This window comes from Papaver somniferum, chromosome 4 (assembly GCF_003573695.1).
Source record: "Papaver somniferum cultivar HN1 chromosome 4, ASM357369v1, whole genome shotgun sequence".
In the NCBI taxonomy this organism is placed as follows: domain Eukaryota; kingdom Viridiplantae; phylum Streptophyta; class Magnoliopsida; order Ranunculales; family Papaveraceae; genus Papaver; species Papaver somniferum.
In genome coordinates, this window is record NC_039361.1 from 129,331,753 (window position 1) to 129,403,841 (window position 72,089).

General features: G+C 37.2%; 2 protein-coding genes, 1 long non-coding RNA gene and 1 pseudogene across 8 annotated transcripts; 2 read left to right on the forward strand and 2 right to left on the reverse strand.

Moving 5' to 3' along the window:
- Window positions 1-18,812: 18,812 nt before the first annotated feature.
- On the forward strand, window positions 18,813-21,712 carry LOC113276559. Of its 6 annotated transcripts, none has more exons than XR_003324526.1 (9): window positions 18,813-18,983; window positions 19,084-19,182; window positions 19,312-19,431; window positions 19,539-19,754; window positions 19,995-20,147; window positions 20,233-20,333; window positions 20,600-20,681; window positions 20,889-21,036; window positions 21,131-21,712. It is a non-coding gene; the product is annotated as an uncharacterized LOC113276559 (long non-coding RNA). The 6 variants fall into 6 exon arrangements; XR_003324523.1 differs by having other exon boundaries at window positions 19,113-19,182; window positions 19,297-19,431; window positions 19,539-19,769; XR_003324527.1 differs by having other exon boundaries at window positions 19,113-19,182; window positions 19,297-19,431; window positions 20,242-20,333.
- Window positions 21,713-23,546: 1,834 nt separating this feature from the next.
- On the reverse strand, window positions 23,547-28,210 carry LOC113276560 (U3 small nucleolar ribonucleoprotein protein IMP4-like). Its single transcript, XM_026526185.1, has 9 exons — window positions 27,661-28,210; window positions 26,785-26,868; window positions 26,552-26,661; window positions 26,398-26,448; window positions 26,168-26,311; window positions 25,958-26,047; window positions 25,597-25,703; window positions 24,528-24,612; window positions 23,547-23,962 (listed from the first exon to the last, which is right to left on the reverse strand). Exons 1-9 carry the CDS (start codon window positions 27,770-27,772, stop codon window positions 23,864-23,866), a joined length of 882 nt encoding a protein of 293 aa, XP_026381970.1. The 5' UTR covers window positions 27,773-28,210; the 3' UTR covers window positions 23,547-23,863.
- Window positions 28,211-51,134: 22,924 nt separating this feature from the next.
- LOC113276561 (alpha/beta hydrolase domain-containing protein 17B-like) lies at window positions 51,135-53,563 on the forward strand. The gene is made up of 5 exons (XM_026526186.1): window positions 51,135-51,436; window positions 52,259-52,295; window positions 52,391-52,627; window positions 52,736-52,783; window positions 52,904-53,563. The coding sequence occupies exons 1-5, from the start codon at window positions 51,135-51,137 to the stop codon at window positions 53,393-53,395; spliced, it is 1,116 nt and encodes a 371-aa protein (XP_026381971.1). The 3' UTR covers window positions 53,396-53,563.
- A 212-nt stretch (window positions 53,564-53,775) lies between these two features.
- On the reverse strand, window positions 53,776-66,857 carry LOC113273123 (annotated as a pseudogene).
- Between the last annotated feature and the right edge of the window lie 5,232 nt (window positions 66,858-72,089).

Sequence of the window (72,089 nt, forward strand, 5' to 3'; positions counted from 1 at the left end):
AAATAAAATGTACCATATGCATGAGAATTGGCCAAGTCCTTAGTCCCAGTAACTCTCTACCAATTTGTCAATATTTGTATATATATTTATTTTTTATCCTTCACAAGTCCGAGAGTTTGAACCTCATTGCTACAACCACGAAAAAATCTTATAACAAAATGGCGCCGCCGACGCGGACTTGTATATAGATTTATTTTTATTTTTTTTTAGGTTTATTTTTTATTATTATTTGTTCCTTTTTACTTTTTCTTTTTTTTCTTTGATTTACAGGTTCGAAGTGGAGCACTAAGGACTTGGAGAGGAAAAATCTTAAAGCGAAAAGAGAAGAAAAAAGGACAATTTTAGTATTTAATTTTTAATTTTTTTAGAGTGTGAGGAAAACTGTAATTTTAATTTTTTTTACTTATTTTGGACTTTGGACTTTATTTTTTTTTAACCCTACGGAAGGGTCTTATTATTAATAAAAAAAAAAAAATTAAATATAAACTGTTTGCAGGGAAGGACGACGATTACAATATCGTCTCGGCCCCTCGGGTTCGTACACGACATAGGAGTCGTGGCCCGAGTCGACTTCAACGGTTCATCCCCCGTCTGGTATGGGAGGTAAGTCAATCGAAACACTCGCGAATCTCCTGTAAGCGAGTTACTGTATTCCTTAAGGTGATTCATTGATTGAGGACGAATTTGGACTGTTTTTAAATTCCTAGTAAAGGGAAAGGCCTGGCCAATACAAGATAAGGGTTTGGATTTCATCACCGCTCCCTTCTTGCCCGCCTTAGGAAAACGAAACCTAACGCGAACCCAAGCTTAAAATTTGGAATAGAACGAGACCGATAGGGTAACGACCTTAATAGGAAACTCATTCGAAAAATATTGGTTGCTCTTTAAGCACACTCCAAAGTTCATGATGGTTTCTGTGAGTTGAATGTGTGACTGCGCCGCCTTGTGATAGCGGTGAGTCCTTGGGTATCAAAGCTCCACTGAGCTTCCCTCGCCTCAATTCAACTTACTTTGACTCGGATTGATTCCAGAGGGGTTTGCTCAAATTGCAACGAATTCCCTTTCGAAAGATAGAAGCTGGTCTAGAAACAATCTAAGTGGAGCCATCATGCTTTTTGTTTGCTAGAAATCTTTAGGTTTGTTTTGGTGGAGTCGAGTCGGCCTTGTTTCTGGTTGTGTAGAATTCCCTTGCAATTAAGAATGTCGAACTGGTATGATAGAAGCCAATACAATGAGTATAGACCTGAATTTGAATATGGACATCATCAGTTTTATGACCATGGTGGGAATAGTAGTTGGGAACGACAACCTTTTCAAGGTTATGGTTCATACCATGGTGAGCCCAATTACTATCCACACGCGAATTGGTCTTACGAGAAAGAAAATCAGGAACACTGTAGTACTGGTTACTCGTTTTTGGAAACTAGTCCTGATTATGATATTTCTGAACCTGTTCCATCTCTAGAAGAGACCCAACAACGGATTGAAAGGACGTATAAACGTTTAGTTGCAATGAATAGTTCAAAAGAAGAGTGTACACGATATTCTGAGATGATAAACGAGAGTGGTGAACGTATAAGTGTTATGCTCAGTGAAATTCAGGCACGTCTAGAGGCAGAAAATGAACAGTTGGCTAATGCTGCTCGAAATAATCTAAGTTTCCAAAATAGGGTTTCTAATTCTACCCTTGATATCAATAGTGAATATTTGCCTAATTTAGAGGACGAGGCTAGAATAAAAGACACTACTTATTTAGATAAGGTTCAATCATCTTTGTACTATTATGATGATGAGGATAGTAGTAATGAAGAATCTGAAATATGTAGGCATAGTGATCAGGAATCTATTAATCCAATTGATCTTTATAATGATTATATTATTTATATTTCAAATCCAAATAATTTTTATGATTATTCACCTATTCAAAAGGACGGGGATTTGATTAGGGATACCACCGTTTTAGACGATGTAGTTTTTCCTTTTGATTACGAAGCCGATAGTGGTTTAGAGGAACGGGTTTATTCCGAAAGTGCTGTTTTAGAGTCTAGCGACTTAGAAACAATAGTATTATATGAAGAAGATATACCCGTAGAGATGAGTAAAGATGCACTACCTGATAATAAATTAGAAGAATCAATTGACCATTTTCCAGAATCTAATGATCCAGAAATTAGGGAGATTGTAACTAGTCTATCTAGAGACACTAAAAACTCTAAGTTTGGGGGTGATTATCACCTTCATAGTGCCTTACCTTTAACTCTCAGAAAGTCCATTCACTTAGGACTTGATATCTCTGCCTCGACAATTTTACAAGATTACCTTCATACTCGTTTTCCCGAACCTAATGATGTCCAGGAAGAAGTTCAGTCATTAGAAACCCATCCTCTGGTTGATGTGGTTTGCCCAGGCTATGATCCCCAGATTGACTTTGCTTTCCCACCAAATAGTTTTCTTCCAACTGTGGGAACGTTTATATTCCAAATGTGTCGAATATTAAGTTGTGAGACTAAACCTAAATGCCTTAGAAAATTAGAATCGACACATTTGCTTAAGAATGACCACAATTCTCACTGTGGTCAATTATGTAAGTCATATCTGATTGACTTAGAGGATCCGCAATTATTTAGGTTATTACTTTGTGATTCTAAGATCATATTTGAGTTTTTCCAGACTCTAGGACCTAATAATTTAGATCCAACCTATGAAGAAACGCAGCCAATGAAAATATTCTATTTAGACCCTTTCATAGAACCTGAACCTGAACCACAATTAGCAATAGTTATCAGGAAACTAGGTAAGGGCATGCTAGTGTTGTTCATTTCGTTGGTTCACTGCAGTTTCCTTTTGTCAGCTCTTTTTGGTTTTAAAGACCCACAGTTATTCCGGCTACTGTTATACGGTTCGAGTTGACTAAACCTTTCCTACGTCTGGCTGAAGACTTTAAACTTAGCACTTCTTGGGAGGTAACCCAATCTCATGCAACACGGTAATATCCTTCCTTAACTCTTTTTGCTTCAAATGGTAACAATTTCTCCTTGTTCATGCTTTTAGTTTCATCTTTAGAACATTGAGGACAATGTTAGATTTAAGTTTGGGGGTATGGGAGAAACATTTTAGTCGCATCTTTGAAACTTCTAGCGTCAAATAGTACCCGGTTAGCTAAGTTTACATACTGTTTCTCACCGAAAAGATAGAAATTGGAATGCTAGAGATAACAACCTATTGAGACATTAGAGAAAAAGACATTGAGATCCTTGAAATTCAGGAGAGAACTTGTTCCTTTTAGAGGGTAAACGTGATGGACCTAACCATCCATGATGGAAAGGCAAGTAGGTCAGAAGGAAATGCCAGAAAGACAGAGCAACCTCACAATGTAGTCTTAGTTACTGGATTACGACTCTCTCTCAGTAGAAACTTATCATCATCAACAAGCGGAGTGACATCAAAATTTATGAAAAAGTTGAAGACGTTTAAGGTTTAGAAGCAACAATAGAAAAGAATAATTCAAAAATCAAAGTTGAAGACTTAGTTACAAGAAGTACAAGAGCAAATAATATAAGTTGTTGAAGTTCATGATATCAAGACATCACAAGTTGTGAAGATCCAAGTTCTAAAGTCCTTCTCTCATGGCCATGTAAATTTTTGTCTTGTAAAAAAAAAAATGAAAAATGAAATGAAAAAAAAAAAGAAAAAAAAAGAAAAAAACATCATTACGTTCTTTTTGTTCAATAAGGCCATAGGGAAGAAGAAATTTATAAGTCAAGCAAGAAATCGAAGAGAAAAGTTAATTGTCAAGGTTCTATGAGGTTCGAGAGTTTATCATCAACAGTTAAAGACCGAAGAAGACGCTATTTCTACTGAGCACTGTGAGAGAGTCGAAGAAAGATGCATTTTGGTTGCTTTGTTAGTCTGCTTTCAATCTGGCACAAGATCTTTCTAGCATTGGTTTAACTCATCGCACGTAATTAGTCCAGCTGTGTAGCAGATGTCCCTCTCATCTTTATCTCTCTCCTAATCTTATCCATCTGTAAAGCAGCGGAAGCATCTTACAATGTTTATCTAGCTGTGTAGCGGATATCTCTTTATCTAGCAGTCGTGCGGATGTGTCTCCCCTTTTCTTCAGTCAGCTTTAGAGATGACACCTTTAATTTCTCTGGCATTCTAGTTACTTGGAGATAGGTTGAGAATATGTATGTCCTCATAGCTCTTTGGATACTTGTGACCAATTAGAAGTCATGGTTTTTGTGGGTACACCTCTGTTAAACCCACCCGAGATTAACTCGGTTTTATTTTTTAGTTTTGCTCGAGGACTAGCAAATAATAAGTGTGGGGGTATTTGATAGACACATTTTTGTGTCTAATTTTTCCTCAATGTTCGTATTGTTGGAACTCTATTTTTGTACTAATATTGTGTTTTTATGTATTTTTAGGAAATAAACATTTTTGGAAAATTCGGCTAGAAAAGTGGATTTTGGCACCCGAAGGACAAGTGTTATTCGGACTCTCGCTTTTGGATAAGGGGTAACCTAATTACTAAGGGGACATCACTGTTTGCTAAGGGGACACCTTCTTCGCTATTTGAAAAAATAAAATTGGCGGGAAAATTGGTTCATCAACTGGCAGAATTTCAATCGACAAAATGAAGGTGTTGTGGTGCGATTCAATGGCTCAAACTTGGTAGGAAGATGTGATATAGCTTAAGGAACACAGTATGGGTGTCAGAATCGATCAATTTAGGCTGGAATTCTCGGTTCGATTCACCAAACTCAAAACAGAGCAACACACACTGAACACGAGCTCAAGTGTGTTTGTGCTGGGCATGGAGTGATGTGGAGGTGCGGGAAAGCTTCTGAGGCATGAAGAAACTAATTTGGAGCGTTTTGGGAGCGAGTTAACGTGTGGAAATTCTATAAATGGTAAATATTCTCATTTTTGGGCAGCAAAGAATAATCGAATTAAAGAGAAAATATACGCAATCAATGGTCGTATTTCTTGCTCCAAAACACTATAAATACAAGTATCGGTCATTGGGAAGGGTGGGTCGAGAGTTTGGGGAAGGCTAGGAAGCAAAGAGAAGCGAAAGAAAATCACACAGTGCAAGTTTCTGCTACTGCTGGCGAGAGGAAGAAGATGAAGAATTGACGCTACAGAAGCGTCGTTCTTCAACAGTTCCCGCAGCAGTTCTATTGTGTCGCTGTTTACAGCACTGTGTATGTATCGTTCTTTCCTACACTTAAGTTTATGCAGCGCAACAGTTAACAGCGCAATTGTAACGCTTATAACTGTTGCGAAATCTATGTTTAGCATTTTCTCATCATTTTATCAACTTGTTGGGATATAAAATTGTATTTTGAGAACATGATTAATATGAGAGGCTAAACCCCAACACTGGGATGATTAAGGAAGCCGTACTTTATGCATATAAAAATTATATTTAATTCTTTTATGACTTCTTGCACTTTTATTAAATGTTTTATGATTTTTCTTAATTGATTGTCATTTCTTTTGATGGTTTATGCTTGGTCTTAGTACTTTTGATATGCCATGCTTTCAATTTACAGTTAATCTTCTAAAAATCTACCTTGGCAAGAATGAGAGTCCTTTTATTTGAACTATAACTGTTTGGAAAAAAATATAATAATTATATGAATAATTATGGTGGAATTCTGAATCCTAGTAACTCTTGATCCTGTGACAATTTTGTATATATTTATGTTTTAAAAATCTATTCAAGTCCGAGCAACGAACTTTTACTACCACTTTCAACACTACAACACCACCACCGTGCCAATGGCATGCCATGCCAGCCACATCTCCGCGCCAAAGGCATGCCAACCATGCCAGCCGCACCACCGTGCCAATGGCATGCCATGCCAACCACATCTCCGCTCCAAAGGCATGCCAACCATTCCAGCCGCACCACCGTGCCAATGGCATGCCATGCCAGCCACATCTCCGCGCCAAAGGCATGCCAACCATGCCATCCGCACCTCCACGCCGAAGCCATGCCGACCATACCTCCATGTCGCTGGCTGCCAAGCGAAGGGTTGCAACAATCAACGGCCACCCATCCTTCTGAGATGCAAATCTCAGCCGTCCAAGTTCACCACCAAACGTGTGGAAACTTTTGGCCCAATGCGAAGCCCTAATTTTGGCCACGCCTAAACTATGCCAAAATCCTAATTTTGGCCGCACCTAAAGCTATGCCAAAATCCTAGCTTGGCCGTGTCTAAACCATGCCAAAGCCACACCGGCCATGCCTCCATGTCGCTGGCTTCCAAACGGAAGGTTGCAACAATCAACGACTATCCTTCCTCCTGAGATGCATATCTCAGCCGTACAAACTTGCCACCAAACGACTTGTGGAAATATCTTGGCTACGGTGCCAACTCTTGGCCATGGTGCCAAAATCCTAATTTGGCCACGCCAAAGCCATTTCGTCCATGCCTCCATGCCGTTGGCTTCCAAACGGAAGGTTGCAACAATCAACGACTATTCTTCCTCCTGAGATGCAGATATCATCCGTACAAACTTGCCACCAAACGACTTGTGGAAATCTATTGGCTATGGTGCCAACTCTTGGCCATGGTGCCAAAGCCCTAATTTGGCCACGCCAAAGCTATGCCGGTCATGCCTCCATGTCGCTGGCTGCCAAACGGAAGGTTGCAACAATCAACAACTATCCTTCCTCCTGAGATGCAGATCTAAGCCATACAAACTTGCCACCAAACTACTTGTGGCAATATCTTGGCTACGGTGCCAACTCTTGGGCACGGTGCCAAAGCCCTAATTTGGCCACGCCAAAGCCATGTCGGCCATGCCTCCATGCAGCTGGATGCCAAACGGAAGGTTGCAACAATCAACGGCTATCCTTCCTCCTGAGATGCAGATCTTAGTCGTAAAAACTTGCCACCAAACGACTTGTGGAAACCTTTGGCAACGCTGCCAACTCTTTGGCCACGACACATACTTAGCTATGCCAATTCTTTGGTCACGTCTCCAAACCCTAATTAGCCACGCCAAGATCATGCGCAAGCCATGCCAGCACCATGGCCACGCCACTGGCTACCAACGGAAGGTAACCACAGTCAACGGCTAACATTCCTCTCGAGATGCGAAATCTCGGCTGTCGAAAGTCACCACCGAACCGGCAAGCCTCTCAATCTTAACTTGAAAAATAATAGCAACATGCTACACGTTTTCCACGAAAACACTCGAGACATCAAAACATGTCACAAACTAGGGGATTCTCATCATGGTATTGGTCTGGCGGTTTACAGCGTGCGGCGTACACTACGCCCATTACAAGAAAGTGCCATAAGAGTGAGCGTTTAGTAAATACAGTAAGTAATGGTGAAACGTTCCCTTCATTATGGAAACATCAATTCTCGGCTTTACCCGTTACCGCTTTCTTTCATTTACTCAACCGTTTCCACTTCTTACGAGAGCAGGGTACGTTTCGTTGCGACTTGTATAAATTAGATCTCACCTATTTCCACCAAAAGGGAGTTTTTTGGGTCATGAGAATACAACACTCAAAAATCACTTGTTAGCTTTCCCATCGGTTAGATTTCCACTTTCTGATACAAGTCGTCAAACAACTACTCTTACCGAATTAACTATTCTGGTCTCAACACTCTCTTCACTTCCCTCCCTAGACCAACCCTTCTCCTTCACTTTGTGACCGATGCAAGTATGGATTGGCCATTTCTTGGTTTAGGCCGGATTTGTACATATTGATCTCTCGAATCAAAGTACTCCCTTGCAGTACATTGTTTAGGGTTTAGACTCGTTTCTCACCCACACACTCGAAGTTACCAAAATCAGCAGAAACTGTTTTCAATCTCAAACATTTGGCGACCACATTGGGAGATTAATCTGTCGGTCACAATATCAATTCCCGATTTTCGATTGCATCTTTTCAACCCAGATATCGAGATGATGGAAGCAGACTAGCCGCCTCCTCGGTTATCAGACGAATTTGGAACGACTGGGGACTTAGGAATGATTGGGGACTTTTCAAAGTCACGGCGCCGCCCCCCACAAAAAAAAATCATATTTACATCGGGGAGATCCATTTTGTTGAGAGACTCTAAAAATCAAGTAAGTCTCGTCAGACGAGTTGCATGTTCTACTACCTAGAATTTTCACATAGATAGTAGAAACCGACAGCCATGCTATCCCCATGTTTCACCCCATGCTTTCTACTGACAACACAACATTCACAACTCCATGACTCTCCTGGGGTATTTATGCCACATATTTTCATAAAAAAAAAAAACAATTCATCCCAAAAGAACAATCCAAAACCCTCATAGGTAACAATTATCTATCAACCCAAAAATCCAGAAAACCAAACCATAAACTAGGCGATCTGTTCACCTTCCAAAAAAAAGGCCTAAATAAAGAAGTTCAGAAGACATGAGTACATTCAAGGAAAACCATCTAGTAATGGCTTTCTCTTCTTGGAGAAAGCCTCCTTCGTGCTTTCGAGAGCCGCACGTTTCAGCTTTAGCTCCGTGGACAACCTTTCGATCTCCGCCTCCTACTGTGCGACCTCATCCGCGGAAGGGCCTTCAGCCGCCGTGGTCTGTAACTTTTCGATCTCAGAAATACCTTTAACAAACCAGGGAACGTTGAACCCGTGGTCTACGCACACATCATGATGGAACTTCCATCTTGAGACCACGTCTTCCGAAATAGTATGGCCAGTCACTTTGCACATGTCGTCAATCGAAGATAGAGCTTCCTCCACAAGCTTGACCAACACAAACCGACTAGTAACATTTTTGGTTGTGGAAATGTGTCCATACCTTTCCTATATCTTGGTATATAACGTCTCTTATTTGGCTGGCACGCTGAAGCCGCCGATCAACACATGATCTGGATAAGGAACTAAGTATGGAGGAGCGAAAACGACGCCCGCAACCGAACCGGCAACTGGCAAGGGATTCCTAACTACAATGGCGCCAGCGATCGCTGGAGCACTCTCCGCTACTTGAGCCACAACAACATCTTCATCTTGATCGACCTCCATTTACGGGTCACCAGGCGCAGCTGCCACGGTTGGAGAAAAAGTTGTATCTCCACGGTTTTCTGCCTCGGGGCCATCTTCAGGAGCGGGTTCTCCCTGCGATATCGTGGTTTAGAATTTTTTTTTCAAAAAAAAAAAAGAGAGATAAAGGAAGAAGAAGAATGCGTGGAAGACTTATCGATTCACTTTCAGACCGAATAGAAGAAGACTCAGCGCTGCTGTTGGAAGAGCTATCTTCATCATCACTAGATTCTGATTTTTCCTCCTTTTCTAGCTCTTCTTCATCGCAAGAAGGCTCGGGTTTGTCACCCTCTTCCGCGAGAGCCGCAGTTCTCTGAGACTGAGCATTGCCACCCTATGCTGCGAGAGACGCTATTTTCTGACTACGTGCAAGCTGCGCAAAGGCGTTCACACCATGGTTAAGGAATAAGGAAAGATTTTCAATAATGAAAGAACTGTGCAATCCGATTGAGTGGGAAAGAAAAAAAATACATACCCGAACGTTGGAAGAACTGAAAGTCACAAGGGTCGTTGAATCTGATCGAGAACCACCCGCGCGATCTTTCGACCTTCGCTCCTTCTTTTGGGGACTGTCCGTGTCCGTATTAGGAGATTTCCGTTTGGGCGAGGAATTATCCCTTAACAATGGATGTCTTGCTAAAGTTGCAGCAGAAGTATTACCACAGATATTCGTCACTACGTCATTCACGAATCCATGAATGGCATGGAACTCGTCCTGCCAGAATATGTTGTACTTAGAAGTTGTCGTCGGATTTCGTGCCGAAAGCAAGAATGGAAAACTTATACTCGGCGCAAGAGCACTAGCATCAAGAGCAGCTGGCAATAAGTTTTCTGGAACGGCCGACTGACGAGTGAGCGGGACCCCTTGGTTAAATCTCGTATGTCGAACCGCCCTGTCAATGTTATAAGAGACTGCCTGACATGATCCCCGAAAGAAAGACGGTACATAGCCAGGCGTGCAACTTCACATGAACGCAACCTCCCCAATGCTCGTATTTTTTTTTCCAGAAAGAAAAAATGTATTCGGATCAGAGGAAAAAGTGTCTATTTGAACTATGGAGCCATGCACCAGAGCCCATGGACGAAAGTTGATTGTGTAGGAGTTGTCAAGAAAGTCAACCAGTTTCGAGCCAGATCTTGGGCGCCTTTTCACCCAGCGAAGTATCCTAGAACCACCCCAAGACTCGGGAAGTAAAGCCAGCGGTTTGGGAACGCGCTTCTCGAAATGCTTCCACAACCACGCTTGAAGAAATGGACGTACGAGTCCACTTTCATGTATCCGTTTGAAGCATGCATGTCTGCAACCAAATGATCCAAATGTGTGTACAGAGAACCGAGAAATAAGCTGCCAATAGGGAGAACAACACCTTTCGCTAATCTGATAGCAAACTTGATGAGACCCCGTCTTATTTCCTTCTTACCAGATCCGTCGTCAAAAATGTCCCTGGATAACCAAAGAACCAAGAATGCCGCGACATGAAGCGTACTATTCTTTTGATCTGGCTCTGACTCATCTGGGAACCATTGAGACACCCACCAGCTGTAGAAACACCTCGTCTCGTTTTACTTAAGAACAAAACCTTTTGACTTCGCAACGAGAGAAGTGTGCATTTGTTCTTCATCTTCAGACAAGGTGATATCAAGATTCCCTGTTATGGGAAGGTTCAACAAGACAGCCACACTTTCCAAAGAGACAGTCATTTCACCCCACCTGCATATGGTTGTATGAGTGTCTGGAAACCATCGAGAGACGAAAGCAACTAAGCTCGGGATATCTTTCCTGATTTGAAGCGTCGCAGAAGCTGTGACAGCGCCAATGATTTGCGCTTTGATAAAATTTTCTTTTACGCAATCTTGACTTATCATGAATTGCATTCACTTGTGGAAAGAATGCAACAGAATCTGACAGATTCTGAAGTCAATGGAAGAAGCAGGATACTCTTGCCTCTGAAGGCAAAATCGTATTACACAACCTGGTCGAACCAACTGGGTGTCTCCTTCACCCTATGAACCGGTCAGAAGGACGGGGAAAAACTTAGGATGATTTCTCCTAGCTGTGGCGGACGTTATGAAAAATTCATCACCCATGTTTGCCTTAGAACTGCCAATATTTTTCAAAGTCGCGGAAGGGATATTATCCTAACGAAACCTTCTTAAGATGCTTACGCTTTCAACTACAACAAAGTAGGGGGGACGAAGAGAAGTTACTACAAAGTGCATGAAAACTATTTTATCAACAACTGAGAATTCATTTTGGACGAGAACCAATTTGTTTTGAGTTGCAAGTCATAACGCTCATAACGGAAGAAATGGGGACTAACAAACCCTACGTTGCCGCGGAAAGCACGCCCCTTGCCAAAGTCGTACCTTGCAGCGGAAAGTACGCACCCGGCTAAGAAAGCGCGCCCCCACCGCGAAAGCTATGCACATGGTCACCCCAAGGAAAAGGAGGAAACCCTAAAAACTAGGTTTTCGTGGGAAAGGAATTGGTGGAAGTCACCTGCCCGTGCATGCCTATTTTGCATAATAATTGAGGTGGCTAACGTTACTGCGGTGTTCACACTGAAATATTTCTACAAGTTCATGGAAGATACACCTACTGCTAGGGTTTGCACCAATACAAAAAAAAAGATTGAAATAGAAACGCTGGAATATATACATGTAATATGCTTGCCCGCTTTATTGCTACCACTCTACCGCTAGCACAAGGACGTGAGAGCAAATATACGAGATAAAAAGGAGAGCAAACCCTTTTATAGGCGTGACACTTTTGGAGTTTGAATAAGGAAAGGATTTCCTATTTGAGCTATGTATGGAAAAAGGAAATTGTTCCGGAAAGAACAAGCTTCACGGTGTCAACAATCCGCTCCACGCCAAGCCAGCACCGTGAAAAGTCAACGCCGCGCCATGCCAGCGACCACACCATGTCGTGCCAGCACCCACGCCACACCAACCCAGCGCCCAAGCCCATGCTAATGCCCATGCCATTCCAATCCCATGCCAACGCTCACGCCATGCCAAGCCAATCCAGCAACGCCAACCACTCTGCGTCCTAGATAGTAGCACCACGAGCAAAGTCCACACAAATCCACCAACACAAGAATCACGAATTCTCCTTACCTATCGAAAAGTTTAGACGGATCTTCCTGAACATCTTTTCATGACTTGCCATTTCAATTTTGTCCTTGTCTGTCACCATCTTATGCTTACCTCGTAACAATGCCTCTGTTCCGAGATAAGCAGGGGACTTAATCATGATGTTGGTTTTTAGCTTAGAGTTAAAATCGTAAAACCTTAGTCAAACAGTGACGTCATACTTGAGTAACAATGTCACCACTAGCACATTTATCGAACTATTCAACATGTCTGCGTAAAATTACCGGGGTACCTTTTTTTTATGTATATGCCATGCTCCACGGCAGAGCCCTCGGTACTGACTGGCATCATCTCTGCACATGTCATCCGCGCATGCTATCCAAACGTTCCAATCACGCGTGCCACATATTTTAAACTAGGGTTTCGTCACGCTAAACCCTAATAACCATATCCCTGCGCCAAAGGCATGCCAACCATGCCAGACGCACCACCGTGCCAATGGCATGCCATGCCATCCACAACTTCGCTCCAAAGGCATGCCAACCATGCCAGCCGCACCACCATGCCAGTCACGTCTCCGCGCCAAAGGAATGCAAACCATGCCAGCCGCACCACCGTGCCAATGGAATGCCATTCCAGCCACATCTCCGCGCCAAAGGAATGCCAACCATGCCAGCCGCACCACCGTGCCAATGGCATGCCATGCCAGCCACAACTCCGCGCCAAAGGCATGCCAACTATGCCAGCCGCACCACTGTGCCAATGGCATGCCATGCCAGCCACATCTCCGCGCCAAAGGCATGCCAACCATGTCAGCCGCACCACCGTGCCAATGACATGCCATGCCAGCCACATCTCCGCGCCAAAGGCATGCCAACCATGCCAGCCGCACCACCGTGTCAATGGCATACCATTCCAGCCACATCTCCGCGCTAAAGGCATGCCAACCATGCCAGCCGCACCACCATGCCAGCCGCATCTCCGCGCCAAAGGCATGCCAACCATGCCAGCCGCACCGAAGCCATGTCGGTCATACCTCCATGCCGCTGGCTTCCAAGCGAAGGATTGCAACAATCAATGGCCACCCTTCCTTCTGAGATGCAAATCTCAGCCTTCCAAGTTCGCCACCAAACGCGTGGCAACTTTTGGCCTAATGCCAAGCCCTATTTTGGTCGCGCCTAAACTATGCCAAAACCCTAATCCTGGCCGCGCCTAAAGCTATGTCAAATTCCTAGCTTGGCCGCGCCTAAACCATGCCAAAGCCACGCCGGCCATGCCTCCATGCCGCTGGCTGCCAAACGGAAGATTGCAACAATCAACGGTTATCCTTCCTCCTGAGATGCATATCTCAGCCATACAAACTTACCACCAAACGGCTTGTGGAAATCTCTTGGATATGGTGCCAACTCTTGGCCACGGTGCCAAAACCCTAATTTGGCCACGCCAAAGCCATGTCGGACATGCATCCATGTCGCTGGCTGCCAAACGGAAGGTTGCAACAATCAACGATTATTCTTCCTCCTGAGATGCAGATCTCAGTCGCACAAACTTGCCACCAAACGACTTGTGGCAATCTGTTGGCTACGGTGCCAACTCTTGGCCACGGTGACAAAGCCCTAATTTGGACACGCCAAAGCCATGTCGGCCATGCCTCCATGCCGATGGTTGCCAAACGGAAGGTTGCACCAATCAACGGCTATCCTTCCTCCTGAGATGCAGATCTTTGCCGTACAAACTTGCCACCAAACGACTTGTGGCAATCTCTTGGATACGGTGCCAACTCTTGGCCTGGGTGCCAAAGACTTAATTTTTCCACGCCAAAGCCATGTCGGCCATGCCTCCATGCCGCTGGCTGCCAAACGAAAGGTTGCAACAATCAACGACTATCCCTCCTCCTGGGATGCAGATCTTAGCCTTACAAACTTGCCACCAAACGACTTGTGGCAACCTTTGGCTACGCTGCCAACTCTTTGGCCACGACACATACTTATCTATGCAAATTCTTTGATCACGGTACCAAACCATAATTATCCACTCCAAGAGAATGTGCAAGCCATGCCAGCACTGTGGCCACGCCACCAGCTACCAACGGAAGGTAACCACAATCAACGACTAATTTTCCTCTCGAGATGCGAAATCTCGGCCGTCGAAAGTCACCACCGAACCGACAAGCCTCTCAATCTTAACTTGCCAAATAATAGCAACATGCTACACGTTTTCCACGAAAACACTCGAGACATCAAAACATGTCACAAACTGGGGGATGCTCATCATGGTATTGGTCTGGCGGTTTACAGCGTGAGGCGTACACTACGCCCATTACAAGAAAGTGCCATAAGAGTGAGAGGTTAGTAAATACAAGAAGTAATGGTGAAACGTTCCCTTCATTATGGAAACATCAATTCCAGGAGTTACCCGTTGCCGCTTTCTTCCATTTACTCAATCGTTTTCACTTCTTACAAGACGAGGGTACGTTTCGTTGCGACTTGTATAAATAGGTATCATCTATTTCCACCAAAAGGGAGTTTTTTGGGTCAGGAGAATACAACACTCAGAAATCACTTGTTAGCTTTCCCATCGGTTAGCTTTCCACTTTCTGATACAAGTTGTCAAACAACTACTCTTACCGAATTAACTATTCTGGTCTCAAAACTCTCTTCGCTTCCCTCCCTAGACCAACCCTTCTCCTTCACTTTGTGACCGAAGCAAGTCTGGTGGAACGGTCATTTATTGGTTTAGGACGGATTTGTACAGATTGATCTCTCGAATCAAAGTACTCCCTTGCAGTACATTGTTTAGGGTTTAGACTCGTTTCTCACCCATACACTCGAAGTTACCAAAATCAGCAGAAACTGTTTTCACCCTCAAACAGATGTATAAATCAAAATAATCCCAACTAACTCGTTTCTCTCATTTCGTACAATGCCAATTGGATGCTAAGTGCTCTTCGTATTAAAAAATCTATCTCAACTTTGGAAATCAAACTATATTCAAGAAATTTTAACTTTACATCATCAGAAAAAGAAAATAGTGGCCCCATAATTCATAAATTCCACAAACATTAAGGCTTCTCAGAAGTGTAAATCCTACATAGTGCTAACAGCATACAATGAACACTCATACCTTCAATCCTGAACCTGTTATTTCGAAACCACTCCGGTCAGCACCATTAGGCTAATCAAAGTCCACCTTTAACCCACACCCAATGTAAGATCCTAATGTAGATATATAAGTAGTTATCTTATATCATCGCAATTTGCCTAGCATAGCTATTAAGTACCCACAAAACTATATACCACACAGTTTTTTCATTATCGTACCACACAATATACAATAACCCTCAATATCAATCATTTAGATGTTAAAACAACCAAGAGATAAAAAACCAAAAGTACCAAAGAGTATATACACGAACCTATATATGCAACGATATTAGTAGTTCAAATTATAATCATCCTTTACATCCACCCATCATGCAAAGCACTACCACTAAGCTTAAGCGTGTATTATGTAACTTTAGTGTATTGTTTTTCTACTCGAAAAGCCATCAAACCACCACCATTTAATCGAAGTTTATGCCAAAACGAAAACCCACCTTGACAACCCAGGTAGCTCTCTAACAAAAGACAAATTGAAAAATTGCTTGGCCACAGATGAAAAACAACATCGTTTCAATAGCGATAAACTATGTTAACTGATGTCCACGATTACATGAAAACTCAAACAATTACCAGTGATAGTGAATCTATGGATTAGAGAGCAAAAATAGAATAGACAACAAAGACTTCCTTAATATCTTCCTACACAAATTCAACTTGAAATCATATCTGGCGCAGAAACGTAAAGTTGAAGGGACCATAGAAAAAGTTAGTGAAGTGTGCAACCACTGTTTCCTTTGTTTCTGCAACACAATAGTGTCATTAAATCCCAACATGTTTATCATATGGATCCATTTTCTCAGTTTGCATAATCTCGCTGATTTAACTGAAGTAGTTAGCTAACAAAACAGAATTATGTTCACCTATATACATTGGGAAATAATTCAGCCTTAGGTATCATCATAATAAAACTATATTATTCAATCAGGAAAATTATCAAACACTTATAGTAGGATAAGCTGATTATCTCTTTAGATCAATTAATTACCTTCATTAGTATTCTGAAATTTTCTTTACCAACTCCTACAACAGAGAGACGAAAGGGGTCACATAAAAATTTCTTTCATGGAATACAAACTTTATAAACATCCAAAAAGACAACCACTAAATTTAGGAGAGAAACTCACTATGTCTCTTTGTTTCCGTAAGAAAAATATATAATAACCTAAAAAAGAATGTCGTAAGAACAATATATAATAACCTAAAAAAAAAAATTAAATCAGATTTTGGATGAAATATAAGAAAAATAAGAAAATATGGAGAATTATTATCTGCAATTAAATAAGAAACCTTAAAACACGATCAGACAATAACTTAGCGAACAGTGATTAACACAACATCAGTTTTAACACAGACTCATCTCTGATTCCATAGCTCAAGCCTCGAACCCACACCATCAACCATCTTCAATGATTTCCGGCTCTTCAACCCAAGTACTCAACCCATCGGAGACAACCGCTTTCTTTGTTATTTCGTCAGCGACCAAATCAATTCGACTTGGTTTTTAAGATATGACGTTTTTTTTTTCTTTTACGTAAGAAAACAGAGATGACAGTGTTAGGTTTCACGCGAGTATTGTCTACCTACCTAACGTCCAGTTAAGTATTTGGTGTAAATCAAGTGCAAGTAATTAGTTAGCTGTAAATATTCACATAAGTGTTGTATACCCACGTTTTTGCTAACGGTGTTATAAACGGTCAGTTAAATATAGAGTATAAACAAAGTGTGATTCATGTTTTAATGTTTTGACCAATAGAGTCCCGCCACTTGTCGTCACCAGGATTGCTCTTCCTCAAAGCTTTTATCTAATTTAATTTGTGGGGGGTGTCACACTCACCGTGCGACGTGGGAAGTTATATGACTTAGCATTTTAAAGGAGGGAAGATGCTCCCACAAGTAGCGTCCGTTAAGGATGTGAAATCCCAATTATCATCAGATAAGACGCAAGCGTTATCAGTTATAGTAAATGGTAATAAAGTTGATGTAATACAAGTTGCACACACAAAACTGGTTGTTTCTGAACAAGCCCCATTTCTTATTCTAAACAAAAATCCTTGTAGAAAACAAGTTAAGGTCTTCGCTAATCATCAGAGTTGAATTTTAGAGAGAGTAAAGTGAAATCAACCATTTTTTAGTCTAACTAGCTAGTCAAAAACGCATAAATGGCACCAGGCCCTCCTCCTCCTCCCGCTCATGTTCTTTCAATGACATTCTGTCTAGTATACCATAGGTCATCTTCTCTATCTCCTGAGCTTGGTCTTCTGTATGACCAAATATTTACAGCACTACTACAGACACCTCACTTTAACCCACTCGGAAACCTAGGTAGTGACAATATCAAAGAAGGGATCAAACTAGGTTATGATATATCTTTTATAAACCTAGTTATGAAATTCGGTGATTCTGTTGATCTTGATACTTTTCTTCTTTCTGATGTAGAGAGTTATATTAAAGAGTTTAAGGAGTTTGAAGAACTGGGTTATGATGTATCGAAATTGAGAAACAGATTTAATCAACTGAATATATAAGCCGAACAAGATAAAAAATTGAAAAACGCAATGGAGAAATTAGAAGAAGAGGATAAACACAGGAAAGGGAAAATTGAATGCCAACAACATCGTTTAAGGGAATTAGTCGAGGAGACTTTTAAGGGTTCAAGAGGGAATAAAAACCCAGAAATCAGAGATTGAGAGGAACAGGTTAAGAAGAGAAAGATCATGGATGATGCGAACATGAATTGCACGGAGTTTAAAAACTTAGCCAATATCCCATGGTAATGATGATTAAGGTGACTCTAAGTTTAGAGAGTTCATTTTCAACAAACAAAAATAAAAGTTTAGAGAGTTCATTTCCAACAAACAAACAAAAAAAGTTCTAGAGAGTTCTATACAGTAGAAACTCTATAAATTAATGTTGTCGGGACCATCAAAACTAATTAATTAAGCGAGATATTAATTAACCGATAAATTAATACTTATTAATTTATAGATAAATTTCATGTCAAATAATTAGTATCTACACAAACAAAATATCATATCATATCTTTTATATTTCCTATATAAATACAATACCAATACCAAATCATATTTTTATAAACATAGTATCCAATTATATATTTAATTTCTTATATAAACACAATATCAATATCAAATCATATTATTTTATAAACATAATATCAAATCATATTTTCTAAACAAATTGTTATTTATTATCAAAAAAAAAAAAATTATATAAAAACACAATATAAAATCATACTACTAACAAATAAAAAAATATTTTATATAAATCATTCTTACAAAAACAAATGTGTTTTTGCTGATCCGACGGCTCTGTGATCGACGACCGTCATTCCTCTTAAAATCTAGAAAAGTGAAGTAAATAAATCGTGGCTCAAAATACGCTCCTTTCCTACGCCCTCATCCAACGTCTCGAGATCCATTTTTTCATGCGTTACATACCGAAAGAGAGTTCATAAAATCACTATTCACTGTTATCATAGAAAATTCAATACCCAACCATTCTCTACTGTTGGTCTTCCTTCCGTTACGCCAAAAAATAATTCCCATATTGAATGTATTAATACCGTCACTCAGGTTTCACCAGTTTTAAAAACTCATACAGCATTACCTGATTGCAACTCTTGAGATCTCTCCGATCAGTAATCCATATCATAGGTAAGTACTCTCTACCTATGTTTAAGCATCTTGGTATTTTTTTGGTGAGATTTCTTCATAAAAGTGTCTGCAATCGCAAGGATTTCTTCATTCTCCCTAGGTTTGATTCGTTTGTATTTTCTTCAAAAGGCGCTTCCTTTTTTCCTTCTCGGTAACTTGAAGATTCCAAAAGTATGATTTCGTTGATTTCCACATTCAGGTTAGTTATAGAGAAGAATTATTTTTGTTTTCATAGTGTTTGATGGAATTCCTGACGAGAATTATTATGCTACTTCTTGAAAATGGTTTTAACTTCACCTAACACCTGTTTTAGCTTCACGAGTTACAGAATGAGAGTATTGAACTGTTGAGGCATGCCCTCTACTCAGTTGTTCTTATTGAATTCACACATCCCCCGGATCTGCAAAAATAATTTGAAGAGTTCAAGATACAATATAGGGATCTAAGTGTAAGAAATTGCTCTTCTCCTCTCTTCAGTCTTATTATAATTATAATGATCTTCGTCTACCTGACAACTTGATAACATTTTCAAATGGCTGGTTGCTACTTTTGTAGCTTCATGTTTGATGGAAATCGCATGTGAAGGGAAACTAATACATTAGATGCCCATAAGATGCTTAAGAAAGATGAATCTGTTCTGGCATTTGATGGCGTGACTATAGCGAACTATGGAACGGAGAGATATTTTGTATGCTTTAACTTTTACATATTATGAAGTCTCAATTTGCTAGTGGGTCGGAAGGCACAGTTTGAGCTCAAGGCTATGAGATGGTGATTGACAGATTGGTTAATTCTTAGTTCCTCATTTATTCTTTTGTTGTTCATTCTTATATGATTTGGTTAACGTTAGGTTCAAAAAATAATGGAGTTCTAAGCCTGCGGTGTTGTGATAGCTTAGTCTATCTTATGTGTTGCATATTCTGTTCTTTGACTCTAAATCGCCAAGTTAATTCCAAATTCAAATTTTAATTCCCAAATTCGATTGTTAACTCTAATTACTGGAATCTGCAGGGATGTTTCGCCTGGAATGAAACATTGGAATGTCTCCCGCGCCTTCAATCAGTGTTAAGCCTCTCAATTCCTCCACCTTGAAAATGCCTAGCCACAAGTTCTTTTTGACTGCTTTTGAAGAACTGGAGTTCTGAGACCACATATATCTCACTGGTAAGTTCTTTAACATTTCACTTTGTTTAAGAGATTATTGTCCCAAATATAATTTTTTTTCTAGAAAATACTTACAGTGGAGCAGATGTTGTAGGTGTTCTAACCACCCTAATGAGTGTACAAGAAATTAAGAGAGCAAATGGACGACAATCCTATCACCGGCGACCTCAGTATCCAAAACCTCAGGTACAAGTATGTTAAACTAATATATGTAGTTGGGGATATAGTCAACAGGTTTCTGAAAATCTTTGGATTTTATAGGAGTATGTGTTAATCATGAGCTTCTATTTCTTAAATGAAGCGATGTCAATGCGAGGATCACTCTGTGGAGTGACCCCACAAGAGAGCTAAGCCGTAACTTAGACATCGCTCATGTTATGATATCTTGGATGCCAATTTTAATGGATTTGAAGGGGAAAAAAAGTAACTAACAACACTTATGTTGTTCCCAGGGAAGTTATCTTTGTTATCAGAAAATTCCACCAAAATCTACTCCAACATGGACCTTCCAGAAGTTTTGGATATGCGACAGAGGTAATGGAGTTTTCTACGTATCAAGCATGCACCATAAATTTAACGCATGCATAGAACAGACTTTTGATGTATGAAATCCTGAATACATCAGAAGTATCAATGGCCAAATGGGAGCTCAGGTCTACCGTACATTTCTATCTGGACAAATCTTTTTAAACTGAAGAATCCCACCACACCATCTCTCTGTCTAACATTTCGTTAATGCAGGAATAAAATAAAAATTTGTGTGGCGCAACAGCCTATTTTGGTCAGTGGTGGCTGGTACTACTGGGAATGCAACAACTGCGCAGCGGAAGTGGTTGGATGACCATTGGTGTACCAATTGTAAAACAAAGGTTGAAGAATCCATTCCCAGGTGCTACTATAACTCATTATATACGGCTCCACTAATAAATAAAAATTGCACTTATTTGTTTTACAAGTACTTATCCTAATTCTGTTTAATATAGGTTCATGTTACGGAGCTTTGCAAGATACAAGCAGTTTTAGAAAATAATTATAAAAAAATAATCATAATTGGAGGGAAAAGAAAAATTAAGAAATGGTGTCTCAAGTCTGGTGGTTACTAAGGCTTCGCACTTTGTAAACTATGCTTATCTTTCTTTCACTAATGCAAGCAGTTTTAGAATAACGTGATCCGAATTGTATCTTTTTCCTCGTATATTAGCACCTTCATAGTCACTTATTCGTATTCAGGTGGTTATTAAGGTAAGGTAATCACATATTTAAGTTTCTATGTATATCGTCAAGGAACTCCCTCATTAGATGAAAACGAATATATGTAGATTACAATCAAATTCAGACACCGGATAATTACAAAATACATTGTCGATCACCTGGACTGGACCTAATATGGAATTAAGAGACTTGAGTTTTCAGTTATCAAGGTCTTCATAAGCAATGGGGAAATGTAGTTAATAGGCATTAATTTCTCATAGTCCAATTCTCCTTATTTTTCTGTAAGTTTTGGTTCTTTAACCTTTGGCTCTGTCTGTTCTGTTGCAACTTCTTTTACTCACATATTATTGTTGTATTAATCTGAAACAAAAAAAAAAACAAAAAAACTCTGTAGCCAGTCACACTGTTATTATTTCTGTTATGTGCAATTATTTGGTATTCTACTATCCTTAATTTTAGATTTCATTGCGAATTTTCTAGTGCAATAGAACTAGAAACACTGTAGGTATAGGTGTATACCGTAAGGCAATCACTGGAAAGTATTCAAAGGAGGGTGTATTTCCAAAGTATAGGTTACAGGGTTACAGCAGGAACTGTATAGAGCAAATAAAATGTTCAAACAAATCTTAAAGTGGGGGTCTGAGTGCAAACCATAAAAAATCTATTGGGTAACTGGGTAAGTCACTGCTTGTACTTCATTTACATGCTTTTTTGGAAAGGGTAATGCTTCTGGACTCTACTTAAAATCTCTAATTTTGATGAATTTGCTAGAGGTTTTGATTGTTTTCACACAAATAGATGACCTATATGATTTTGATAACCATGTTTATATTCGTTATGCAAGTGTTTAACATGTTTTTCGATTATATAAAATTTACAAATATTTGTGATATAATTTGGGAGATAAATCATTTCCAACTTTTACTAATTTTTATCTATTAGAATATTATTATCCATACGGGTAATAATTATAAAAAGTATTATCATTTCTCCTCTTTACTGTAATTGATATTTCTTTATTTGCATGATTCAACCTTTTTTCTAAAATAACTTAGTCCGGCAAATACAATATATAGAAATTGTATAAATTATAAGTTGTGTTACTGTTTGAATCGACAGAATGGAAAAAAAAGAAAGAACAGGTGTTCTGATTTATATTCTTCTATTTGTTTGTTCTGTCCCTGAAGTATGAACCATTAATTGATTGTGATAAATTCATAATGTTATCAAAAAGTCAAACTATATATATATTGACCACTTGAATGAAAATGTTACTAACAGGGACTGTAGGGTTAATGGTTTGCATAGATGGTCATAGAAATACTTTTATCGTGCAGAACAGAGATGATGACTTCTAACTGTTGCATTGCCAAGAGATGGACTTCTAAATGAACAACCAATCAACAAGATATGCAATACTGTGACAAATCTCGGGCCGTTACGGCACGGGTCATATTCTAGTACAATATGAAAACAAATCATACACATAAATATGACTTCTCATTTTAAAGGTGTTAAAAAAACAATAATGACAGACGAAATTCGTAGAGCATTATTCAAGCACAATAAGGATAATCCAACAACACCAAAAATTCTTACAATGATAAGAAAAATTAGAGATGAAATTCAATGCGATATTGATTAGTAGAAAAAGGAAGTCAATTAAACCATTTTTCAAAAAGTCTTTGTAAATCATTAACGTATTGAATATATATATATATATATATATATATATATATATATATAATGCATTATTAATTTATATTTCATATGAGGCTTACATAGGTAATCAAAAAAGTATTATCTTATAATTTTAGCGAATTATTAATTTGTCACGTTGTCCCCGACTCGGGACTGGCCAAAAGTATTATTTAAGAGAGTTTATTAAATAATGGAGTACTAATTAAAAAAGTTTCTACTGTAATTAGTTTTTTTTTTTTGTTTTTTTTTTGTTCCTTCTCTTGTTGATTGCTAATTTGTTGTTTTTTCCTCTTTCTTATTGCAATTGTCAAGCCCACAGCCATGATAAAATTGAACCATGCCAAGCAGCAGGATGTACCAGTAGAATCACTTAAAATTATACAGTCCATATGATCCATGCTAATTTTTGAAAACTTTAAAAGAGCTAATAACTAAAGGTCGTAGCCTACCCAGTAATACAAACTGAATGATATCGTTATCGTTCAATTGCACAACCAAAATAATCGAGAATCTATATGCTAATGATGTTTCAGAAAGATGCACATAATTTTTGTATGTTTGAAATGTTGTGGTTGTGGCCAAGACAATGAACACCACTCTTGAATACCTAACATTTCCTAAGAAAGGTCCAAGGAAAATGACATTTACAAAAAAAAGTTAATACATAGCAAGTAATTCTATGAACTCTAAAAATCAAAAGGCAAAAGATGATTTTGGATAAAAATTCCTTGCAAAATACACAGCTTTCTAGAAAGCCTCTTAATGCGAGGGATTTGAGATACTGTATTGGGGTAGTCTTCCAATTAATCTCCAAGAATCTTTTGTTTCTTAGCAGTGTTCATGTACGGCCGGATAACAAACTCAGTCGGGGCTTCACTCTGATCAACTGTTCCTAATTTGATCTGAGACATCACGATAACGAATGAGTGAGAAAAATTGGGAGCCAAAGGCAGCCTTTTCATTAGCAGCAAAGATCTCAAGGGCCAAAAATAAGCAATATGTGGAGCATTCTCACTTAAACAAAATATTGACAGCCCCTAAGCCTGTTGTGGAACCAAGTAAAGATAACCAGGCGGCAAACATAAACATGGTAGATAACTTTCTACATGATGAAACTAAAGCTGGTGATGAATAGATTACGCCAACTGTTCTCTCAAAATCAAGTCAATCACATATTAATTAGAATTCCTAATTAAGGTTAGAAAGTGATGAGTCGGAACTTCTAACAGACAGTTCACAGGTTGTAACAACACTAATAACCAGTTTCAAACTCAACAAATCTCTAGCAAGTTCAGGTCAAAGACTCTGCATGTAAAAAGACTATCACGATATTGCTGGGTTTGTTATGAACCTCCAGAATCTGTAACTAAGGTTCTCCAAAATGATGAGAATATGGTTTAGGAGTAGTATATTCTGTTTTAACTGAAAAAAAACGACTTCAGATGATTCAAAGAAACAGAAGTTAACCTGGTAAAGCCTTAATTCAAAACGCGGACCAACTTCCTTTAATTCAATTGACTTAGGGCCACCAGGTTTGTCATAGACATGATGCCTGCATATTCAAGAACAAAATCAAACCCGAAGCAAGATAATCACACTGCATCGAGATCATTACATTTGCAACAACAGTTCAATCCACAAAGAATCACAACACGAATTCCACAGTAAATAGACCCAAACTTTCTGTATATGCTTTCATTTTTGCTTTTTTTGGTCATGTGGTGAACATTGGTAAAGGTAAATATAATGTACTAAACACACAAGAATGTACATATATTCAATGAACCAACAAGGTGACACAAAAGCTTGACAAGGATGTTAACTATTATGAAAAAGTAGCACTAGTTTAATTAATAAGTTCACCACTGGACCAAAATCTTGATAAAAAAAACAGCACATGCTGATATTGGAACATAAATCACTATTTGGTTCACGCTCTGAAAGTAGCTTTATCAACAAGCAATTCCTAAAACTAACAGAAATTCACATGTGTCCAATGAGGAAACTATCCAGTTCTGTTGCAGGTCTTACATAGGGGACCTGCTGTATATGAAACCAAATGTCATTGACTCGTTTTATAATTGTCTAAGAGACCTTTTGCTCTTTTCTTTTTAACCTTGCTATATGTACTAAACACACCTAGTTATACCCCAAAAACTGTCTAGGCTTGCAGACCAAAAAGGCGGATATTTTTTAACTTGCATTTTTTTTGTTTTGTCTTCCTTTCTACTATTTTATTTGTGAGACCGCATATTTAGACTCCAACATCATGACTCTTAACCACACTTTTGACAAAACCCTTATTCATTCAAACATGGGATGGTAGTAAGTACCAAATATCAATTCAACTTTTCATTAAGGCGAATGGGAAGAATTCATTGGTTACATTTTCTATGAATAGAATAACTTTTCCTATCTGCACACTTGGGGGAGTTTTTCCAGGTTATTTTTAGTCAGCATTCTTTACCATACTTGCAGGAAAGGAACACTCATAAATTATACACAAGCAGGTGAAACTATTAAGCAATAATCTAACCTGAATGAGATGTAATCAGACTGATTAGAAAGGGTTATGATGCGCTTTGAATCTGGTTTTGGCACCGGAAAGAGATGCTTCAAGATATTGGCTGTCCTTTCACCTAGCTGTCATCAAAATCAACCAGTCAAATTATGCCAAAAGCACAGTAGAAACATCAACGTTTGGATATGGAATAAGGCACATTGAACCAACTTATGATAAAAGCAAGTATTATTATACCCACTCAATATCTTGACAAAAATCAGAAAACATACTGCCTTTGGATAAATTAAGCACAACATAGGTGGAAACCAGAGAATTTAACAAATGCACCCAACAACTACAAAATCCCAACAGATTTAGATGAGGATAAGTTTACCTTGCTACTGAAGTTGTCAAGAATTATATGAGGATAAGCTTCGGACATTGTTCCAACAGACTTTTTGTCCTTAATATCATGTCTTGTCACCTAAAAATATTACATAAAACAATGTAAGTGTTTTATGCCTCAAACACTGAAGACACAAACACACATAAAAAGGTAAGCATCGGCACCATGTTACATCTAACTTTAAATAATATAGCGTACCACATTGTGTAATCCAAAGTATGCAGTTGGACCCAGTGGTAAATGGCAAACAATTATACCATCTGGGACACCACGATGTTCATGAACCAACACAACATCGGAAAAATCATGTGCCCGGCAAGTTTCAATAATTTCAGAGATGACCTGCATAGAAGAAATCCCAAGTTAAAAACTGTATTTTTGCAAAAAAAAATGAAGAACCATACAAAACAAACAAATACTCTCCAAACCTGACCACCACGATTCATTCGCTGAGCATTAGGGAAAACAATCTTCAACTCCTGGCACAACATAACAATCCAGTAAGGAGGGGGAAGCAAGCTCTATAAGGAAAAGATAGACACCATAAGAAAGTAAACTTAAAGAGAACTGTGATCCAAATACCTTGGCAAACTGAGTTAGAGGGGCACTTGGACTACGTGACGTTGTTATCAAAATCTTCGGATCCCTTTGATTAGCATTTGCATACTCGTCATCTATATGAGACCTGGGTACTAATATATAAAACCAGAACAAAATTAATTAAAAAATAATAAAAATTAACAAAGCCCCAAAAAACTTCAGAATACATGAACATATGAAAGACCATAAAATCCTTTAAAAACAAAATTACTTACTTTCTGTGTTTACATCCTCGAGATCTATTTGTCGACGCAACTCTGGCTCTTCGTTTCTCAGCTCTGTGGGTATCGGTTTACCCTCTATGCAAATGATAAAAATGTCAATTAAACATTCCCGATTGAGCTATACATATTAACTACTCCCAACTACAACAAGACAAGAATACCAAATATCTTGTAACAAGTTACCTACAAAAAACAATGAATTCAACTCAAAGGAATTATCGTTGGGGAAGAATCAATGTGCTAACCAAACCAAAATGCACTGGGGGATTAGGTTTAAAACTTCAGAGTTTTCAACAAACCAATGCTTGCCAAAACAGCATGGAGTTTCATTACAGATCCTTAAGCTCTTTGGATTAAAATGATTCCAGCTGAATGTTTCTCTTGTAAGAATTCTCTTACTGATCATCTAAAATAAATTGACTCTCGCATATGGCATTAAAAGAGTTAACAATCTAGTTAGGCCTTATGAGATTAAGAACCTGGTAAGTAGCTGCCAGTGCAAACTGTGAATTCCATTATTGATTACACTTCTAATACATGAATATGCCAAAAGGCTTAATTTGGTTTGCAGTAAATTCAGCAAAACCAAAAAGTCTAATCCAGCAGCAAAGAACAACTCTTCAAGTTGACAGTGATTGATTCTCAGTGTTGTTTCTATATTCACACAAGATAAGCAGTTATAAAATTTCTAAATGCATCAATTACGCAGGTAATGGTTTGAGTACTGCTGCAAACACAATGACAACAACAGTGAACAAAGCTGGAGCGATAAAATTAGGTTAACTAGACTGTTATAGAGATGCAATACATTCTAGAGCTTTATTAATTTTTCGCTTGGTTAACTAGACTGTTATAGAGATGCAATACCTTCTAGAGCTTTATTAATTTTTCGCTTGTTCTCATATAACTGACGTTCCTTCCCTTCCAAGTTTTTTCTGTACAAGTATTCTCGCCTCATTCTAATATTTCTGCGAAGCATATTCCACAGTGTAGGAAATCACAAAACCAAAAATTATGACGAAGATGGTAGTGATTGGGTTTGAATCGAGTTAAAGCGACAGTCAGTTTGCAGAGATAGCTAGGGTTTATAAAAAAAAAAAAAAAGGAAAAGAACAGGGTAAAGAAAGCGCAGGGTATTGGGAAGGAGGCTGGCTGAGGCCGAGAGTGGTTTAGGGTTTCGATTTTGAGTTTCGCCCTTTTAATTATAGTGATTTCTTACAGAAGTCCCCCTTCAATTATGACATCACCATCTGAGTGGCTATGGGATTAGTCTGTTTTAAAGGATGAAGTCTACTCCTTTTTAAAATGAGAGTATGATTGAGTGAAAATCCTGCTATGAGATGCATTGAATCGCAGAATTTCAAAAGTGGGCTTTATAAGAACAGGGAATATGGAATTACGAATTTTTTTTTGGATTATTTAGTTGTCCAAACTTTTTGGATTCATATTTCTCCTCGGAATTATAATTCTACCAAATCTTTCATTTTGGATCCAATCCTTTTGAGATTTGCGGGTAAAGTTGAGAATATTTTTATTTCTTATTTTACAAATTGGTGATTTATTAAAAAGGCTAACTTGAGATGTCGGAAACATGAGGTACATACGTAGTAGAGCCATCTAATTTAGGAATACTATGAGGCTTCCCTGACATTTGATTATCTACTGAATGGTTAAAAGCAATACAAGGAGAGGAGTAGTATCTCAATTAGCAATACAATCAAAAAGTTTTGTCTTCTTAGGTAGGGTGTATGTTGTCCTATTAGTAGTTCTAGTAATAAAGAAAAACCGAGAAAATTAAGACAGGCTTTAGCAATTCTATTAGTCCGTTTCAAAAGTGTTTGACTCCGCCATGAAATGGCAGAAGGATTGACATTCAGGTAGTCAAACAGGTTCTTGCAGTCTCCTTCAATGCTGAAATTTGTGATGTTCTTCTCTCTGGCCCATGTTGTTACTTATAAGATACCTATTGCATCTGCTTCTTCTGGTTCAACTGCTGAGGATGGACCTGCACTTCCACTTTCAATTCATATGTTCTTAAGATTAGAGCAAAACCAGATGGCTTATCTTTGGTTGTCCATGCTGCATTACTGTTTATCTTATGATGATTCAAATTAGGAAATTTCAGATGTCATTAACGTTTTCCTTCTTAATGGTATTTTGCATTCTAGGTTTCTTTCCATTGTTTATGTCAAAATTGTACATGTCTCTGAATTTCTCTAGCTAATTGTATAGATGTGCTTTGTTTTTCTTGGAAAGCTCTGTTACACTTTCTTTCCAGATAAACCACATTTTTGTCGATACTAATTCTAGTGGGATTAAAATATTAGGTTTATTCAGACAATCTTTACAAACATCAATAAGTTTAATGTATTCATTAAAATGAAAGTGAACATGATTTGGAATTGGATTAAGAGCCCAAACTATTTCAGCAAAGAGGTGGTGAAAGAAAAGATGCTCAATTGTTTTGTTATCTTCACAACCAAATGAACAACATGGAAAAATGTCTCTAATTATCCCCAAAAGTCTGAAATTAGTGGACAAAGCATTTTGGATACATTTTCAAGCAAAAATTCTTTGAGACATCTAGTCTCCACAGGTCCTTCTAGAATTGATCTGGTATATTAAGGTTATTAGCGTTTATTTTAGGTTCATTCAGTTTTTCGTACGTAGATTTAACTGAAAATTTAGCAGAGTTAGTATGAAGCCATCTCAAAGTACCAGGTTTTGGTTTGTTATATTCAGATAGAAAAACATTTATTCCATATGTTCTTGTGGTGAAATATTTAGGGAACATAATCCTTGGAACATTCCACTTTTTAGTAACTGGGTCCAGAACATCAGTTACAAAGATTTGTTGTTGTTATTGCGGTATTGTAACAGAGAACAACCTAGGTCGGGTGTCCATTTATCCTCACAAATATTGATACCGTTTTCATCTCCCACTTCCCAGATGATATATTATTAGACTAGATTGATTCCTTTACTAATGCCTTTCTATACCCAAGAGTTGTTAGGAGAGGCTTTTGATCTAATTACAAAAAAAATTCTTGAAATATTTATCCTTCAGATATGAGCCCTATAAAAACTTAAGTTCTTTAATTGGTCTTCATGCTACTTTGGCTATAATTGCTAAGTTAGTTTTATGAGCGTCTCTGAAACCTAGTCCTCCTCCTTTATGCAATGGTTTGTTTAAGCAAAACCAAGCTTTTGGATAATAACGAGTTAGGTTCTTTCCCCACCAGAAATCTCTTTGGATTGCATTTATTTTGTTTGTCACTTTTTTTGGTATAATAAAGTATCCGATTTGAAAAGTAGGCATACTAGATAAAACTGATTTGTTTAAAACCATTTTACTTGACTGAGATAAAGTTTTACTTTTCCATCCTTGAGATTTTTTTTCCATTTTTTCCACAATTATTTCAAATGATTTTATTTTGGATTTATCTATGACAAGAAGAGATCCTAAGTAAGAGTTTCTAAAACTTTTTTTTAATTATTTTGAGCAATTTAGACATCATCCTTTGATATTTTAGGTGGACTTTTTACTAAAGAAAATTCTTGATTTATCAAAATTATGAGTTGCCCAGAGGCTTTACTAAAGATTTCAATGGCATTAAGAAGATTTTTACACTCATTTAGATATGCTTTAGGAAAAATCATACAACCATCAACAACAAAAAGATAAGATACAGGTTTGCTTTTTGGGGACAGTTTAATACCATGAAGCAATTTGTTATGTTTTTGGATTAGCAAAAGACGAGAAAAAAAAATTCATACAAATAATGAAGAGATGAGGGGAAAGAGGATCCCCTAGAAGGGTTGAATTGGTCTCCAGGGGACCCATTCAAGAGGACCGCAATAAAATAATTGAGATGCATTGTTTGATCAGATTGCAAAACTGGTTGTTAAAACCAAAAGTTTGCATAGCTTTAATAAGGAAGTCACAACTGACTCTGTCAAAAGCTTTAGACATGTCTATCTTGATTTCTAAACCTCCATTTCTCGCTTTTTTATTTATAAAAGTATGAATGATTTCATGAGCTATGACTACGTTGTCTGAAACGTGTCTAGAAGACAAAAAAACAACTTGAAAAGGTGAAATGATTTTATCTAGAAGAGGCTTAATTTTTTTGGTTAACGTTTTAGCAATTACTACCTCTGTTTCAGGAAAAGTGTTACTTTCACTTTTTCATTTTAACCTAAAAATAGGCCAAATTGAAAAACTAAAAGTAACAATTTCCTGAAAAGGAGGGATTAGTTTATAAGTTGTGTTACATAAACCTATTGGTCTGAATTGGCTTGGATTTTTAGGATGATTAGCTTTAAGAATAAGAAAAAGAAAGGTATTATTGATTTCATGATGTATTATTTTTGAAAAAATGTCGAATTATTGAAGTTACTTGGTCTCCTACTGTGTCACAGTGTTGTTTGAAAAACTATCCAGGAAGCCGTCAGGTCCTGGAGATTTATCTGGTTTCATTTTTTTTCAAGACTTCTAAAATCTCTTCTTTACAGGGGATAGCAAGCAGAGAAATATTCTCATCCTCAAAGACAACAAACTGAATGTTGTCAAACAACAACTCTTGATGAGAAAGTTCAATAGGGTCAGCTGTGAATAAATTTTGAAAGAAGTTGGTTAGCATCAGGTGAATTTCTTTTCTATCGAAGGTTACTTCTTCATTTTCATTTTTGACATTATATTGTGTTGTATTTTGTCTTGCGAAGCGTGACTGTATGAAAGTATTTCGTACTTTTTTCTCCCAGGAAAACCATGTTATCTCTGACTATTTCCTCCTGGGTATCATAAAGTGTTTATAGTCCTAACATTTTTTCTTAAATTTGTCTTTCTATGTGTGGTTGGTTACCTCTGGATTTTAGGTTCTCTAAAAGCTTAAGCGTATTCTTTTTAGTAGGTAAACCAGAGATATTCATCTTCTAATCTAGGAGTTGGACCCCTAGCGAGTGAAGATTAAGGACAAGATAACTTGTTGGATTCACAGATAAGATATTTTCCAGGAGCTTTTAATAATTTGGACACAAGATCGATTTTTTTTCCAAGTATCATAAAATTTAAAAATCCAGTTTTGCTCTATCTAGCCTTTCTTGATTGTTTGTTGATCGATTTAATAAACATCAAAACCACCACCAACCATCAATCTTTAACATACCCCCTATGATGATCGATCTCACAGACTTCCGAAACTCTCAGAATCGTCGGAGAATAAAAAAAGAGAAGGTAAGAAGAAGAATGAAGAAGAAAGAAGAATAAGAAGAAGAAAAGATATGAGTTATTTGCTCGACACAGTTAGAGATAAGGCCGACAAGGATTGCTAAAGGCATCCGACCAAATGATAAGGGAAGCCAAGGCGGCTAAACTTCAAAATAATCTGATGATATCTTCTCCGTATGGTGTCCGAATAATACGCTCGAGTAGTCCATATCGCATAACTTTTTGAGATCTATTCAACGATACTAATTTCGTATCTAAATCGTTGTTAGATTAATTCCTATTAATTAATGTTCGTGTTAAACTAATCGAGTCCTTAGCGGCTAAATCGTCTCTTGACTAGTCTAATAGCGTTGACGAGCTTGAGGGTCCTTACAATAGGGGTCTACCCTTAAATTCTTATATTGAATATTACAAAAATATATTAAGTAATTCAGGACTTTCAGACTTAGGATTTAAAGGCTATGAATACACTTGGAATAACCATAGGGAGGGATCATCTAATATTCAGGAAAGTTTAGATAGAGCAGTTGCAAATACTGAATGGAACATCCAATTTCCTAGTGCAGAGCTTACTCACTTAGTTGCAGTAGGATCAGATCATATCCCCATAGCTCTAAAATTAGACTCTAGCTTCATCAAACTAGAATATACCTTTAAATTTTTTGATACTTGGCAAAAAGAAACCTCTTGTGTTCAAACTATAAGAGACTCATGGTCCCATGATATTAGGGAAAATCCTGCATCCTCTCTGATTCTCAGTATCAAAACCCTTAAAACCAATTTAGATTTCTGGAAAAAAAATATATATTTAGACTACCGTCTAAACATATTAAGAAGATCCTTTCCGAAATAGATAATTTGAATAATTCTATCTATATCTATAAGAAAGAAGACAAAATAAAGGAAAAGCTAGTGCAGCTGTAAAAACTTTATGATATCCAAGAAGCAATAGCAAAATATCAATTTAGAGACAACTTGGTCCGATTAGGGGAAAAGAATACCAAATTTTTCCATACAAAAACCTTAAAAAGAAGGAAATGGAATAACATAGAGTATTTAAAAATGAATAACAATGAAGTTACTTTTAAGAGAACTGAAATACAGAAAACTCTCTATGATTTTTTTCTTGTTCTTTTCTCAACCCCATCTGAAACTTATTCTCATAATTCTTTCCTTTTTCGACACATACAACCTAGTATATCCTTAGAAAAAATGACATTCTAAGTTTTATACCTTCAGTTATCAAGAATCTAAAACCTAATAAGTCTTCAGGACCAGATGGTTTTCCTGCTAGCTTCTTTAAATTGAATTGGGAAACAGTAGAGGATAAAGTTACAGCTGCAATTCAATTGTTTTTTAAAACAAGTGAACTTCACCCAGAATTTAATAAAACCTTTCTCTTTTTTATTCCTAAAAGTAGACACCCTAAAGATCCTAATAATTTTAGACCAATAGGGCTTTGTAACACCATTTATAAGATAATAACTAAAATTCTAGCCAACAGAATGAAACCCTTCATAAATTCCTTTATATCTCCTTTTCGGGCTTCCTTGCTTTCTAAAAGGCATATTTTTGACAATATAGTTATAGCTCAAGAACTTATTCACTATTTCAAGAAGAAGAAAGTGAAACATGCTGGATTAGGAATAAAGATAGATATGTCCAAGGCTTTTGACAGAGTAAACTGGGATTTTTTACTCTCAGCCATGAAGGATTTTGGCTTTGACAACAAATTTTGTAACTTAATTCACCAATGTATTTCTACCTCCTCAATAGCAGTCCTACTTAATGGTAGTCCAGGGAACTTCTTTAAACCAACCAGAGGTCTTAGACAAGGGGACCCTCTGTCCCCTTACCTATTCATCATCTGTATGGAGATTTTTTCTAAATTACTTTTATCTAGTGAAGAAGAGAAGTTAATAAATCGTATCAAGATAACCCCAAAAAATAACCCAATTTCCCACTTTTTCTTTGCTTATGATTGTCTTATTTTCATTAGGGCAGACCTTAAGGAATGTCATAATATCTTGCAACAACTTGACATATTTAGTAAAGCATCAGGGAAAGTTATTAACTTTGAGAAATCAGGAATATTCTTTAGTAAAAAAGTTCAACCTAGGCACCAAATAATGATTAGAAAATTTCTTAAAATCAAGAAGACTGATTTAAAAGACTCTTATCTAGGAACACCGCTCTTCATAGATAAGGTCAAAATTAAACTCTTTGAAGGAATAATAGAGAAGATGGAACATAAATTTCAAGGTTGGATAGGAAAAACCTTAGCCCAAGCTAGTAAAATGATCCTTAATAAAGCTACTTTAGCAAGTATTGCTAGATATAAAATGAGCTGTTTTATTCTTCCTAAAAAAATAACAAAGAAAATGGATGCTCTTCAAAGAGATTTCGGGTGGGGTAAAGAAACAAACTACAAAGGTTACTACCCTAGATCCTATTCTTGTCTCTGTAAACCTCTAAGTAAGGGAGGTCTAGATTTCATAAATGCCCACAAATTTAATCTTGCTATGATTACCAAACTAGCTTGGAGACTCCTAAATGAGCCTGAAGCTTTATGGTGTCTCAGCTCAAACCTAAGTACTTCAGGAAGTCCTCAGCCTTTAAAGCCAAAGTACCAACTAATAGTTCTTGGATTTGGAAATGCATAAGTAAGGGTGTCAAGTTAGTAGAACAAAACTCTATTTGGGAAGTTGGAGATGGTAACAAGATCAATATTTGGGATGATAATTGGGTTCCCCAATTGGAAGAGAATCTCAGTAATTTCAAAACTCCTACTAACTCTTTTTTAACCCTTGTGAAGGATCTAATTGATCCTATCTCAAAAAAGTGGAATTCTTCTTTAATCATGATTTGTTTCCTAGACATATTGCTAGTCAGATATGTAACATTAGAATTACCTTAGATAACAACTTAAATGCTAAATCAGATACCCTTAGATGGCTTCTTACTAACTCAGGTAAATTCACAGTTAAATCAATGTATAACAAGTTAAATGAAAGAACTGTGAATCAATATAACTTACGGCAACCTGATTCTTTCTGGAAAGGTTTATGGAACTTAAATACCTCTCAAAGAATTAAAATATTTATTTGGAAGTGCCTACAAAATGCAGTTTCTACTAACCTTAAGTTATTTAGATTCATGGAGGATGTTTCTACTAACTGTACTTTTGGTTGTATATAATATGAATCCATAAAGCATCTTTTATTTCACTGTCCTTATGCCAAACTGTTTGGGCATCTGAGCCTTCCTCAGTAGATATAAACTATGATAGATCCAAAAAGTTCTTAGATATTTGCAAAGATTGGTTAGGAAATGACAACCCAATTGTTCCTCTAGAAATTATTTTGACAAAAGTCTGGTTCATTTGGAAAGAAAGATGTAACAGGTCATTTGAAAAGAAGCAGCAAACTCGTACTCAATTAGCACTAGAAATACAAAGGCATTTGAGTTTCTGGTACAAAGACAACTATATGACTAAAGATACCCTTATTAGTTTAAAGGAAAAGCCTAGATGGTCAGCTCCTAGATCTTCTCAAAAAAATCTTAACCTGGATGCAGCCTGGACTTCAATAAATGCACCAGCAGGCTTCTCTTTAATTTTCAGAAATGATGCAGGGAACTTCGAACAGGGAAAAGCAGTACCTATCTCAGCCACAATCCCAGAAGAAGCAGAAGCTTTAGGACTCTTACAAGCAACAGCTTGGGCAGTGGAGGAAGGAATAACAGATTTCAGTGTTGAAGGCGATTGTAAGAACCTCTTTGATTACCTGAATGGGAAACCATCTCAAATCACTTGGCAAAATCAGAAGATCATGGATGATGTAAAAAGAGAATTTAATCTCTGTCAAAAAAATTTGGTTTTTTTTTTTATGTTCCTAGATTAGTAAACAATGTCGCCGATTTTCTGGCTAAAGAGGCTAAACAATTTCGTACCCATGTCAACTGGAGGAATGTACCTCCGTCTTGTATTGTGCAAGCCTTAAAAGTAGATAGATCTAATGCTAGGGTTGAGACCCTTTGTCCAGCATTAGATGGCTCTACTATCAATGTTGTAAGGGTTACTAACTCCCTAAGTTAGTTGGTTTGGAATGCATTTTTAAGTTAGTTATCCAAATAGTTCTTAACACAAAATCAAACTACCACAAAATTTATACAAAACTTTTGGTTGGTAACCTATCAACAAGTTGAGTTCCAACACCTTTTTGAATAGCCACACTTAACCTATAAAAAATAAACTACGAAAACCACTGCTACCGTGGTCACTGACTAAAAAAAAAAATCTTTATTGTTTCAAGTAGTCGAAGTGGGCGAGTGGTGTTAGGCGTTGGTGAAGGAACAAAGAGATGAAAGGTCAAAGAAATGATAAGTGACGTGGCCAGCTCCTCCACCGCATCTCGTTTCTTTTCAGGATACAAACACGTGCCTTATTTCCTTGGATTTGTTTCGTCTCTCTCGGCTAGAATGGGAAAAAGACTGAATTGCAGCAACAATGAAATTGAAGGCAGTGGAAGAAAAGGCTTGATTAATGGAGCAGTAACTTGGACGAGTGAATTCAGATTGGAGGCTCTTGTATCTCGATGGTGGCAGTAGTTATTGAGAGCTGAGTTGTGAATGGAAGATGGTAGCAAACTCACATAAATCTGAGATTGATGAGCTACTGATTGAACTTCAGCTGTGGCAGTGGTGATTCAAGCTTTTAAAGTGACAAATTTGGGGGTTCTGGACGTTTTCAAGCCGGAAACCAGCTGAGATAGATGCAGCTGCTGCCATTATTTGGGTTACGTGAGGAATGTTATTTTTCCGAGCATTGATTCATTACAGATTCACTTGCCACATTGCTGCAGCAAAATCTATGACCGAGAGTGGCGGATCCACCGTGAAGTAAGGGTGTGCAGTTCCGACCCCTTGCTTTCACAGATGTGAAAACTACAGGGAGACCCATTCTCCCAGATTTTTCCACTGTCAAACCCACGGACAGAAAAGTTTAGGCGTGCACCCATTTTCCCGTCAAAAATTCGTAGCAGATCCATAATTTATGAAATTCTGCTTCTCAGTTTTTAAAAGGCCAAACTACCCTTTTCTTCGAGCGACGAACAGAGAGAAGCGAGAAGAAAACAATGGTGAACTCCGATTCTTCGTTTTTAACATTTGGATTTTTCCCTTTGTCAAATCTTTTCCCAAATCCTTTTCTGAATAATCTTCTCAATAAAACTAGGGTTTCTGTTTCAAAATCTGCGGTTTAAATTTGGGGATTTTGGGTTTCTGTTGTCTTTGATTATTCGAGAAGTAAAAAGAAATTAAAATTGAAGTTGAAAAGGGCAATAAGTGTGTTGCAGTATTTCGATATCAACTGAATTGGAAATTTTCATACCTTATTTGTCTCCATGTTTTTGATCTCAATCGGAAATTTATGATTAGATTTGAATTAAAGATGTTATGCATAATGTCTTATGCATAACATCAGTTTTGTTTAGATGCATAAAACATTATGCATTATTTTGTTTTAGCTGCATAATGTCTTATGCATTACTTTTTCACTTTTCTGGTTATGCATCAGTTTTGTTTAGATGCATAAGACATTATGCATTATTTTGTTTTAGCTGCATAATGTCTTATGCATTACTTTTTCACTTTTCTAGTTATGCATCAGTTTTTTTTAGATGCATAATACATTATGCATTATTTTTGTTTTAGCTGCATAATGTCTTATGCATTACTTTTTTTCACTTTTCTGGTTATGCATCAGTTTTTTTTAGATGCATAAGACATTATGCATTATTTTGTTTTAGCTGCATAATGTCTTATGCATTACTTTTCTCACTTTTCTGGTTATGCATCAGTTTTTTTTAGATGCATAAGACATTATGCATTATTTTGTTTTAGCTGCATATTGTCTTATGCATTACTTTTTTCACTTTTCTGATTTATGGATTTTTATGCACGTGCATAATGTCTTCTGCATCATTTTGTTTAGTGCATAAGACATTATGCCATTATTATTTCTGCATAAAACATTATGCATTATTTTTGTTTTAGCTGCATAATGTCTTATGCATTACTTTTTTCATTTTTCTGGTTATGCATCAGTTTTGTTTAGATGCATAAGACATTATGCATTATTTCGTTTTAGCTGCATAATGTCTTATGCATTACTTTTTTTCACTTTTCTGGTTATGCATCAGTTTTTTTTAGATGCATAAGACATTATGCATTATTTTGTTTTAGCTGCATAATGTCTTATGCATTACTTTTCTCACTTTTTCTGGTTATGCATCAGTTTTTTTAGATGCATAAGACATTATGCATTATTTTGTTTTAGCTGCATATTGTCTTATGCATTATTTTTTTCACTTTTCTGATTTATGGATTTTTATGCACGTGCATAGTGTCTTCTGCATCATTTTGTTTAGTGCATAAGACAATATAAGGGAAAATTTAGATGCATAACTTTTTTTCTGTTTCTTCTACTTGATTTTTTTCTTCTTCGTCTGTTTCACCCATTTTTGTTGAAATGTATTCTAGGGTTTAGTCAAAAATGATTTACTTCTTTGAATCATCGATTTTAAATGATTTATTTCTTTAAATGATGGAGAAAAAATCTTTGCAGATCCGTTACAGAGATTAATGGAGGAATAGGGAAAGAAACCGGCGGAGAAGAAACAGTCAAATACAGGGAATAACTTGGATGGTACCAAAGACCAATATCCAAGGATCAGTCAATATCAATCAACAACCAAAGGTCGGATTTCCAATTGATTGATTCAAACGCACAACCTGTATTATTTCAATTATATAAACAAATATAATGCGGAAATAGAAATAACACAAGCACCAGAGATTTTGTTAATGAGGAAACCGCAAATGCAGAAAACCCCCGAGACCTAGTCCAGGTTTAACACACACTGTAATAAGCCGCTGCAGACACCAGCCTACTCCAAGCTAACTTCGGACTCGACTGTAGTTGAACCTCAATCAGTCTCCAACTGATCCAAGGTACAATTTTACTCCCTACGCCTCTGATCCCAGCATGATAATGGGCAATTGATTCCCTTAGCTGATCTCACCCACAACTAAGAGTTGCTACGACCCAAAATCGCAGGCTTTGACAATAAACAAATCTGTCTCACACAGACAAGTTTATCAAAGGATCAATCTGTCTCCCACAGATAAATCCTAAAAGGTTTTGTTCCGTATTTTGATAATAATCAAGGTGAACAGGAACCAATTGATAATCCGGTCTTATATTCCCTAAGAACAACCTAGAGTTATCAATCACCTCACAAAAATCTTAATCGTATGGTAGCGAAACAAGATGTTGCGGAATCACAAACAATGAGATGAAGATGTTTGTGATTACTTTTTATATCTTTCCTATCAGAGATATCAATCTCAAGCCAATAAATATGATTGTACTTGTACGACAGAAGATGCAACATCAGATCACATAACTGCGATAAAAGTAGTATCGGTCTGGCTTCACAATCCCAATGAATTCTTTAAGTCGTTAACCTGGTTCTTAGAAGAAGAAAACTAAAGGTTAAAGGAGAATCGACTCTAGTATGCAAACTAGTATCACACGTGAGGTGTGGGGATTAGTTTTGCACAGATACTAGAGTTCCCCTTATATAGTCTTTCAAATCAGGGTTTGAAATTAAGTTACCATGGTAACAAACCAATCAATATCCACCGTTAGATGAAAACCTGATTTAGATTCAAGCTAATATTTCTCAACCGTTAGATCGAAAACTTAGCTTGTTACACACACTTGACAATGCACGTTTCTAGGTTTGTTAACCGTACCCAAACGTATGCACTTGTTGGTTCAACAATAGTTAACCAAAAGGTTAGCCATATGAGCATTCCATATCAACCACGTTCTTCTTCACCATAACTAGTTCAAATGACTTCAAATGAACTAGTTAGAGAGTTTTTCAATTGCAAGGAAATCTCATGTATTACACAAGACACAATTGAAGCAAAGATGATTTGATTCACTTGAATCGGTTCATGAACTTTTATAGCCACGGTTTGAAAACTACATTCCGTAGTCTTTTTAAGTTTAAGTTCAGAAATCATCTTCAGATGTATAACCTTCTCAAGTTCGCAGAATAGGTTCGCGGACTTAAGTTACCGTGCGGAGTTTACAAACTCCAGCAGAATTTCTCGGGTATGAGATCTTCGCCGGTTCGCGGACTTAGTTTCACGCTAGTAGTTTGTAAACTCCAGCAGAAATTCTCGGGTTTGAGAACTTCGGCAGTTTGCGGACTGAGTTCGCGGACTTGGCTCGCGCCATTCTTCCGGTTCTCTTGATCAACAAAGTTCGCAAACTTTTGTTCAAGGAATAGGACTTATACATAAATGTGTTTCCACAAAAATGCTTATATCCACCATTGATTATGTAATCTAAACTCTCTTTTCAATCATTGAAACATTCTTAGAGGACGTTATATAGTTGTTACACCATTTCTCGTCAAAGCAATTTTCAAGATGATTGAAACATATCATGACTTTCGTCACATGGTAAAGATAAGCTTGGTTAAATCGAAAAGCTTACCAACTCATATTTCAAGATATAGATAGGCGAGGTATACTCGGCTCGAAATACCAAATGTGTATAATCAAAGTCTATATATATAGCATACGACTTCTTGTCTCAATGAGTAGGAGATAGAGTAGATAGACTTTTGAGTGATAGATAAGTTCAATTCTTCACATACCTTTTTGTCGAGAAGTTCCATCGGTTCCTTGAGTAGTTCTTCTACTTGTATGATGAATCGCCATGAAGTCCTTGAGCTCAACTACACTTTCTATCCTAGTCCGAGACTTAGCTATAATAGACTAGAAATCAAGACTTATAGTTTTGGTCACTAACATTGACAAACATGCTTGAGATAGCAACGCATGCTAGTTAGACCGATCAATGCTCTAACAATCTCCCCCTTTGTCAATTTTAGTGCCAAAACTATCAATACGTATGGAATACAAAAATATATAAACTTTAGTATCTTATATTCCACATGTCTAATCTTCAACATTCCTCGAAATCTTCGTCACTTCCAAGTACTCCAATGATCCCAAAGGTTGTAAGTTTAGCATCACCGTTGTTGAAGATCCGTAGCTATAACAATGAGAAAACATAGTTCTCAATCATTGTTATACAGTGTCATAGTATTATTACACAGTGTCAAAGTTCAATTGTATCGTAACTTCAACAATAAAACTATGGTGATATGTATCACCCCCCCTTAGTCAATACTCCATCTCACATGGAAACCACTCCCCCTTACACAATGATCCGAAAACCATATGTATATGTAGTATAAACTACATATTAATTCTCTCCCTTTTTGTCAATAAAATTGGCAAAGGTACAAGAACGGGATCATAATGAAATTTCCGAGAGATAAATTTCATGACAAAAGGAAAAATACATACCAACTAATTTAGATGCAATCATAAAGCCGAAGCTAAATGCATTCATCAAGGAGTTTAAAGATACAAGATAACCCCTCTAAAATTCCACAGCCGCAGACCCCTCAAGATATGACCATTTAACACAAGTTCAAAAGAAGTCTCCCCCATTTGATGTCATTCCCGAAAGAACAACAAGAGCGACCTTAATTTCGAAAGAAAAGAAGGATTTTTATTGGACACAAAAAAAACCATGAGAATGATTTCCTATATCCAAAAACTCAATCAAATTAATCACAAGTATACCCATGATTAATTTAATCGGAATACGCAATCAAATTAAACACAAAAAGTGATCAATTCAATTGATTATGCTCAACATAAGAGAACTTATGGAGACACGAAAATACTCAACTAGATTAATTACAAGAGAACCCATAATTAATCTAATTGGAATACACAACCAAACTAATCACAAACGTAATCAATTTAATTGTCATTTGTTTTGCTCGACATAAGAAAACTTACGGAGCAATAACTAAATAACCAAACAAGATGATTAATTTAGTTCAATATGCTCGACATAGCATATCTCACGGAACAACAACTAAGCTAAAAAATCAACTTGTTTGTATAGTGCTCAACATAAGATACATTATGGAGCCTCACAGTAATACAGAAAATGTGGATCAGGGATGATCAATACCGCGGAATACACAAGGATTCATTCTATTTTCCATCACTATTTGCATAACGATATTAATAGACATAATCCTTGAAAACAAAAGATTTTAACCTATCTTCCATCAAAAATTTGACAATATAGGATTAGCTTTTGTATTTGTCAAAAGTCCATTCATTATTTTACGAGTACGTGAATACCGATCACGAACGTCTTTACTTTTGACAATGTACGGGACAAACATAGTTCACGGACGTAAACACCAATATCCCATAACAAATTGAAATATAACAAATCATAAAGATTAGATACTGCAAAACATCATCCTCCAAACAGTTTTAGAATTTAAACAAATAAACCTAAAAAAGAACAAGGAGATGAAAAATAATAGCTATGTGTAGTCACAATCATTGCTATTCCAAGCACTAGTTATTCTTCCAATTAAATCAAAACGAAGACATACTAGGCAACAAATAAACTTCTATGATGCATTTCACTTACTTTGAAAATTCTTCTCATATTCCCTATATTCATCAATCTTAGATTCAAGATTATCCATCTTTTCTTCAAGTCTTTTGGAGGAAGCTTCGAGTTCACTTTTCAAGGCATGTACTTGATCCAAGACAAGATTCATGGTTAAAGAGAGGTTATCAAACTGTGAGACTGAACAATTCTCACCAGACGATGAGATACGCTTGTCATAACACATATCGTTATTAGAAGAATCAAACGAATCTTCTTAGAGGGAAACAAAACAGTCTATACATCACTTTATTTGCTTGAAAGACTAGAGGAGGACATGATATACAAGACAAATGAAACAATCATCCAGAAGATGAGAAACTTCATTTTAAAGGAATGAAGGTGAAGAATTTCCAAAAAAGACCTTTTACCAAACCCTAACAGAATTCGGTTATCTCCAGAAAAAGTCTTTTAAAGAGTCAGAACCCGTACATGAACAAAAACGGTACAGGAGGAGAATAACCAAAACCGGAATACTCCTAGAGATTTAACAGACACATTCCAACCAACCCTCTCGAAAATCATGAATCTTGCCTAAGAGGAATAGACGAAAGAATCATGAACAACAAGATTACAGATCATAATCATTCCAATCCAATATAGGACTGGAATATATCTCGGGAGGGGGGGAATTATTTGTTAATCCAAGTTTTTACTTATTCTTTAGGAAAGAAGAGTTATGCACATCATTGTTTTTCCTTTTAATCACAGTTTTGAAGAACTTGATTTTTGATTTGTGCAAATCCTGCACCGTTCTAGAAATCATTTTCTGAGGAAAAAAGGATTTCATAGGAGATTTCTTCTTCTTCTTCTGCACACAACGTTTAGCAGAGCAGGACTGCTTTTGATCATTCGTGCTAAGATGATCCTGATTTTTACACAAGGAAACCGAGAGTTTTGGTAGCATCTTGTGTTTTTCTGTATCACCCTCGTTGTCAAGATGACTGGAGAGTGATATATAGTTGGGTGACATTTGATGACACTGCTTATGAGACACAGTCGGAGTTATTCGACATGTCGTATAAGAATCACGATTGTGATTTTCAACAAAGAGATTAAGAGAACAATCACAGATTTCATCCCCAGGACAATAATCAAGAGTATTCATCCACGCTTTAGTTATATTATTCACCTCAGTATATGGACCTTTGGAAGTATGAACAATTTTACAACACACGAGACCAGTTTCGCTAGTGCAGTTTTTCTGAACTCTCTTATCCTCCATTTTGATTGATCGAACTTCTTTTTGAGATTTTCTTTTACTTCGTCTAAGAATTTTCTTGAGCTGTTGTATAAACCGAGGCAACATAGAAACAAAGCAATTCTCATTTTTCTTATCAATCAATTTAGGACGGTGAGATTTTCCATCAGGAGTAGTAACATGACTACTAGACAAGTGATGTTTATCTCTTGATTTAAGTTCGCGATCGAAAATTTTAAGCTTCCCGACAAGCGTATTTCACGAAAGAGTATCAAGGTTATTTCCCTCAACGATGGCATGTTTTTAGATTCATATTTAGATGGCAGCGATCTGAGAATCTTCATCACAATTTCCCTTTCAGGGATAGTCCTACCACCAATGCACGGGATGCATTAACAATTTCAGACATTTTGTGATAAAATTCATCAAATGACTCTTCTTATGCCATATGAAGGTTTTCCCATTCGGAGTTAAGGTTTTGAAGCCTATCTTCCTTTTCGCTGGTGTTACCTTCAAATACAGTTTCTAAAGTGTCCCAAGCATCTTTAGACGCGGAGCATGAAGCTACATAGTGTCGAAGATATGTGGTAATGACATGCATGATGGCATTCAAACTGTTGGAGTTTTGCTTTGCAGCAAGTGACTCAGCAGCAGTATATGTACCGATGTTTTTAGGCATGGTAGCATTTTCAACTATAACAACGGGAACCTCATATCCATTAACAACACAAACCCATGATTGGAAATCACGCGATTGAAGAAAACTACGCATAAAAATTTTCCACCATAAGTAGTTTAAGCCATCGAAGACTGGTGGTACGTTTACTGAGATAACACAACTGTCCATAGAGTCAGATCGCTATAAACACAGACTTGTAAGGTCTTGAACGTGTTTGCCTGCTCTGATACCAATTGAAAATGCGGGGGTCTAACAACACCACCCAATATTTCGTTTAGCAATCTGTATGGACGAACTCGAATATACTTTTAAAATAATTAACAAGACTCAATCAATTAAAAGTATATCAACGAGTTTATATCTCTTTTCTTGATTTGATTTACTCAAGCAAGCACTGTTAGTTCTAATCAAATACAAGGAATAACTTGGATGGTACGAAAGACCAATATCCAAGGATCAATCAACAACCAAAGGTCGTATTTCCAATTGATTGATTCAAACGCACAACCTGTAATATTTCAATTATATAAACAAATATAATGCGGAAATAGAAATAACACAGACACCAAAATTTTGTTAACGAGGAAACCGCAACTGCAGAAAAACCCCGGGACCTAGTCCAGATTGAACACACACTGTATTAAGCCGCTACAGACACTAGCCTACTCCAAGCTAACTTCGGACTGGACTGTAGTTGAGTCCCAATTATTCTCTCACTGATCCAAGGTACAGTTGTACTCCATACGCCTCTGAACCCAGCAGGATACTGCGCACTTGATTCCCATATCTGATCTCACTCACAATTAAGAGTTTCTACGACCCAAAATCGCAGGCTTTAAGAATAAACAAATCTGTCTCACACAGACAAGTCTATCAAAGGATCAATCTGTCTCCCACAGATAAACCCTAAAAGGTTTTGTTCCGTCTTTTGATAATAATCAAGGTGAACAGGAACCAATTGATAATACGGTTTTATATTCCCGAAGAACAGCCTATATTATCAATCACCTTACAATAATCTTAATCGTATGGTAGCGAAACAAGATGTTGCGGAATCACAAACAATGAGACGAAGATGTTTGTGATTACTTTTTATATCTTGCATATCGAAGATATCAATCTCAAGATAATCAATCTAATTGTACTCGTACGATAGAAGATGCAAGATCAGATCACACAACTACGATAAAAGTAGTATCGGTCTGGCTTCACAATCCCAATAAAGTCTTTAAGTCGTTAACCTGGTTTTTAGAAGAAGAAAACCAAAGGTTAAAGGAAAATCGACTCTAGTATGCAAACTAGTATCACACTGAGGTGTGGGGATTAGTTTTGCACAAACACTAGAGTTCCCCTTATATAGTATTTCAAATCAGGGTTTGCAATTAAGTTACCTTGGTAACAAACCAATCAATATCCACCGCTAGATGAAAACCTGATTTAGATTCAAGCTAATATTTCTCAACCGTTAGATCGAAAACTTAGCTTGTTACACACACTTGACAATGCACGTTTCTAGGTTTGGTAACCGTACCCTAACGTATGCACTTGTTGGTTCAACAATAGTTAACCAAAAGGTTAGCCATATGAGCATTCCATATCAACCACGTTCTTCTTCACCGTAACTAGTTCAAATGACTTCAAATGAACTAGTTAGAGAGTTGTTCAATTGCAAGGAAATCTCATGTACTACACAAGACACAATTGAAGCAAAGATGATTTGATTCACTTGAATCGGTTCATGAACTTTTATAGCCACAGTTTGCAAACTTCATTCCTTAGTATTTTTAAGTTTAAGTTCAGAAATCATTTTCAAATATATAACCATCTCAAGTTCGCAGACTAGGTTCGCTGACTTAAGTTACCGGACAGAGTTTACAAACTCCAGCAGAAATTCTCGGGTATGAGAACTTCGCCGGTTCGTGGACTGGGTTCGTGGACTGAGTTCGCGGACTTAGTTTCACGCAAGTAGTTTGTCAACTCCAGCAAAAATTCTCGGGTTTGAGAACTTCGGCAGTTTGCGGACTGAGTTCACGGACTTGGCTCACGCCATTCTTCCGGTTCTCTTGATCAACAAAGTTCGCAAACTTTGGTTCAAGGAATATGACTTATACATAAATGTGTTTCCACAACAATGCTTATGTACACCATTGGTTATGTAATCTAAACTCTCATTTCAATCATTGAAACATTCTTAGAGGACGTTATATAGTTGTTACACCATTTCTCGTCAAAGCAATTTTCAAGATGATTGAAACATATCATGACTTTCGTCACATGGTAAAGATAAACTTGGTTAAAGTGAAAAGCTTACCAACTCATATTTCAGATATAGATATGCGAGGTATTCGGCACGAAATACCAAATGTGTATAATCAAAGTCTATATATATAGCATACGACCTCTTGTCTCAAAGAGTAGGAGATAAAGTAGATAGACTTTAGAGTGATAGATAAGTTCAAATCTTCACATACCTTTTTGTCGAGAAGTTCCACCGATTCCTTGAGTAGTTCTTCTACTTGTATGATGAATCGCCATGAAGTCCTTGAGCTCAACTACACTTTCTATCCTAGTCCGAGACTTAGCTATAATAGACTAGAAATCAGACTTATAGGTTTGATCACTAACATTGACAAACATGCTTGAGGTAGCAACGCATGCGAGTTCGACCGAGAAATGCTCTAACAGGTTGGCTCAACTTGTTCGAATGGTGTTGGTAATCTCACTGATATGGATTTCAAGGATTTTGTATAGCGCTTTTTGATCGAGGTGATAAGGTCAGGAAATAGAAGATGTTGCGACAAATAAATGACTCAACTGCAAGTTTGCTAGCTTGGGTATGGATGATTTCAGTCAAACAAGAACTCAGGGGGTGTGTTTAGAAGCCGATAACGCAACAAAGTTGGCTGCATGTTACGGACGGAGAATGCCAGTAGTGCTGGATTACGGTGGAATACGGTGCTGCAGTAATGAGTTGAATTCGGTGGTGGTAGCTAGGTGTTTAGATGCTCAAGGATAATACTTGACTGAGATGGTTACAGTCGGTTTTGGACCATGCTTGGTCTGAATTATATGTACAAGGTCAGGAAGCTGGTGCTACAACAATTTTCAACAGATAGATTTAGAAAGTGGAGATGGTTCTCTAATTGGATACCAGTGGTTGTTTATTAGATTGGGCCGTGGGAACTCAATTTGGGTATTATTGCTTGGGTAAACCAAATCAACCAGAGGATGGGTTTATAACAACTGGACTTCCTCGTGGACATCATTAGGTTCCACAGTGGAAGCGGAGTACATTTCAGCACCAATAGCTACATCTCATGTTGTATGGATAAGAGGAATCATGGAAGACATCCAAGAGAAACAAGAAGGGTACACCGAAATTTTTTGTGACAATAAATCAACAATTGATATGTCCAAAAATTCGGTTGAGAATTGTAGAGCAAGGCACATCAAACTCAAGTATCACTTCATTCGAGAAGCGGTTGAAGATGGTGAAATAGAACTCAAGTATTGCAAGACGGAAGACCAATTGTCGGACATATTCACCAAGGCACTTCCAAAGGCAAGTTTCAAAATTTTAGATAATTACTAGGAGTTGTAGATCATCATATTAAAGATGAGAATGTTAATTAATGTGATTAAATTAATTAGTTAATTAGTAGTATTAGAATTGTGTGACAATAGATGTCCACATGTCCTCTTATCTCTATGGTCTTATATTGACCATGTGTAAAGAGAGAAATGATTATGAAGAGAGATTAATCAAAAAGAAAAAAGAAAAAGAGAGTGAGTATAAACTATTAGTTTCCCACTTCTTCATGATCAAAATCATATTAATCTTCAAATTAGACCAACCAAAAATCCAACAGTATCTCCAAATTTTCACGTAACTTCCATATATACTCGGAAAAATATCCCTAGCGTAACTCACCCCTGATTTATCGAGATGCATCGGGATCTTACTTTCTTTACGTAATAAAACATACTACCAGCCATGTTTTTCTCTAATTAGCTAATCCCAATCAAATCTGGTAATAAAATCCTCAAAAAATCTAGGCCAGAATTGTTTCAGAAAATCTGGCAGTAGAGAGTGAAAATTTCCCTCCATTTTCGTTCTTCAAAAGAGGAAGGAGATGGGCGCCCCCTATCCAGTATGTGTGTGTTGTTATCAATTGGGATGTGAATAGTAGGTGGTTACCCCTTATCACTGAAGTGCCCCTTTTCTAAATTTGGGTTCCATTAGTATTTCTCTGGGGTGTTTTCAATACTTTTCCTGGGTGCGTTTAGCAGTTTTTCCGGGTGCCAATAACATTTTTTCGGGGTACCTCCAACATATTTCCGGGGATGCCTGTAGTAATTCCTCCATAGGTCCAAATACCACTTTTCGAGCCAATTTCTCTGTAAAAGCATATTTCTCCAAAAATACCTATACACACATAAAATACCAAAATAAGTACATAAATGGGTATTGACAATATAAAAAATCAAGATCAAAATAGACACATAAATGCGTCTACCAGTCTGCACGTCAGCGGCGGCTGAGAGGTCGACTCGGCATTAAATGCCACGGTAAAGAGGACTGTCATGTGTTCTTCTCTCACATGGAGTCAATGACGTGGCATCCTTTAAATGGACGAGGTCAGCGGCCAACTAAGGTACAAGATTGACCAAAGACCATCAGATCTCGATGGAGTTACAACAAAGACGTCCCTGATTGAGAAGACGCTATAAATACCGAGTCTCATCTCCAAAGAAAGGACACACAATTACTAAGAGAGAGAACTAAAAAAAGCTTATACCTGGCACTTAAGAGCTTGTAAACACACTCAAACCTTAATAACAATCACTACTCATTACCCCGTAGACGTAGATGAAAACTGAACCACATAATCTCACGTGTTGATTGTTAACTTAGCTGCATTTACTTTTCTACTATTACGATAACTAGTCAATCTTTATTATTCTAATCATCTGTTCACCAAACATACCTTTTATTACTTACATATGATCTCTACCGAGGTATTTTTATTTTGTAGCCTAAGATCAACTGAGTACGTAGATTGTATTGTTTAGACTATCAGGAAAATTAGTAGTCACAAAATTGATTGCGGATTGGATTTTGTAGAGGAAATGGCATAAATCATATTTAATGGTTGTTGTTTAGATACTCACCAAAATCTTGAGCATATATGAATATGATCTTCGTCTGCGACATCAAATGTCTTCCTACCACATGGAAGAAAAGTCTAGCAATAAAGCAGAGACTCTTATTAGGTATCAAATTTCTTTTTCTTCTCTCTTTGCATCCAATCATGCAAGTGATGTGAGTGAGATATTGTGGTTACTGGTTACCATAAAATAACAACAAGTCACAACTAAGAGATAAAACTAAAGCTACCTAATTTCATCAATTAACATATAATTAATCAAGCTTTTAGGTGACACGAAAAAGGTCTCCAAGAAAAGATAATACGACGATATAAACAACCGTTTGAGTTCTGATGATTTCAGATATAATGTATGTTTTCTTGATGTCTTTGATGGAGATCTTCCTTTTTTTTGGTCGATCATTCTTGAACGAAGAGCTTCTACTCTGTCGACAATTTTAGATCCTTGTTTCCATTTCAATTGCTTCAAAAGTGAAAATTTTAATACTAATACTCTTTTCTCTTTTTCTTCCGTGAGCGAATCGTTTCTTTTAGAACCCCTTTACCTAAACAAGTTTGCTCCGTTCAAGAGCTCACAAATTTTCTTATTTCCAAGATCTCCTTGTTTTGGAACTTGAACCATTTCTTTTCTATCTTTACCAACGCAGAATCTCGATGCCAAAGGAAAACATAACTAGCTAATCTAATCTGTACCAAATTTTGTTTACAAGCACACCCGAGCCGGCCTCTATACTTACCAACTAGCTTACCCGCAGTGTCATGTGGAACGTAACACACCCGTTTATAGAGAACATATAGCCAGTTCACGCAACCTATCAACAAAATGCACAAAGTAATGAACAAATTATCAATGAAAACGTCTAGTGCCGGGTGTCACTACAGTGCAATAGTACAATTATTGGGTGATGACCAATAACCTCAGTTCAAAACCCGTATAAAATTTTGTATGCGCCAAATCAAACATTTTCAGCTGTGAACAATGAGCCCGGAAATTTTTTTTTTGCATATGCGCCAAGTCGAACATTTTCAGCTCTTCACTTCCGTTTAGGTTTCAAACAGTGGCGAAATTGGTAGCAGTAGTATAAACTTCGCTGTCGATAAAGTTTGAATCAACGTAACCTACGCACGTAGCGTATGTTAGCAAAAATCTCCATTAAAATGCAAAACGAAAAATAGAATAATAATTAAAGAAATGAAAACGACATTAAAGATAGAGAAGAAAAGGAAAAATAAAGTAAAGTTTTTTCCTTCTCATTTCTTCTTCTTCTTCTTCTTCTTCTTCTTCTTCTTCTTCACTTTCTCTGTGTAATAATCTATGCAATAAGATGATAACACTACCTTTACTCTTCTAAAGAGATGAGGATAACCAAGTTCTGAATACTGAGTTTTTGTTAGTTTTGATTCTCAACTACTAGAGAGAAGAAGATATCATGGGAGGAGTAACATCATCAATGGCAGCAAAGTTAGCATTCTTTCCACCAAACCCAGCATCATATAAGCTAGTAACAGATGAAATAACTGGTATCATAACACTAAACACGTATCCACATAGAGAAAATGTTGAGATACTTAAATTACCAACACGTAAAGGAAATGAAATTGTTGCTATGTATATTAGACATCCCATGGCTACTTCTACTCTTCTATATTCTCATGGAAATGCTGCGGATCTTGGTCAGATGTATGATCTTTTCATTGAATTGAGTATTCACTTAAAGGTTAATCTCATGGGGTACTCTTCTGCACCTCTCTATCTCTTTCTACTTGTCTTTCCTTTGATTTTTGTGAGTCGGTTTGGTGTTTTTCATCATGTAAAGTTATGGGTCTTTGGGGGTAGTGATATGTGGTGATAATTTGAGGTATATTCATCTGAATTCAGTACACAATTTTGTGTTTTTATGTGAAATGCGTAGGTGCGCACGTAGTGTTCGATAATTTGTTGGATAGAATTGATTTTGACTGCTTTTATCCTTTTAATGGTACTCTATGTGTTGGTTCAAAATCTGAGTTTTGCTAGAATTTGTGTTTCATTTATTGAGAAAGTAATGAAATAGGTTTGATGAAAATTATTTGGTACAGACAGTGCATTTTTTCTATGTGCGTCACTTGAGCTCTCCAATTTGGGAAACTGAGACAGATCTACCATGTATGTTTCATTGCCATCGGCTATATTTGGATCTGAACTTAACTAGTCTAACAGTCTCTTTTTGTACAAAAATATTGTTTAGCTCAGTTTGAATTTCATCTCCAGTGAATAAGTTTAGATGCATAATATGTTTGTTTAATGTTTGCAATTGAATCTTTTGTCTGTCTGGTCCTTTAGTTACCAGTTTACTGCTAGAGTTATACCTGATTCCTGATCGATTTATCATTTTTCTTGCTGATCATGGATACTAGTGTGTGGATGCATCTCCAGCCAACTCATAATTTCCATGAATGTTTCTGTTTGTTTTCTATTTTGAAATGAAAATGTGCTTGGTGTAGAGTGTATTATCAAAGTAATGTAATCACTAAATTATTTATTACTTACCATGAGATTCCCAATTTCATGCAGGTACGATTATGCAGGATATGGACAGTCATCTGGGAAGGTTTGTCTCCATCAGAATTTTCCTATCCTAAACATTGTGAATTACAGAGCGACAGTAATCTGAAAACTTGTAATTTCACATGTCCTGTCTTGTAGCCAAGTGAGCATAACACGTACGCAGATGTAGAAGCTGTATATAAGTGCTTAGAAGAAAGCTATGGCGCAAAACAGGAAAATATCATTCTTTACGGTCAATCGGTTGGAAGTGGTCCCACGCTGGATCTAGCAGCTCGTTTGCCTCGATTAAGAGCCGCTGTTCTCCACAGTCCTATACTATCAGGCTTAAGAGTCATGTATCCTGTAAAGCGGACATACTGGTTTGACATCTACAAGGTTGCATTTATATATTCAAAACTATTTAATTGTTCTTTCTTTCTAGTGACTTGCATAATTATTCCCGTTGTATATCTGAGCGTTTTTCCTTCACTTGTTTATGTGCAGAACATTGACAAAATCCCATTAGTTAGCTGTCCAGTGCTGATCATTCATGTGAGTCTTTCCATTCATACCTTTCAAATTACCTAGTTCTTCAATACAATTTGTGGAAGTGGATTTATATCATGTGGCTCAGACTATCATAACATGCATCTCTTCCATGTCCCTATGCAGGGAACAGCTGATGAAGTTGTTGACTGTTCACATGGGAAGCAACTTTGGGAGTTGTGTAAAGAGAAGTATGAACCTCTATGGCTTAAAGGAGGAAATCACTGTAATTTGGAGCTCTATCCTGAGTACATTGCGCACCTCAAGAAGTTTGTTCATAGTGTCAAGAAATCAGCTTCCCGTAGAAGCACTTGTAGACGGAGTGTTGACCGATTAGAACATACTAGGCGGAGCACTGACTGTTTTGAGGCATCAAGGAAGAGCACTGATCGAAGAGAGAGTAACTTAAGGCAGAGCACTGACAAGCCTGAGAAACTGAAAGGTCTCGACTTCAAGCCTAATATAGACAAATTAGAAAAGCTGAGAATGCCTTTTGATCAAACGGAGAGGTCTAGAAGAAGTGTAGATTGTCTTGAAAAATCTCGAAAAAGTATAGACCACCAGGTTGAGAGAGGGCGGAAGAGCGTCGACCGATTGGATAGAGTATGGGCCGGGTAAAATTCTTCTCACTTAATGTATAATGATTCAAATTTTCGGTTTGTGAAAAAAGAAATAAAAAGTTATTTTTGCATTTTAATTTATGGTTCTGGTCTGTAGAGTTTGGTTGTGGAAGTTCCATTAATAACTCTGTTGCACGAAATGAAAAAAGGGTTTGGCGGTTTGCTATCCTATAGTGTTATTTTTTTTTATTTATTTAAAAAGAAAATGCTTGCTTTAAAGCATGTAATACTTTGCCATGATATCTAGGTAGAACTGTAGTTCTAAATGTCAAAAAAGGGGAAACAAAGTCTCATAATAATGATCTACATTTCATATCAGTTCCAGTTTCCTTCCAGCTTACATTTATCCTCTATTTCTTCTCTGTACTTGCATAGGCTTTACCTGTAAGGAGAGTTACCTTGTAATTTTATTAGAGAGTAGTATGATCCCCCATGTCCGATTTCAAGTAATCTGGAATGTGATCCTTGTTCAGCAACTTTCCCATTTTTTATAACTGCTATGGTGTCTGCTTTCTGTATCGTGGATAGTCTGTGTGCCACAACTACACAGGTTCTACCAATCATCATTTTCTCCAGTGCTTGTTGAACCAAGTTTTCTGATACACTATCGAGTGCGCTAGTTGCCTCATCCAACAATAGAATGGCTGGATTCTTCAAAATTGCACGAGCCAGTGCTATTCTTTGCTTTTGACCTCCCGACAGCTGAACCCCTCTCTCTCCCCGCAGCAAGTGTTATACCCGTTTTCCATGGAACTGCAATACATAATACTTGATTAAAGCAAACAGAAGATGTTTTTATCTTTTGACAGGCCTGATGTTTAATTTCCCATACCTTATGAAATCATGAGCATTGGCAAGAAGTGCTGCCTGTCTTAGTTCAGCTTCGGCTGTTGCAACACTGAACCGACATCCCTTGTTTCCTTATATATAGCTATCTTAATTAGTTTGCATGGTTTCCTAATTTACATAAATTCTTATTATTGGCATTGCTTGTTTATCAAGCAATTCAGTTTGCTTTAAATACTTCGCTCCAGATTGTATCAAACACAAGTTTTATTAATACAACTCAGTTTAACTGAATTCTTCTCTTAAACCTTCTAAGCAGAGGTGGCTAACCCCCATTGAAAAGGGTTTTATTTAGGGTTCTTGATATCTTTTTCTTGTGTTCTAACTAGTGTTTGGTCAAGGACCCTAACACCTGGTTCAGAGCAGGTTTAGATCAACCTCGAAATTCTACCAATTTTTTTTTTACGATGACATACACAGAGGATTATCTCTCCTATAAAAAAGCATTGATGGAGTTATAACAAAACTTGATTCACTAGTCTCTACTATTACCAACAATCATACTCATGATGAGGAAGCTCGTCAACGAAAGAAAGCTGAAGAAAACAACTTCGTGAAGAAGATCGTGCTGCTAGAAAATTGGATCTGTCTGAACATACAAAAAAATTATCTAACACTCTTACAACAGATCTCACAACATCTTTAACTACTTCGTTGGGACTTACCTTACGTGCAGTGTTTAGGGAATTTCTTCATCAGATTAATCAAGGTAATGGTGATGCTCCACCACCACCACCTCCTTCCCCTCCTCCTCCTGGTGGTAATGATGTTATTATTCGAGCTGGTTCCATTAATTTAAAATTCCCATTTCTTGATGGTGATAATCCAGATGGTTGGATTTTTAGTGCTGACCAATATTTCAGTCTACAAACAGTGGCTTACAATCTCAAAATTGCTATCGCTTCCGCACATCTTAAAGGTGATCCTAATGCTTGGTTTCGCTGGAAGAAAACAACTACTATTGTGAATACTTGGGCAGAACTTTGTGATCTTGTTCGTGCTCTTTTTTCTGCTACAAAATTTGTTGATCCTAGAATGGCAATTAGCACCATTAAAAAAAAAAAGGTACGGTTCGTGATCATATATCTGATTTTGAACGTTTGTTAAACTTTGTCACAGACTTACCTGAAACACACTTAATCAACTGTTTTATCCATTCCTTAAAGCCGGATATTGGCTCTGTAGTCAAATTGCTTGAGCCACACACTTTAACTGCGGCTTTTACTAAGGCAATATATCAGGAAGAAGTTTTGTTAGCTACAAAACAACCTTATCGACCTCCTCAGCTTAGGTCTGCGACTCCTCCTTCACCTACTCAATATAAACGTCATAATTTACCTCCTGGAGCTAAGAGACTCACTTGGGAAGAACAAAAATAAAAAAGGGAGAAGGGTCTTTATTTTAAATGCGACCAATTTTATACTCCTGGTCATTTGTGCTTAAAGCCAAAATTATTAATCTTGGAAGCAGCCCCAGAGGTAGTTGAAGTTGAACATGATATTGTACATGAAGAAACTACAATGTTGCCTGACACTACTTTTGAATATGAAGATGCAGCTAAAATTTCAATGAACTCTCTTGTGGGTTCTTATTTTCCGAGAACCATGCGTATTCATGGTTTTTCTAAATCTCAACCTCTCAGAATATTAATTGATTCAGGATCAACTCATAATTTCATTCACCCTGCCTTAGCAAAGAACTGTGGTTATTCTTTACAAGCACAAGATACTGGTTTATGTATCACCGTGGGTGATGGTGGTAAACTCAATACATTGGGTACCTGCTTCAACGTTCCTATTCGAATGCAAGATTATTTCTTTACTACTGATTTTCATGTTTTACCAATTAGTGGCTGTGATGTTGTTTTGGGAGTACAGTGGTTGCGCACATTGGGACAGATTTATTTGGATTTCAACAAGTTAATTATGAAGTTCAACATTAAAGGCGCAGACATTCAATTATTGAGTAATAATTCTTCTTCTATCATGATCTTGGATAGTGTGCCCATGCAACGTTTACTACAACGTAAATTTTATGGTATTTTTCTACACTTTTCTACCCCAACTGTTGCTTCATTAAATGCAATTACAGCTGCACCACCTGAGATTCAACAATTATTGTCTGAATTTGCTGATGTTTTTAAACCTCCAACTACACTTCCACCAGAAAGATTACATGATCATAAAATTCCCTTATTACCAGGATCTGCCCCAATTAATGTTTGACCTTATCGATATCCTCATTTTCAGAAGGATGAAATTGATAAGATTATTGAGCCAAGACGGATTTATTCGATCTAGTACAAGTCCATTTTCTTCTCCTATTCTGATGGTACGTAAAAAAGACGGTTCTTGGAGGATCTGTGTTGATTACAGAGCTTTGAACAAAATTACAATCAAGGATAGGATTCCAATTCCAATGGTGGATGAACTATTAGATGAACTTCATGGTGCAATTATTTTTACTAAGCTTGATCTTCGTTCTGGATATTATCAGATTCGTCTTTACAAATCTGATTTTCAAAAGACTACATTTAGAACTCATGATGGACACTATGAATTTTTGGTTATTCCATTTGGATTATCCAATGCACCAACTACATTCCAGAGTCTCATGAATCAGATCTTTAGACCTTATTTGCGAAAGTTTGTTCTTGTTTTTTTCGATGATATATTGATTTACAGTAAGAGTATGAAGGAAAATTTGGAACACGTATCCATAGTGTTTGAGCTTTTGCGTCAACATCAATTATCTGTGAAGGAATCCAAGTGCACTTTTGCACAACCCTCAGTTGGTTATCTTGTCCATGTTATCTCCTCTGAAGGTGTTGCAGTGGAAAGTGATAAAATAGAGAGCGTTCTTGATTGGCCAATTCCAACCACAGTTAAAAGCTTGAGAGATTTTCTTGGATTAGCAGGATGTTATCGAAAATTTGTTAAGGATTTTGGTAAGATAAGTTCTCCATTGACTAAGATGTTAAAGAATGACTCTTTTGCATGGCATGATGAAGCTACTGTTGCTTTTCGAGCACTACAACAAGCACTTACTACTACTCCAGTTCTGATGTTACCAGATTCCTCAAAAGAGTTTTGTTTGGAATGTGATGCTTCTGGTACTGGCCTGGGTGTTGTTTTAATGCAATCTAAAAGACCTATTGCTTACTATAGCAAATGATTGACAGGTAAGAACGTGAACTTATCCATTTATGTTAAGGAAATGTTGGCAATAGTTTCTGAAGTGCAAAAATGGAAACCGTATCTACTTGGAAGACATTTTAAGATCTATACTGATCATCACAACTTGAAATATTTCTTGGATCAAAGAATATCTTCAATGGAACAACATAAATTGTTGTCTAAATTATTGGGGTATTGCTGCCGATGCCTTATCAAGAACTACAGGTTCTCAATTTTATGCAATCTCTACTCCAATCTTTTCAGGTGTCAATGAAATTATCCATGAAACCAACAATGATGACGAATTGAGTAAACTCATTGCATTGATGCACATCAATCCTGCTCACAAACCACATTACTCTTACATTAATGAGATTCTGCGTTACAAGGGAAGAATTGTATTTTCTTCTACTTGTGAGTGGTGTACAAAGATCTTACATGAGTTTCAGTCTACACCTTTAAGAGGTCATTCTGGATATCTTCGCACTTACAAGCGCATTCAACAGAATTTTTATTGGAAAGGACTGAAACATTCTGTTAAGCAGTTCATTTCTCATTGTGATATTTGTTAGAGAAATAAATCTGAAGCTATAGCTCCACCAGGATTATTACAGCCTCTTCCAATACCTGCTGATATTTGGTTGGATGTCCCGATGGATTTCCAAAATCTTATCGTAAAACTTCCATTTTGGTGGTTGTTGATAGACTCTCGAAGTATGCACATTTTATAGCATTGGCACACCCATATTCCGCTGCTACTATTGCTGAAGTTTTTGTGCAAGAGATTGTTCATTTGCATGGCATGCCAAAGACAATAGTCAGTGATCGTGATCCAATATTCATGACTAACTTTTGGTAAGCTTATTTTACTCTACAACAAACTAAGTTATGTCGAAGCTCAGGTTATCATCCTCAAACTGATGGACAAACGGAGGTAACAAATATAACTCTTGAATGCTATTTACGCTGTTTTGCTAGCGTCAAACCTTCCGAATGGAGTAAATGATTACCTTGGGAAGAATGGTGGTATAATACCAGCCATCACTCAACTATTAATATGTCACCATATGAAGTTGTTTATAGTCGAGCTCCACCAACAATTTCAAGCTACTTACAAGGAACCACATCTCTCAATGTTGTTGATCTTAACTTAAGAGCAAGTGATCATACTCTTAAGTTGCTTAAATTCCATATTCAGGCTGCTTAAGCTAGAATGAAGTCTCATGCTGATAACCATAGTACCGACAGAAGCTTTGCGGTGAATGATTGGGTATTTATTCGTCTACAACCTTATCGACAATCCACAATGGCGATTCAATCATATTCTAAGCTTTCTCCTCGATTTTTTGGACCTTTCAAAATCATTGAGCGCATAGGAGAAGTTGCATACAAATTAGAACTGCCTGCTGAAAGTCGTATTCATCCAGTTTTTCATGTTTCTCAACTGAAACTTAAACTTGAATCTCTATTGTTGCTGAGACAGTTTTACCTAATATGGTTGACTATGAAAAGTGGGAACCTGACGCTATCCTAGAACGAAAAATGTTCAAGAAAGACAATAAAGCTGGGACTAAGTGGCTTATACAATGGAAAGATCATTCTCCATAGGAAGCTACATGGGAAGATGCAGATGATATTCTCTTGCGTTTTCCAGACATTGAGGCTCGAGGACAAGCCATTTTCCAAGAGGGGTGGAATGTTGCAACACTGAACCGACATCCCTTATTTCCTTATTTATAGCTACCTTAATTAGTTTGCATGGTTTCCTAGTTTACATGAATTCTTATTATTGGCATTGCTTGTTTATCAAGCAATTCAGTTTGCTTTAAATACTTAGCTCGATATTGTACCAAACACAAGTTTTATTAATACAACTCAGTTTAACTGAATTCTTCTCTTAAACCTTCTAAGCAGAGGTGGCTAACCCCCATTAAAAATGGTTTTATCTAAGGTTCTTGATATCTTTTTCTTGTGTTCTAACTAGTGTTTGGTCAAGGACCCTAACATCGGCAACATTGAGTTTCCCATAAACTATGTTCTCACGGATGGTTCCTGCAAATAGAGTAGGTTCCTGACTGACCAAGGCTATATGTGATATTAAGGATCTCAAGTTGTAGAGATTGATATCTTTCTTGTCTATCTCTACTGATCCGTTCAGCGGATCGTAGAACCTCTCAATCAGCGAAATAATAGTGGATTTTCCAGACCCACTTTCCCCAACCAGTGCCACGGTCGTTCCAGCTTCTATTTTGAGACTCAAACCCTTGAAGATCATCTTGTCAGGCCTTGCTGGGTAAGCAAAGAGAACGTTTTTCAGCACAATATTCCCTTCGAGTTCCTTTTTAGGTTTGATTCCTTGAGGATCATCAGGGTCAATCTCAGGTTTCCTATCTAGGATGGCAAACACTGATGTTATTGCATCCGCACCCTTTGCTAAATCAGAAGTCATGCTACCTGCATCAGCTATGTTGTTACCTGTTCTCATTAGGACAAAGAACGCTTGAAACATGTGTTGTGATGTTATTACATTTTGATGTATTAGTCTCCCTCCGTACCAGAAACTTAAAGCTCTAGAGGCTGTTGTAAGAAACTGAGAGCTGAATAATCCTATTCATGCAAACCATGACTGTTTGACACTCTCCTTGTGAGAACTTCTCTGGGTAGTTTCAAAGAGACTCAATATCCTATTTTGAGATGAAAAGGCAGTAATAGTTGTGTGATTTACAACCGCTTCACTCGCTAATTGACTCCCTTCATTCTGTGCTATTCGGGCTTTTTCTGACATTCGCTTCATCAACACGCTCCTTGAATAGAAACAACAAATGAGAAAAGGTTTCATAACTATCATCACAACGGCTAACCTCCACGCGACAACCAAAGCTAACACACAAGCAAGCGAAGCTCCAGTAAAGACCCGAAGTAGCAATGCTACCCGATCTCCTACAAGGGACCGAACCATGTTTGCTTTTGTTGCTAACCTTGCACAGATTGCTGCACTAGTATTCTCATATTGATCAAACCATCCAATCTCAAAAGTCAGCACTTTCTCAAGCATTTTCTTACGTACCCGTCTGGTTAATCTCTCTCCCATGACATCGAAGTTGTAATGTTGCAGAAGATTTATGACGAAGCTGAGAACTGTTAAGCCTAAGAAGATGAAGCAGTAGAGGTTGGTCTTTGATCGTATAAGATTGTCGTCTTTCAAGTAGTAAACTGATACAACTGATCCCAAAGAGAAGGCATGCGTTGTCTGAACTGCTCCGAAGCCAATAGCTCCCAAACACCCAAGCACGGCTCTCTTCCATTCTGGTGCATTCATCATTAACAAACGCCGCTGAGAAGGTGTTGGAGGATAAGAAGAGACCAGGTTTCCATCTTTCTCATATGGATCATCATTGCAAGTAATTTGGATGAATGAATAGGCTATACTGGGAGAGAATGCAGGTGTGAAATACTGAGATGGGCTGTTTTGACCGCTCGATCTCATACTTATTGGGCTCGGGAAACTTGTTAGCTTGGTTTGGTGCTTCCTTTCTGTTTGTATATTGGGATTCAAAGAATCATTTTGCAGTGCCTTGTGCTGCAACTCCACCATCTCTGAGTATGTTCCTCCACCTTGCCTGTTGTTCATTTGAGTTGGTTCATCATGACTGCCTGATTCAATTACTTTCCCAGACTGAAGAACCAGTATCAAGTCGGATCCATGTATTGTTGAGAGTCGATGATCAATTATGATTGTTGTTCTCCCTGTTGAAGCTTTATCCAGTGCGTCTTGTACGGCTCTTTCTGATTCGGCATCTAGTGCACTAGTAGCCTCATCCTACAACAATATTTTTGGATCTCTGATCAAAGCTCTGGCAATGGAAACCCTTTGTTTCTGACCACCAGATAATTGAACTCCAAATTGGCCAACCTGGACAGTCGAACTTAAATCAGAAGAATCAACAGTAGCTAGATTGTGACACCATAGTTAAAAGAGAGAGTATCAACCTACTTGAGTATCGTATCCATCTGGTAAGTTACAAATGAAGTCATGTGCATTAGCATCCTTTGCAGCATCAATGACAAGCTGCATTGGAGCTCCTTCTTTTCCAAATAAAATATTCTCTCTTATCGAAGTCGCGAAGAGAATTGGCTCTTGATTTACCAGGCCCATCTGGGATCTCAGCCATTTCAGATGGAGTTTCTTAATTCTGTTCCCATCCAAGAGAATTTCTCCTCTTAGTCGGTCGTAGAATCTTAGAAGCAATGAGATAATTGTTGATTTTCCGGAACCGCTGCTTCCAACGAGTCCTACTGACCTACCAGCCGGAACGTTAAGATTGAATTCTTGTAATATAAGCGTGCCAGGCCTCGAGGGGTAGCTGAAAGTTACGTCCTTGAATATTAATTCTCCTCTGACACTTGTTAATTTCTTGCCACTTTCTTCTTCGGAGTCTATATTAGGAAGATGATTAATCATCTCAAATATTCGAGAAGCAGCAGCCATTGCGGTTGCGAAGAATGTAATATTTGGCAACGCAAACATAATAGACCAGAAAAGTTAAATTAGTGAGTTTAAGTAAAAAGTGTTTGAAGCAAAAGCCTGGGAAAATCGAAGAATTCACAATTTAAGCTTACAGTCCTCCAAGAATAATGCATATTCCAACGATAAAAATAGGGCCGCCATTATCGCCCCTTCTGATTACCAGAACGCTTCCCACCCAAGAGAGGAAAGCCCAAGTTGCGAATATCATACCCATACTGCCGATCATTAATCCCTTGGTAAAGCCTTGCTTTATTCCAATTTCCATACTTTTCTGTAGTTCATGGCTGAACCCAGGGCCGTCCCTGAGATGTTGATGCCCGAAGCTTATCAATGAAATGATGCCCTATATAGGGCTATACATATAAAAAAAAACTATTGCTGAATCATCTTCTTAATACAATAAATAAATTAAGCTACGGTTTATTTTGTTGGATTATGATTATATATTTACTAGCCAAAAGATATATAAATTGAATGATTAGATATAAAAATGCTGTGCTGCTGTTTCAAAAAATTGCTCAACATTTTTAATCAAATTTTAATTGAAAATATACCTGAGTTTTATAAATTCATCATCTTTTTATTTTCTTTCCTAGGATCTCGATTCTCAACAATTAAAAATATACCTAAGTTTTATAAACTCACCATATTTTTATTTTCTTTCCTAGGATCTCGATTCTCAACAATTGTTTTCTTTCATAATAATATGTGAATGAGCATTTCTTAATGATTATAATCTATGCCCTAAATTTAGTTTTAACTAAACTAATTAAATTGACTAATCGAAATATGCCTTATAAAAAGACTAATCGAAATAGGATGATGAACGAACTAAAAATTAATTAAAAAAAAGTGTAATGCCCTAATTCCTTTTCTTTTTTTTCCCTTTGGTTTTCTGATGATGATTACAAAAAAAAAAAAGACGAGAAGATAATTGAAGAAAAAGAAGAAGAGGAAACAAAACAAAAGGAAAGACGAGAAAAAAAAAATGGTAACTCCATTTATCAAAATCTTTGTTTCGTTCGTTCCATAACGTGTTTTATTAACACGTCACTGATTTAGAATTAACCAATTACACCATAAATATCTCTAGGAAATCCGTATTTTACTGCCCTTATAATGGATTAGTACTAGTATTACGAAAGCTAAATATGGTTGACTTTTTTTTTTTTTTGTTGAAAATGAACAATTTTTTTATTTTTGCTGCCCCTAAATTCTTGCTGCCCAAATCGCTGCTTTGGGTACTTTTTCCCAGGTTCGGCCCTGGCTGAACCTTTCTAATGTTTCAAGCTCTGCAATGTATGAAAACACGGTTCGAACTGATGAGACCGCTTGCTCTGCAATTCCACCTACAACTCCATAAGAATTCTTCATCTTTGCTCCACGCTTCATCAAGAGTGAACCAAATACAATACCAGGGATAATAAACATGAGTGTGATATTGGGAAACCGATGTTACGTTCATCTCAAACCGGCATGCTTTCATAGAAGTCAATTCCATGAAAAACCCTACTTTAGATAACTAGCTCGAATCCTCCACTTACATCTTTAGATTAACATGATCGGATAATACTGGCAAGAATATATGATCAATAATACGATAATAGACAATCACACACGATACAAAGATTACGTGGTTCACCTACCCTTTGTAGGCTACATCCACGGCCAAAACCACCCCGAGAATCTTGATTATCAAAGCAAGTTATTACATCGACGCACATCATATAATCAACTAGTTATGCAACCCACCATCGCTAAACGTTAGAAACAACAAGACATATTACGAAGAGTTTACCTCTTCCTTTGTTCTTATTCTTCCATAAACCTCCACCACCATGGTTGCTTTGACTTTAGAAAAGAACATGAAGAACATCATGAATTCTAGCTTCTCCCATATGAAGTTATGAACCCTAGAAACCCTAAATTTCTCCAATACCCGTTCTCACTACAACTCTTTCTTCTCACATAGATTTTTCCCCACCACCAACCATTGTAGGACACAATAGTTGTGACCCTCGATCACGCTCTTGAGAGGATTTTACAAGAGAATGAATTTCTACTCACAATATAAGCCCTCTTATATAGTAGACAAATCCTTGATCCACAAGTCTTAGAACTCTTAAAAATAGACTCACACCCTAATTAGGAAATCCTAAACTTGAAAAACACTCCACCAAACCGCCATACAAGTTTCCTAATCCAAGTAAACCTTGTAAACATTCCAAACCCGAAATAGCCTTTTAGCCATGGTTTTGACAACATTAGATCACTGTTTCTGCTTCAAAAACTGTCACCTAAAGTCCAATTTCAGCCATATAGTTTTGTATACGGAACAAAACCCCAACAATCACCACCTTTTTTGATGTGAACAAAACCATCGTCTTCACTCCAACAAAGCATGAATGTTGACCACCTTATACAAGGCCATCTTCGCGGACATCATCACTAGCACGAATCAAAATTGTCTTGTACTTTGAGCTTGAACCACCACCTAAGCCGAATTCCTCCTTCGCATTAGCACCACTGAATTCGCTATTTTGTCGATCTTCTAGTATCACCACAAATAACTTCTTCATATAATTTATACAAATTTCTGTATGACTAGCATCAAACTACTTCGTCACCATGATTACTCATTATTCCACCTTTTGTAGAATACTTCTTCTTCGACGCATGTCTAACACTTGACATTATTTGAACTGAGCCATCATACAATTCCAGAAGGACTTAACCAACTCCAAGAACCAACAATCCTGAGTCATCCTCCATGAAGACAAAACATGCTACAATCTTCGTATGTTGCGTATGAACGATTGTCACTTAGCACCACAATGATTCAAAACATTCTACTGACAATATTTGCAGACGCCGTTTGAACCCATGAACGATATTATCTCGTAAAGAATACACCTTCAACACGAATCATAGTCACATCAATCAAAGTTGTCGAATCTTTCTTGATGTCATCCTATTCTTTGTTCGATCTTGATTTACGCATCATCTTCACGAACTATATCATTCTGCTGCGAACCAAGGATTTCTCTTATTTGAAACCTCTTGTTCAAATTACCGAATCACTGCCGCCTTTATCCACCCTCACCGCACCACTTGTTGGGAAACCGATGTTACGTTCATCTCGAACCGGCATGCTTTCATAGAAGTCAGTCAATTCCATGAAACACCATACTTTAGATAACTATCTCGAATCCTCCACTTACATCTTTAGATTAGCATGATCGGATAATAGTAGCAAGAAAATATGACCAATAATACGATAATATACAATCACACACGACACAAAGATTACGTGGTTCACCTACCCTTTGTAGGCTACATCCACGGCCAAAACCACCCCGAGAATCTTCATTATCATAACAAGTTATTACATCGACACACATCATATAATCAACTAGTTATGTAACCCACTAGCGCTAAACGTTAGAAACAACAAGACATATTACGAAGAGTTTACCTCTTCCTTTGTTCTTGTTCTTCCATAAACCTCCACCGCCATGGTTTCTTTGACTTTAGAAAAGAACATGAAGAACATCATGAATTCTAGCTTCTCCCATATGAAGTTATGAACCCTAGAAACCCTAGATTTCTCCCATACCCGTTCTCACTACAAGTATCTCTTCTTACATAGATTTTTCCCCACCACCAACCATTGTAGGACACAACGGTTGTGACCCTCGATCGCTCTCGTTCTTCAGAGGATTCTACAAGAGAATGAATTTCTACTCACAATATAAGCCCTCTTATATAATAGACAAATCCTTGATCCCCAAGTCTTAGAACTCTTAAAAATAGACTCACACCCTAATTAGGAAATCATAAACTTGGAAAACACTCCACCAAACCGTCATACAAGTTTCCTAATCCAAGTAAACCTTGTAGACATTCCAAACCCGAAATAGCCTTTTGGCCACGGTTTTGACAGCGTTAGGTCACTGTTTCTGCTTCAAAAACTGTCACCTAAAGTCCAATTTCAGATATATAGTTTTGTATACGGAACAAAACCCCAACATGTGAATGGTAAGGAAGCCAGTACAAACGCAAGAATCAGGCAGGCAGCGAAGCTTGTTAAGTGGGCAAGGAAGTTCGGTATCTGCATGAAGAGAGAAACTACTTAGTATTTGAATTCAAACCTGCAATTTTGTAAATATCGTAGTTGGAAAACCTTCAAGCGGAATCCCTTGAATTGAATTGACATCAAAAACAACAAAGTTGGTGACGCTGAAAAACCTTCTCACTAAGAACATCTTGGATAGAATTGACATCTGACGATATGGTGGAGACAACTTGGTACGTCGCAGAAGTCCCTGTCTGGGTATCAAAATAACCGACGTCTTGCCTTAGAACCGATTTGAGATAGTCTTTTCTCATAAGTGTTGTCTGTCTTTCTGCAGTTGTTGCCCAACAAACTCCTTCTGCAAAAACACTGAACTGAAATGAGGGGAAGGAACTATGACGGCTTTAACATTCTAGCGATGCACAAAATAGGCAACTTAATGTACCCATGAAAGCTGCACCTCCAACCCCGACAGCAACATATAGTAGCCTGATCGAGTACTGCAAAATTTGAAACAGAAATTCAAATTGATGTCACATACTATTCAATTCTGTAACCGGCTGGGAGTAGAGTATTGCATCCAACCATCTATCTTTTCACAGTACTCATCTTAGTCGTTAAACGACTAAATTACCTTGTCCACAATACTATCGGAGAAAGCATTATCAGAAGGTCCATATTCGTTAATTATACTACTGAGAACTACCATGGTGAGAGGCGTCATCATTCCATCTCCTATGCTAAAAATAGTTCCCAACAGAATCAACAATTTGTCGACTCCGTATGCATATCTAAACAGCTGCAAGATCGATAAGTTTTTTTCCTTAAGAGCCATTAATCTTTTCAACGAGCAGTATAAACACAAGGAAACTAAAACTCGATCTGACCTCTCAACTCTTGAATGCTGCTGCCTAAGACACAACCATAAGTTAAAACCGAAGAGATTTTACAATTGTACTATTATAAAACAGAATACTTCACTGTTTATTCGGTTTTGGGTCTAATTTTTCCATTATTTTTTTTGCCGTGACACCATTTTGATTGATTAATTGACACATAAATTGAAAACGATGAGTGCGTGATAATGTTAATCCGGTACAATGATTATTTATATAATAATATCTAGCCGACAGCCGGCGTCTGTGGCAAGGCCATTTCCGTTGGTTCTATCACTGTGTGTCAGAACATGAACTTGATTCTGTAGGTATGATTCCATCAACAAACTAACAAGAAAGAATTTCCATTTTCCTGTCATGTAGTTTGGAGTTTCAATCTTACTCGATAACATAAATACGAATAGTTATTTTGTATTTATGTTAATGAGTAAGATTGAAACTCCAAACTATATAGGAAAATGGAAAAGTGCTTTCTTGTTAGTCTGTAGTTGGAATCATTAGAAGAAGAGTAAGATTGACCGTTTTCTTTTCTCGCCGGATTGGGAAGATCGTTTTCCAAATATTATCTTCAAGCGGCCTTTTTCCGGATTACTTTCCTATTGAGTTATGCTTATTGGGGTGTTTGTCCTTTTCGATTTCAATTAGCTTGATTTGAAGGTACTAAAATAATCCCTTTAGTGAAAAAATGGTGTGAGTCTTTTTCTTTTATAGGTACGACGGGCGAATGTTTTGCAAAGAAACTAAATCTTTTAAAGGAGAAATTGAAAGTGTGGAATAGAGAAGTCTTTGGGAGCATTGATAGGGTTATTAACACGGTTCTAACCAAGTTGAAAGAATTGGACGATTTAGATGATGACAGGGGTCTTACTGAAGTTGAAGAAGACATGCTTGTGAAGGTTAAAGTGGATTTTGAGGTGACTCACCGTCGTCAAAACTTAATGTTGAGACAAAAATCAAGAATCAGATACATTAGAGATGGTGATCGCAACACCAAAGATTTTCATTGAGTAGTGAAAGGTCATAGAGTGGTTAACAACATCAATAACCTTTGTATCAATGGACGTTGGACCGGAAACAAGGAAGAAATCAAGACGGGTATTGCAAATCATTTTGAATTAGCTTTTAATTTTTTTTTCAAACAACCGTCCAAGAATCAAGAGTATGTGTCTAAAGCGTATTGATGAATGCAAGTATTTGGTTGGAGAGACCTTTTAGTGAAATAGGAAGTTAAGATTACAATTAAATATTTAGGAATTGATCGTGCTCCTAATCCAGTGGATTTACTATGAAGATCTTTATTGTTTGTTGGGATTTCCTAAAAGAAGATTTGATGAAGGTTTTCGAAGAATTTCATGACAACAATATGTTCTTCATTCGTCATTGAAAAATAATTTTATCGCGCTTGTCCTTAAAAAGATGGGTGTAGAGGAAGTAAAATATTTTCGGCCTATTAGCCTTATTGGGAGTGTGTACAATCATCTCAAAAGTTTTGGCGGAGCGTTTAAAGGTACACCTTCCTAATCTTATCTCATCATCTCAATCTAGTTTAATTAAAGAAAAAAAAAATCTTGATGGAGTATTGATAGTGAAAAAGCGGGGGTCTAACAACCACACCCAATATTTCGCTTAGCAATCTGTATGGACAACTCCAATATAATTTCAAGAGAATCAACTAGACAACCAGACTCAATCAATGGAATTATATCCAAGAGTTTGCATCTTGATTTCTCAATTCAATACGCAATCAAACACATAGGAATTTGTGAGCCCGATTGAATAAGAGAAATAAGTTGGACGGTATCACAAACCAATATCCAAGTGTCAATCAATTCAATCAACAACCCAAAGGCCAGATTCAAGAACTGATTGAACTTAACGCACAACCTGTGATATTTCTATTATATAACAAAATATAATGTGGAAAACAAATAACACAGACACCAAAAATTTTGTTAACGAGGAAACCGCAAATGCAAAAAAAACCCGGGACCTAGTCCAGATCTGAACACCACTGTATTAAGCCGCTACAGACACTAACCTACTCCAAGTTAACTTCAGACTGGAATGTAGTTGAGCCCTAATCAATCTCACACTGATCAAGGCACAGCCGCGTTCCTTACGCCTCTAGAACCACGCCGGATTCTGCGCACTTGATTCCCTTAGCTGATCTCACCCACAACTAAGAGTTGATACGACCCAAAGTCGAAGACTTGATAGACCAATCTGTCTCACACAGAAAAGTCTATAGAATAGATAAATCTGTCTCCCACAGATAAACCTATGAGTTTTGTTTGATAAATAAAGGTAAACAGGAACCAATTGATATACCAGACTTATATTCTCGAAGAACAACCTAGAAATATCAATCACCTCAGAATAATCTTAATCGTATGGTAGCGAAACAAGATATTGTGGAATCACAAACGATGAGACGAAGATGTTTGTGACTACTTTTTATCTTGCCTATCGGAGAATCAATCTCGAGCAAATCTTAGAGAAGACGGTACTCAATACGATAGAACATGACAAGATTAGTACACACAACTACAGAGAAAATAGTTGGGTATGGCTTCACAATCCCAATGAAGTCTTCAAGTCGTTAACCTACAGGGTTTCGTGAAAAACCTAAGTTAAAGGAGAATCGACTCTAATAGCAACTAGTATCACACAGGAGGTGTGGGGATTAGGTTTCCCAGTTGCTAGAGTTCTCCTTTATATAGTCTTCAAAATCAGGGTTTGCAATCAATGCTACCTTGGTAACAAAACATTCAATATTCACCGTTAGATGAAAACCTGATTAGACTTAAGCTAATATCTTTCAACCGTTGGATCGAACTTAGCTTGTTAGACATAAATGAAAAGTGACTTCATTTAGATATGAGTAACCGTACCTAAACATGTGCACCTTGTTGGCTAAACAATAGTTAACCGAAGTTACCCGTATGAACACTTTCATATCAACCTTATTCATCTTAACCACAACTAGTTCAAATGACTCAAATGAAACTAGTTATAGAGTTATTAAACTGTTTATATTCTCATAGAAGTATACAAGACACAATTGAAGCAAAATCGATTTTGATTCACTCGAATCAAGTCATGAACATTATAGCCACGGTTTGCAAAAGATTGCATTCCCTATTATATAAATGTATTAGTTCATGAACAAACCGATTCTAGAACTTAACCCACTAAAGTATGCAAACGGGTACGCATACTTAAGTAGCCGAACTTGGACTGTGTTCGACAGTATGCGAACGGGTACGCATACTATCACACATCCAAAACAACAGTTGAATTAGTAAGCGTACGGGTACGCATACAAAAGTTCCCGGACTTCAACTGATTTCGCCACTACGCATATGGGTACGCATACCAAGGCTCCCGAACTTTGCCTGACCTTCCCAGTTTGCATACGTGTATGCATACTATACCGGTCTTGGATCAACATATATGCAAGTGCACATACTATTCTAAATCCAATTATGGTTAAGTGTTCTAAACTCTATTTCAATCATTGAAACTTTCTTAGAGGATGACAATAGTTGTTTTCACTAACTATTAGCATCAAAGCGATTTTCAAGTTATTGAAATAATCAATACGAAACGCTCTGAGTCTACATCAAATGACTGTATCACAAAAATCATGTAAGATGTTACCAAGCGATTTTCATATGATCATCTTTTGACTTTCTCCAAGAATATAAGATGAACTTGGTTAAATCGAAAGCTTACCAACACATATTTCGAGAAATATGTAAGCGAGTTAAACTTAACCCGAAATATCAAATGTGTATAATCGAATACTATATAGTAATACGACTTTTGTCTCAAGAAGGGAGATAGAGTGGAAATAGACTTTGTGAGTGATAGATGAGTTTTAGTCTCCACATACCTTTTGTTGATGAAGTTCCACAAGCTCTCTTTAGTAGTTCTTCGTCTTCAATCGATGAACGTCGTGAAGTCTAAAGCTCAACTACACAATCTATCCTAGTACGAGACATTACTATAAGTAGAATAGAAATCAAGACTTATAGTTTTGATCACTAAACTCGACAAACAAGCTTGAGATAGCAACGCTTGAGAGTTCGACCGAGCAGTGCTCTAAAAATCTCCCCCTTTGTCAATTTTAGTGAAAAACTATCAATACATATGGATTACAAATTAAATAGACTTTGTAGCTTCTCATCCAAATGCTTGATCTCCTTGGTTCTTCAATATTACTCGAAATCTTCGTCACTTCCAAGTACTCCATGATTCTAAAGGTGTTCAACTCAGCATCATAGTTGTTGAAGATCCATAGTTATAACGATGAGAAAATAGATCATTGTTATACAGTGTCATAGTATTATCACACAGCATCAAAGTCCAATTGTATCACCACTTTGACAACAACACTATGGTGATACGTATCACTCCCCCGTAGTCAATACTTCATCTCACAGGAAAACCACTCCCCCTTACATAATGATCTGTAAACCATATGTATTTGTTGTAGTGTGAACTACACATTAATTCTCCCCCTTTTGTCAATAAAATTGGCAAAGGTACGAAAACTAGTGGGATCCTAATGTAGAGATACTTCATGACCAAAAGAGAATAACATATTAACTTTTTTTAGATGCAATCATAGAGCTGAAACTAAATGCATTCATCAAGGAGTTTATAAGGTACAAGATAACTCCTATAATATTCCACAACCGCACTCCCACAAATATTTGACAATTAAGCACAAGTTCAAATAAGAACTCTCCCCCATAAAATGTCATTCCCTAAAGAACAACAAGAACGACCCTACTTTCTCAAGAAAATAAGGATTTCTTTGGACATCAACAAATTACATGAAACATGAATTTGTACCCAAAATACTCAATTCAATTAACCACAAGAGAACCCACGATTAACTTAATCGTAAATGCTCACATAAGAGAACTTACGGAGTCACACAGTATTTACACAAAGATGTGGATCATGGAAAGACCAATACTGCAGAATATTCAAAGATTCATTCTATTTTCCATCAATATTTGCATAGAGACATGTAATTGACTTAATCTTTGTAAACAAAAGTTCATCTTATCTTCCATCAATATTTGCATAATGACATAATAGGCTCAACTTTTGTTTGTCAAAAGTTCATTCAATCTTTTATCAATATTGACATATGAAAG

Coding starts and splice junctions, on each gene's coding strand:
- LOC113276560 (XM_026526185.1), bottom strand. CDS start 27,772: ATGCTTCGCAGAAATATTAGAATGAGGCGAGAATACTTGTACAGAAAA. Junction 26,312..26,397: donor GAATGAATCGTGGTGGTCAG/GTTTGGAGAGTA, acceptor TCTTCTATGCAG/GTCATCTCTGAAATTATTGA. Junction 23,963..24,527: donor TTGAATTAAGGCTTTACCAG/GTTAACTTCTGT, acceptor GTGATGTCTCAG/ATCAAATTAGGAACAGTTGA.
- LOC113276561 (XM_026526186.1), top strand. CDS start 51,135: ATGGGAGGAGTAACATCATCAATGGCAGCAAAGTTAGCATTCTTTCCA. Junction 52,628..52,735: donor ACTGGTTTGACATCTACAAG/GTTGCATTTATA, acceptor GTTTATGTGCAG/AACATTGACAAAATCCCATT. Junction 52,784..52,903: donor GTCCAGTGCTGATCATTCAT/GTGAGTCTTTCC, acceptor GTCCCTATGCAG/GGAACAGCTGATGAAGTTGT.